The sequence below is a fragment of the Typopeltis vanoorti genome, chromosome 18 (assembly GCF_054136105.1).
Source record: "Typopeltis vanoorti isolate ZY-2024b chromosome 18, IOZ_Tvanoo_1.0, whole genome shotgun sequence".
In the NCBI taxonomy this organism is placed as follows: domain Eukaryota; kingdom Metazoa; phylum Arthropoda; class Arachnida; order Uropygi; family Thelyphonidae; genus Typopeltis; species Typopeltis vanoorti.
Window position 1 is genome coordinate 74,002,425 of NC_143566.1, and position 72,089 is coordinate 74,074,513.

The window sequence follows — 72,089 nt, forward strand, 5'->3', positions numbered from 1 at the left end:
CGAAAACTTCGTTCTTTTCTGAGTCGACCAAAACCAAAACACATTGAAATAATCTATGTCTTAGAAATGTTTGATGATAATCCACTTAGCTGGAGGAAAATGTTTGATTACTCTCACTGCTGAGAAAGAAAAGAGAACACTTAACAAGAAGTCACACTAAAGTGTCTCATACTGTAGTATAGAATGCATCAAGAATACCTTGTTTCGTTTTCATTTGTTGATTAGACGATATTCTAACACAGAAATACTGGCATTTCTTTTACATGCTGATACATCATTTATGTCAAATAATTTCTTAATTTATAATGATCAGTTTCACTTTTATTATCGAAAATTTATAAATTATTTGACACAATTATCTTGAAAAGGAGGATTTGAATGATTTTAAAAGAAAAGGAGCATATAATCCTTTTTTGCGGGGTATATATATATATATATATATATATATATATATATATATATATATAAATAAATCTCCCAGCCAAGAAGTTTGTAACCCAATTCTCATAAATTCTGTGTGTTGGTAAGGTGAAAATGTTCACGTTATTATTTATATATCTTATTTGTTAATTTTATTTTATTATTTTTTATTTTTTGGTGAAATAGTTTACGTTGCAATTGTAACATGTTTTCCAGATTAATAAAAATTGATATTTCATGTAAAACAGAACTTCATTATTATAAGCTAATATGAGCATCTTCTGTTGACGTTGAATGAATGAATAAATATAAGCAAAAGTATCGGTTACTTTCAAATTGGTTCTTAATATCTGAAGTAGCAGAAAATATATACATATCAATTTAAATCATAACCGTTAATTTCATTTTGTAATAACTAACTATAGAAATAAACCAAGAAGGTGAAAGGTGAAAAAAAACAGTAGATTACGATATAAAAGAAGAATTGCATGTTATTTTCTATAGAGCAAAGTCGCCGAAGCTAGTACTTCCAACAGTAGATTAATTTATCAATAATGGTACTAAAGAAGAACTTGCCCACGTCCAGTGTTACATTTACTTCTCTGACAACTGTCGGGTACTTTGCTAGAACATACCTTTCAAAAGTTAAAGACATCATCAACACATTCATAATCTGTGGACTAACTCAATTTCACCACTTGTGCAATTTCAGGCATCTTGTCTAGCCGTACAAAATGATAAGCACGAAAAATGTCCGTAATGGGCGAAATCTTATCATTTTTCTTGCTAGATGAAGGTCTGTCCTCCCGATGTCGATTTTCATTGTCACCAGTCCCATGGGCTATCTGACCACCATGTTTAATCTTACTCCCTTTCACCATTATTAAAAAAAAAAAAAGGTTTTAACCTTATTTTTCGGAAACCCTTCGTACTTGTTCCCTCAACAGAAATGATTGCGAAGATTTGTCTATTGTGTGCTGCACAATAAATCACCTAACATTCCTAATGTAAAATTGATGCGAAACAAACCTTTTGCAATTAACGGTGCGGATATAATTGTTTCTTCTAAGAGAGCATAATAATCAAACAATGTATGAACATTTCTTATGAAAAATGTTCGCATGCATACGGTAATGAATTACCCACGTAATCACTTTGTTTGAAATGATTACGTGGATAATTAATACACGTAAGTCCTTAGCCTGGCTTTTGAAGTAAATTGGAGAAGTCTAACAATCATTATTGACAAGTAAATAATTTAGACGAACTGAAACATAAATAAACATTTAAATATCTACCTTGTGTCTGCTTTTCTTCGTGAAGAGACGTTGTCATATGAATTGCGTCTAGTTTAAGGTCAATTGTTACTAAAGATGCCTTTAGTACATGCGAAAATCGTATTAATTTTGTAAACAAAATTTAACCTGAAATTTGATGTCATAGAACTGAATTATATAGCAACTCCAATTTTAAATGAATATCTTCAGAACGTATGTATGAAACTGAATATAAATATAATTCAAAACACTTATAACATTACCTTTTTTGAATCATTCTTTTTTAACTTGTTTAAGTTAAGGGATATTACATCCCATATAGTTTCTTAGCCGAATAAGAAACTCAAAGAGTTTCATGCCGAATATAGTAGAAACTATATAAGGTTCGGCGATTCCAAGCGTAAGCAAATACCTGGATGCTGCAGCACTGATCCCAAAGGGTAATGCAAGCTGGGGCAACTCGTGGTAGAAGTGGAGCAAGCTCCGATCACTATTCTTGATATTTGCCCATTATGTGAACTTAGCTCCTAGGAACTGTATTTTTGTTCACATTATGAGAGAAGGTCACTACCCAGACCGGTTTCGACCTTTATTGAGGTCTCATCAGTGAGTAGCCAGACCTAGTTAATATCAAGTTTGTAGCGAGCAGAACTTGTACCCCTTCTACGAGTATTGCCGTGAGGTGCTCTAATAAATTATTAGATATGTGAAGAGCCAAAGGCTTCAATTCGGCGATATTAACTCGATATTAACTAGGTCTGGCTACTCACTGATGAGACCTCAATAAAGGTCGAAACCGGTCTGGGTAGTGACCTTCTCTCATAATGTGAACAAAAATACAGTTCCTAGGAGCTAAGTTCACATTATGGGCAAATATCAAGAATAGTGATCGGAGCTTGCTCCACTTCTACCACGAGTTGCCCCAGCTTGCACTACCCTTTGGGATCAGTGCTGCAGTATCCAGATATTTGCTTACGCTTGGAATCGCCGAACCTTATATAGTTTCTACTATATTCGGCATGAAACTCTTTGAGTTTCTTATTCGGCTAAGAAACTATATGGGATGTAATATCCCTTAAGTTAAACAAGTTATATGTCGCCGAATTGAAGCCTTTGGCTCTTCACATATCTAATTCTTTTTTAATTTTTTTGTGAAGCTTTGTTTTAGTACCATAGTCGATTAAGCACTTGAAACAAAGATTCACAAAAAATTAGATGTTATGTAATTGGAAGATTAGATGACATCAGTAGTAGGGAAGGAATTAACATGAAAAGTATAGTATCAGATCTAATGGTCAGTAAATTACGAAAATGACTTATCTTGATCTACTATTTGAATGGAAATAGTCAATGGAGGATGTTATGTAGTGACATATGCCAAAACTGTTCGGTAGCCTATTGTCAGAAATACTCTCGAAAAATCGTTTTCGATACACTGCAGTAATGAAAGTGGAAGAAGCTGTTAAAAGATAAGTACACTTAAATACTTGTAAATAAAAAGCGTTATGTTACTCACCTCGCTTTCCACTTAACTACTAAAGGATATAACCTTCAATTTAAGTCTTCGATCGAAAGATTAGACGTCAGTAATAGGGGAGGCACTAGCGAGAAGATCAAGATCAAGATACGATAAGGAATCGTATCTTGATCTTGATCACTGAAATCATGAGTGTGGAATGTTTGGAATTTCCTTGGGGGACCATGTGTCATTGAGGTCACGTGAGTTTTTGTTCGCGTATGGAATTGTGGGTGATGGTTAGAGATAAGGATTCGTGATCTCATGAGTTTGGAATGTTTGGAATTTTTCTGGTGAACATGTGTGTCAGTGACGTCACGTTGTGTGTTTTTGTTTGCTATGGGAATGTAGTTGATGGTTAGAGATAAGAACGGGTATATAAACCTTGGAATTTCCCAGGATGACACCCATCCGTTATTCACGTCACGTTTTGTGTTTAGTTCGAGAGATGTTTAGAGTATGGAATTCTGGGGATATTTGGTCATTTGTTTACGTCTTTGGTTCGATTGTGGAAATGTTGGGAAATATTTGTCTATAGGTGGCAGCACGAATTTTCCAATATAGGTGTGTGGTATTATATTCCTGTTATTAAGTATGGGAATTTTTAGTTTAGAATGAGGTGATGGCGGCAGCATTTAGACCTTTTCTGAATAATTAATTATAGGCTATCATTGCTGTACTCACACACACACACACACAATTTTTTTTTCTTTCATGTTCACATTTCTAAAATAATTAATTACTGGCTATCACTGGTATCCTCTCACCGGCCCTCACACACGCACATTTTAAGTTAAGATCTTAAGAACGTTATGATCTTAAAATTGTTTTCCAAAATTTTAAAATCTTAACGTTCATTACTCTTTTCTTGACTTTACTCTTGACTCTAAACTAAAAATTCCAAAGCCAAAAATTTTATTTTTGGCTTTGGAATTTTTAGTTTAGAGTCAAGAGATGGCGTAAATTTTTTGAGATAAAAATGAGTTATTTTTTGAATGAAAAATCAAATGGCATTTTTTTTAAAAAAAATAAAGGGAGATTAAAATGGATTGCAAGAACTTTTGTATGTAGTCTAGAAAAAATTCTAATAATAATTTAGATTAACTTACTTTCTCTCCAGAATAGCTCTCCTTGGAACTAATAAACTTCTGAATGTAAAGAGATATTCCAAATTAATTGAATTATGACCATATATTCACAGCACATCACGCACACAAGACGATTTGCAGGGTGCAAGAACGCGTTGCTGTACAACGGAAATGATTCTTGTTCCTTATAGATTTCTGTTTGTTTCTTTAATATCATTCACGCTCTGGTTCATGGCTATGTTTTTCCCACGGTTCTTGAGGTTCTCTACATAGTTATATCATGGGAAGAAAAGTAGACTCAGCGGTGGCGTATTCTATTAATTTTCACAATGTAGTGCGTCAGTAGTGTACTGTCGCAATACATTTGTACTGTTTTTGGTATTTGACCTCATAATTTTTTTTTTCAATCTGACTTGTTGTATTTTCTCTATTTTACTTTTAAAAATTCAAAATATGCTTTCCAAAACAAGTTCAACTATGATTTTACAGGTGTGACAGCAGTTTACCATCATGTATGTGCAAATAATGAAACGTTTCAAGTCCCGCGTTTGACTCATTTCTGTTAGGCACAATTGACTGTTGTTCTCTCAGGTAAGTATGGATGTATAATCTTTTTTGGAACTTGTAGCAGAGAAATTAATATGAAAAGTATTGTATTAGATCTAATGATCAGATAAAATACGAAAATGACTTAGCATTATAAATTTCTTTATAATGAATACCCAACTTTATTTCCTAAAGAAATTTGTATTTCAGATAAAACAATATTTCTCAAATTTTAGTTTGCAACCCGAAATTCGTATCGCTCGATGCGCGCTTTTGATATTCTTCTATGTATATATTTTTCTATCTGATTGGTTGTTTTACTCTCTGTTTTACTTTAAAACTTGCTGATGTAAAGTAAATCCGCAAGATTCATAGTAGTGATGTTTATATATATATATTTAACTCATTTATTATATCAGGTATTTTTTCCTAAGTTGTGGCCATATGCGAGGGCGTCAAGTGCTTCAGGTTTTACACTAATTGACGAAAGGCTGACTACCGTTTCGGTCGGAAGTTGTGGTTTCGAGATCGAGTTCTTTTTTAAATTTTCAAATTTTTTGATGTGTCGATCTCGTACTTTTTTCAATTCTTTCTCCGCTGCAGTGCACGAGATGTCGTATAAAATAGACCAAATTTCGTGGCTTAAGGTGTTTGAAAGGTCATCTTCGAGTGCCTGTATAGCTAAGTTAGCATCATTCAGGAAACGGCGAGTGGCGGCAAATTGTTTTCTGAGTAAGGCTTGGCTGGCACGGTTATAAATACGATGCGCCTTTTGCGAAGAGATACGGTGCTTGAATTTCACACAGTTATGAATTACCTGGTTATCCCGGCAACGTTTTAGGAAGGCGTGCATCGGAGCCATGTGGCCAAATAGCGAAGACATCATCAACATAGCGAAGAGAAAGCCTTAAACTCTGTTTTCCACAAAAACCAACCATTTGGGTTCGCTATGTTGATGATGTGTTCGCTATTTGGCCACATGGCTCCGATGCACTCCTCTCCTTCCTAACACATATAAACAACCAACACCCCAGACTCAAATTCACCCTGGAAGAAGAAAAAACAACTGCCTTCCTTTCTTAGACACACTAGTCACCCGCCAGCCTGACGGAACCTTGGTTTACTCAGTCTATAGAAAACCCACCCATACAGGCAGATACATTCCCCAACAATCCCACCACCCCTCCTCGCAACAATATGGAGTCATTAAGACACTACACAACAGGGCTAAACTTATCTGTTCAAATGACAATGCCCTAACCACAGAACTAAACCACATTCTCAACACTTTCTCAGCCAATGGCTACCCCCCAAAAAAAAAAAAAATCCAAACAATATTGAAACCAGTAAACCACAACCATCCCCCCTAACAACAAGGATTATTCTCTAAATCCATCACCAATACCCTATATCCAAGGCACCTCGGAAAAAATTACAAAAATCCTAAAAAAACATGAATTAACTTCTTGTTACAGACCATATAAAAAATTGGCATCCCTTATCCGCTCTACTAAAGACCAACCTCCCCCCCCCCAGACCTACCTGGTGTATACCAGGTCCCTTGCAGCTGTAAGCTGTCCTACTTTCGCCAAACAGGCAGAATTTCAGAACACAAGGACTACATCCGGTTTCACCAATACAGCCACTCTGGTCTTGCTGACCATGCGCTGGATACCTGCCATAGCATACGGTGGAAGAAAGCCACGATAGTACACCGTAGTAAATACAAGTAATAAAGGCTTTTCATGGAATCAGCTTCAGCCCTAAGAAACAATCCGAATCAGCCCAAATCAACAAATTTGGCTGATGACACTGCCTCAAATTTTGGAAACCTATATCAGAAGATCTTCAGCCCAATCGCCCAAGAATACCATCATTGCCCTCTAGGGGGAACCATCAGGACTTTAGGAGAAATAATAGCTTCCTGCTTCTTCCTCATTTACTGTTTATTGTGCCTGCATGTCTTGTTCTTACGTTTCCTGAAAATGGAACGTGACGTTGCCGAAATATTGAAGTATATTAAAATTTATTTTGAAAAATATTGAAGTATATTAAAATTTATTTTACCGTATATCCTGGTGACGTTGTAATTTCCTTAAATTACTTAGTAGAAAATGCATAACCAACGTCTAAGCCTTTCCATGAGAATTACAATAATCCAAGGAGATGATATCGAACGTAAAGCACGCCATTACTGTAAAATGAAGTTAAAGCTATCAAGACAACTGAATCGTCTCGCCTTCCTAAAACGTTGCCGGGATAACCAGGTAATTCATAACTGTGCGAAATTCAAGCACCGTATCTCTTCGCAAAAGGCGCATCGTATTTATAACCGTGCCAGCAAAGCCTTACTCAGAAAACAATTTGCCGCCACTCGCCGTTTCCTGAATGATGCTAACTTAGCTATACAGGCACTCGAAGATGGCCTTTCAAACACCTTAAGCCACGAAATTTGGACTATTTTATACGACATCTCGTGCACTGCAGTGGAGAAAGAATTGAAAAAAGTACGAGATCGACACATCAAAAAATTTGAAAATTTAAAAAAGAACTCGATCTCGAAACCACAACTTCCGACCGAAACGGTAGTCAACCTTTCGTCAATTAGTGTAAAACCTGAAGCACTCGACGCCCTCGCACGTAGCCACAACTTCGCCATTGCGCCAAGAAGAATACCTGCTGAAGATATTATGATAAGAATTGAATGCGGGATACGACACCTTCCAAACCACGTCGCCAACGATATTAGACTGGATGTGGCTTGTGTTCTGATCAAAGCTAAACCACCAAAAGCCAACATGCCCAGTAAGGAAATTAAATCTCTACTGGAATTAAAGAAAAACAAGAAAATAATAATCACCAAAGCTGATAATAGGAACGCCACAGTATTGCTTAACCACAAGGATTACACAGGTAAGCTGAAAGTTTTATTGTTAGATCGGGCTACTTACCACCCTATCGAGTACAATCCCACCAACTCACAAATTAGAGAACTCCATAGTCTCCTTAAGAAGGTCACTTCTTGGCCTGTGGAAATCACAAACAAATTAAAACCATTTAACTCCATACCCTCCGTATTTATGGACTGCCAAAAATACATACGGAAAATGTGCCATTACATCCCGTAGTGGATGGCATTGATTCCCCCACATACAAACTAGCTAAACATTTGGCAAAAGCTCTCTCACACTATACTGGCAACACACCTTCACACATAAAAATCTCAGCCCACTTGAAAGCCAGCATAGAAAACCTTATACTCAAAAATTAAAATAGTCAAAAACATAATGGTCAGTTTTGATGTCTTCTCCTTATTCACAAATGTCCCACTCAAAGAATCCTTATAGCTAATCCAAGCTAAATTTCCTCATAATATCACAGCCCTTTTTCAGTTCACAATGAACTCAGGATATTTTGTTTGACAAGGAAAATTCTACAAACAAATAGAGGGGACAGCCATGGGGTTCTCCACTCTCCCCACCCTTGGCCAACTTTTATATGGAGACTTTTGAAGAGAAAGCCTTAAACTCTGCCCTACAAAAACTAACCATTTAGCTTCGCTATATTGATGATGTGTTCGCTATTTGTCCACATGGCTCCGATGCACTCCTCTCCTTCCTAACACATATAAACAACCAACACCCCTAGAATCAAATTCACCCTGGAAGAAGAAAAAGACAACTGCCAATCAATGCCAATCAAAAAAAAACCCATCGCCCAAGAATACCAACATTGCCCGCTAGGGGACACCATCAGGACTTTAGAAGAAATAATAGCTTCCTGCTTCCTCATTTACTGTTTGTTGTGTTTGCGTGCAAGTGTCTCGTTCTTAAGGTTCTTGAAAATGGCAACGTGACGTTGCCGAAATATTGAAGTATATTAAAATTTATTTTAATGTATATCCTAGTGACGTTGTAATTTCCTTAAATTATTTAGTAAAAAAAATGCATAACCAATGTCTAAGCCTTTCTACAACAATTGCAGACTAGCAAACATGACAAAGAGTTGTCATATGATTCAGATTTACAAACTTCTGCAAGGGTCATACAGGATTTCAATTGATGGAATTTTTCAGTTTATGAAGGGTGGGGAAAGGACGAGAGGATATCCTTGGAAGCTGAGAATGAAGGCCGCTAAGAAGGGTATCAAGAATAGATTTTTCTTTCGGAGAGTGGTGCGTGATTGGAATGGATTGCATTTGGATGTTGTGAAAGCAAGCAGTGTAAATGAATTCAAGAATAAGTATGATTATTTTTGTGGTCTCCCTCGATGAGTATCTGACTCCATATAAGTCTCTCTTAATTTTTTTTTATTGTTCTTTCAAATATTTACATATGTACAATGAACATCTATTCAGTATATTATTTTACAAGATTCAGCACTTTGTGCTACATATAACGAGATTTAAATAGTAATGCTGATAACAGTTTTCTTTTTTCTTTTTAGGTAACAATCATAATAATAATTTACAATTTTATTGTTCAGAGTTGCATAAGTTGTATAATATTACATGTTGTAGTTTACTGTTTTTTTCCAACTTTGAAAAGGTGTGATTATACAACAGTATTTACACATATGCAATCTAAATATCATATTTCCTTATTCTCATAAACATACAGTGTAAACTCATGACTTACATTTAAAATATTTTTTTATTACACATACATTTCATTACATATGATACATTACTTAAATTTGTTTACATGCGATTTTTAAATTACGTACATTTGTTTACATATAATATATACATTACATGTGGTTTTCATGTGATATACAATACATGCATTTGGTTACATATGATACATCTCAGATGAGAACTAATTTTTTGCTTTCATCCTCGAAGCTTATATGTAAGCTTATCTGAGGATGACACCGGTTGGTTATTATGTTTTTTTTTTTGCTGTGTTGAGAAGCTACGAAATCTGTGGTTGAGAAATTCGGGCACGCACGCACGCACACACACACACACACACACACACACACACACACACACACACACACACACACACACACACACACACACACACACACACACACACAATAACTTGGAATGTATTGATGCATCGCTGAACTGGAAGCCTGAATGAATATATTGTGTTTCATTACGTTTGTATGGTATTTTCGGTACGTGTTTCTTGTTCATAGTATGTCCTTAGAGCTCTTTTCAGGCTATTGTAGTTTGTAAGGTTTCTGTATTCAACAGGTAATTTGTTTATCAAGTCTGAGATGTAGAAGTTTCGCGTGGCCTTTCCATTGTGATTATTGTATTTATATGTGATATAATTAGTAGTCTGAGGTCTTGTTATACGGTAAGTATTTCTAACTGTCCTGTAGTTGGCATCGAAATAATGTTTTCGCAAGGCTGCATAGTGACATAAATGTTTTGCTGTCAGTATTTTGTATTTTGACATTGCAATGTCTATAAGGTCGTTATTTTCTCTTTGTTCCCAAAAGATCAGTTTTGCCATTTTGTACTGTAGCGATGTTAATCTATTTAATTTGTAGGGTGCACAGAAAGCATACGTTGTTATGGCGTTTAGGCGTATGGGAACTATGTATGTTTGCCACTTATTGTTCGGAGTTTGTTGTGTAGATGGTTTAGATGGCTATTCCAGTTCATATCTGCATCGAAGTAAATTCCAAGGTATCGTATTGTTTCAACCTGAGTGATTATAGTGGTTTTTCTGTTCTGTCTGTTTCTTATGTTGGAAAGTGGATGTTGGATGGATATATACTTGTTATCAACTGGTCGAGTGAGTGGGTTTCTGAATATCATTAATTTTGTCTTTTCTGAGTTTAGGTGTATGGAGTTTTTCGTGAGCCAGTCTATGATCATATTTATGTCATGTTGCATATTTGTTTGGGCTATGCTTGCGTTATTATGGATGGATATTATTGTTGTATCGTCTGTGTATTGGAATATCTTACCTTTGAGTGGTAGCTGATTAATTTCATGCGTGTAAATGTGGAATAGAGTTGGGGAGATTACAGCTCCTTGTGGTACACCACAGGTGACTGGTAGCTCTCTGCTTCGGTTTGACCCGATACGTGTGATATGCTTTCTATTTTGAAGGTAGTTTGTAAACCACCTGTGATGAGGCCCGTCTATTCCAACATGCCTCAGCTTTTCTAACAAGGTTCGATGTGTAAGTGTATCGAATGCTTTAGTTAGATCAATAAAGACTATCATGGCAATTTTTTTTGTCTAAGGCGGTATTAATTACGTCTGTATAGTCTTCCAAGAGAGATGTTGTTCCCTTATTTTTCTGAAAACCATATTGTGTTTTGGGGATAATATGAAAGGTCTCAGTGTATGATGTGAGTTTCTTCAGTATGATCGTTCCATAATTTGATTGATAATTGGTAATGTTGCTATGGGTCTGTAATTGCTGATTAAATTTCTTTTTCCTTGTTTGTATATGGGTGTGATTATGGCGGTCTTTAGCATACTTGGTGTCTGTCCTGTTTTAAATATTTTATTTATTAGTTTTAGTAGGATAGGACTTAAACTAGTTGCATATTGCTTTATATCTTTAGGTCTGATACCATCTATTCCTGGGCCTTTGTTTGGTTTGATTTGGTGTATTGCAGAGAGAAGTTCTGCTTCTTTTATTGTTGGGAACCATAGCGTCTGTTTTGATTGTGGTCCAAGTGGAGGGTTTTGTTTTGTGATTGGGGGAATATTTCTGTGCATTTCTTGGATGAAGTCTGCAAGTATTGGTTAAAGGAATTTGCTAGTTGTTGGATAGGTTTTGCGTCTTTCACAAAGCTGTGTTTTATGGTTTCGGAGGCGGTGGTGTTGGGAAAACAATCTAGCATCTCATTGATCAGATTCCAGGTTTGTTTCATGTTGTTTTGTGCAGAGGTTAGTTTGTCTCTGTAGTAGCTTCTTTTTGCATTTCTGATTTGTGTTGTAAGGCGATTCCTTGTTATCTTATATTCAGTTTTTAAAGCTGCGTTATTTGGATATCGCTTTAATTCTTTCCATAAAGCGTCCTTTCTGGGTATTTCTAGGATTAAGTTTTGTGTCATCCAAGGATTTTGTGTTGTTTTTGAACGAATTCGGACTTTCTTTGTTGCTTTCTTATATATTTCCTCCAGCTTGAGTTTAATGTTGTTGTATAAGATATCTGCTGAATCTGATGCCAGGTGTTCCCAGTCTATTTTTCTTATTTCGTGGTTGACTATTTCTTCGTCTATTATTGTTTTCTGTCGCTTTTCTTCTGTGGAACATTGCAGGATATTTTCTCGGTGTGCAGGTTTAGAGCGGTGAAGTAATGGTCTGCTACTTTCCACTTTATGACTGATGCAGTGTAACTATTTGATGGTGCTCGGACGTTTGTATTATCTGGACAGGAGGCAGTGATAGTATTTCCGAATATTTCTTCTCTAGTACATGATGTTATTGTTGGTATTAGATTATATACGGATAGTGTGTCTAGGTATTGTACAGTGTTGTTCTGGTTTTCGTTTGCAATATTTATGTATATGTCGCCAATTATCATTAGGTGTTCGGTTGAGCATATTTCTTGGCTTGAAAGCCAGCAATTGAGCTCGTGTAAGAATTTTATCATGTTTAGGTTTGGTAGCCTGTAAAAAGCATTTAGTATTATGGAATGCTGTGTATTCGTGGTATTGATGATTTCGAGGCAGAGGGTTTCAGCATGCTCAAACTGATAGGCCATTTCTTTTGCTATTAATTTTTGTTTCATAAATATTAATATTCCACCCCCTCTTCTTGTTTGGCGGCATGATCTATGTTGTTGGAAGCCTGGAATTTGGAAAGCAGTCGCTTCGTCATTAGTTATGGATACTTCTGTAAGAATCAATATATCAATAATATCAGCATAATTCCTCAGATAAGCCTGTAATAATAACCAATGTTTTCGGATGCTTCTGGTGTTAATATGCAAGATTGACAGACCTCTCGCTTGTACTGTATTTTGTTTCCATGCATCAAGAGATTCGAAAGTACAATTACTGATGTATTCTGGTGTAATTACATTTATCTGATGGTTCACATTCATTTTTGTTGTGTTGAGATCTTCTTATTGAACTAAGTTGGAGTCTTTTGTTTCACTCTGGCAACCTGGCTATATCTTCCGAGCTTTCTATTTGTATAGACTTTGAAGTCTGTGACTTTCTCAAGAATATTTTGCCGTCTTTGATCCATAAAAATTGATACTTTTTTTCCTGTTTTTTCCTTTCTTGCTTGGTACAAAAGATTCTGATTGAAAGGTGTTAAATACTCAGATAGAAAGATTAGCGTATTGTCTTGCAATGCATTTAAATCCTTGACTACTGTTTTTTTCAGTCTGCTGGCTTTTATGAGATTGTCTCTTGTAGCCTTGCTTGTCAGACGAACTATGACTGGTGCCGGTCGTGGCGAACCTTGTTTTCTGTTCTTCCTGGGAAACCGATTTATGGTCTGAATATCATCATGCTGTAGGGGGATGTCAATTGCATGGCCTAATTTTAGAACTACGTCTCTGAGATTTTCTGTGGATTCGGTTTCTTGAAGACCGTTTATGAAAAGGTCTTCTTTATGTTGTTATTGGTTTAAAACTTCGTATTGTTGTTTCAGGGAATTAAATTCTTGACGGAGTTCCGATGTGTCTTTTATTAATTTGTGCTGCCTGTCAGTTAATGCGTTAATGCTGGTTTTAATGTCTTTTACCGTTTGTAAGACTTTTTCGACTTTTGAATTATTAAATTTAACAAACTCTTCATATTCGCTAATTTTTTTTGTTATTTCTTTATTCTGTTTATCAAATAGTTTTTGGACAAGATATACCAAGCTGGCTTTTATATTTTCTAAACCTTTTACTAGTAATAAATTTACGGAACTCAAATTATAAGACTCACGGTATTTTGTTGTCTGTTCAGGTCATCGTCCGATTCTGCCTCCGGCGTATTCAGTAGCGTCGTGGATGGTGGCGTTTCTTTGTTCTCTCTACAGTTTAGGCACTTCCATTCTTCTCGTTTGGCATTGGATTTCCGTTGCCATGTTGTTTCTGAAAGTCCGGAACATGTAAAGTGAAGAATCCTATGGCATTTCCTGCAGGTTATATGACTTCCGTCGGACGGTAATTCCTTCAGGCACTTGTTGCACTTCATGACTCATGTTCTTCCTTTGGACAGCTGCAAAGATGGCGACGTCCTTTGTTCTATATTCGTTAGCAACCGCGGTATACGCTTCAATTTTTAGCACACTCAGATTTTGGATTCCACTTGGCCGATTTTGATGAATTATATGTCACTGTCTTGAGCGAGACAAGTAGCGTTACTTTATGACACTTTTAAATTAAAAACAGGAGTTAGAACCACATTAAAACTATAAAAACGGGGTAATAATAATAATAATTATTATTTTTTATTGATCTCTCAAATATTTACATATATGCAATAATCATCTTGAGTAACGTTCAGTATATTATTTTACAAGATTCAGCCCGAAGTGCTACATATAATGAAATTTCAATAATAATGATGATATCATAGTTTCTTGCTATTTTTTTAAATAATCGCAGTAATAATTTACAATTACATATTTCAGTTTTACACAAGTTAAATAATATTACGTGCTGTAGTTTACTTTTTTTTTCAAAGTTTGAGAAAGTGATTATATACAGTATTTACACATATGCAATTAAAATGTTATATTTCCTAATTCTCGCTATCGTATAATGTAAACTCATTAATTACGTACTTTTTTGTAATAATAATGTTTTATTACATTAATTTTCCTTGATACACAGTAATATTATATTAATGATATTATCACATAATAAGAATAATAATTACTATAATAATAATCTTTGTTTCTTTTCTTTTAGGGCTTTTTTGATTTCTTCCTCAAAGCTTTGCAGAGCTTATCTGAGGAAGATAATAGATATTTTGGTTTCGTGGTTATTTTTCTCTAACGGTGGCAATCCGGATGCTGATTTTACTGTGTGTGCGTGCATGCGGGCATGTTCGTGCATCCGTGCTTGTGTGTGTGTGCTGTGTTCGTGTGTGTGTGTGTGTGTGTGTGTGTGTGTGTGTGTGTGTGTGTGTGTGTGTGTGTGTGTGTGTGTGTGTGTGTGTGTGTGTGTGTGTGTGTGTGTGTGTGTGTGTGTGTGTGTGTGTGTGTGTGTGTGTGTGTGTGTGTGTGTGTGTGTGTGTGTGTGTGTGTGTGTGTGTGTGTGTGTGTGTGTGTGTGTGTGTGTGTGTGTGTGTGTGTGTGTGTGTGTGTGTGTGTGTGTGTGTGTGTGTGTGTGTGTGTGTGTGTGTGTGTGTGTGTGTGTGCGTGCGTGCGTGCGTGCGCGTGCGTATCTTAGAATGTTTTCACATAAAGCTTTATAGATCAGTATTTTTATGTATGTCAGGGCAATGTCTTTTAATCGGTATAGTTTACTTTCTATTTTCCTAAGCTTGGTGTGTAGGTAGTTTATATGGCTATTCCAACTTTGTACAGAATCGAATGAAGTCCCAGATAGTGTATTGTTTTCACCTGCTTAATGGTTGTGGTTTTAGGTTCAGCGCTTTGTGTATTGGAAGATGAATGTCTGATAGTGAGGTATTTAGTTTCTACGGGCAGGGTTTGGGAGGTTTTTGAATATCATTAGCTTTGTTTTTCCAGGGTTTATATATATGCTGTTTTCGGTTAACCAGTTAGTGATTTGATTGATGTCGTGTTGCATATTTGTGTAAGCGATATTTTCATTGTTGTGAATGGATACTATGGCCATGTAGTCTACGTACTGGAAAGATTTTATGTTTTCTTAGAAGATGGCTTATGTCGTGTGTGTATATGTTGAATAGAAGGGGAGATAGGACAGCTACTTGCGGTACTCCACAGGTTACCGGTACCTCTTTGCTGTATGCTGATCCTATACGTTTGATATGCTTCCTGTTTTTCCTGTATGCTTTACCAGTAGTGGCGAACTTTTTTATGTGAGCGTGCCAAAAGTTTACAAATCGAGTTGACGATGTGCCGGGCAATTTTTTAGTAGGGGAAAAATTAATAGAAAATCTATTAATTAATTTATTATAATATATAATGCTTTATAAATAATTATTTATAATTTTATGAATGATAATTTATTTTATTTATAATATTTTATTTTATTTATAATATTTATTTATATATAAATTTATAATACTATTCAGCATAAAATTGATTATTGTATTATTAAATTGATTTTAACGTTGGTTTAAAAAAAAAATCGGTAGTGAGAAAAATATTTATGCATTGTAACTCACCATAGAAGTCAGCTGAGCAGCGGAAGCTCAACTTGTCGGCGAAATGCTAACTGTATTTATTTGAATATAACTTGCCCTGGCGTATAACTCGCCCTCCTGTACGAAAAAAGACATCAAACAGTTTTGCATATTACCTCGCACACGAAAAATGTTTAAACATGTTCACCTCGAGGCGATAGTAACTCGCTCTCCCTCCTCGGTTAAAAACACGCCCTCTTCAAAGCCGTTATACTGCAGATGCAAGAAAAACAAGTGTCGTTTTATTGTATCCCTGAATAAGGTACAGAGGCTTTTGCAGTCTGTGTAATATATTTCTCAATAAATAGTGTGATTCATTAGTTACCGCAGTTTTTATTCCAGCTGTCTCTAATTGCACTATTATTACACTCCCACAGAAACTATGCTGTATAGACTCAAGCAAAAGCATATGTTGCACTGAGACACGGTATCTAACTAAAAACTATTGTCCAATTTTTCAATTATGAAATAAGTGTTTGTTGTATTGCATTTGAAATTCTTGATGTCATTATGACAGATCACAACGACTAACTTCAAATAAAATTCTACCACGAATTGAAGCATGCCATAATTACGATGACCACACGTCCTTTATTTCACTGCTCTGTCCTTTCGATTTTCTTTTTTTCTAAAATGGTCATTTTGTCCTTTATTTTGTGAATGAAATAGCAAATTGAATATTAATGCCAACATATTAAAGATACAATTCATAAATTTTACCAAACCTACATTAATTATTTAAATAACTGGGACAACTGTTTCGTGGAAATGGACGTGTTTGAATGGGTCCTATTACGAGAAATCCCTCTGCAGGCGAAGATCGAGAAAAGTGTTTCGTTCATTTCCAGTCAGTGGAACTTAAATATAAATGACGGCGAACTATTTGATGAAGTTTCGTATATTGAAAGTTATGTCACCAGTGAAAATAGCGAAGAATGGCAACAAAATGACGTAGTAGGGTTGAATATTTTAAATATTTCGCAGAGAAACGTATCTTTTAAAAACATTTTAAAAATCGTTGAGTTTTGCTTATGTCTCCCTGGGATCTAATTGCCCCACTGAACAAGTATTTTCATAAGTGAAAAATATGTGGACCAGTGAAAAAAAAAAAAAAAAAAAATTTAAATCGAAACATCGAAAGCATGCATTTATACCAAATGGAACTTTGACATGAATTGAATACAGTTTTATTAATTTTTAAAACACAAACCTGATTAATTAAAAAAGTCCATTCTTGTGTAAAGTATGACAATTAAATGTTTTAAGTAATAATATGTTTGTTTAATGCTATGTATATGCTTATATTTTGCAATAAACGTTGTAAAGCTCTTTAACGATTTTTAATAAATAAATGCAACCTGTTGTTTTTTTATTATTATGAAACAATTTCTGATTTGTCCTTTATTTTCTCCAAAAAAATGTGGTCACTGTACATGTAATGCGTGTGCGAGTTCATTTACCAGCTCAACCCAAACAAGCAGGAATAAATTTCAACCAAGGGTTGAAACTCTGTGTGAGTTGAGCCCGCTGGTAATGAGAAGTTACATCGGAACGATAAATGTCATCGTCTTGAATGTGTTAAAACTAGGAAATAGATAGTGAATGTTGTTATGACAGTTTCAGATGTTATGGAATTCGGTTGAAAAAAATTAGCATTTGAACTCTACAATTATCGGTTGCCTTTGACTTTGGGTCGCGTGATCTTTTGTTAAGACCCCACCAATCATACGCACTCGTCATAGCTGCTGTCTCGTGTGAAACAAAATTTAACTTGTATGTATTGTAATTATTAAAAACAACTTGAGTAATTTATAAGCGTATAAAAAGATATCACCTGTAAATCGTTGACGTGCCAGCAAAATTCTCCGATGTGCCACCTCTGGCACGCGTACCATAGGTTCGCCATCTATGCTTTAAACCATTGGAGTAGACGACCTCCGATTCCGATATGCGTTTCGTTAACAAGGTTTTATGTGTTAGTGTGTCAAATTCTTTTGTTAGATCAATGAATACGACTAATGTTATTCGGTTTTTACCCAATGCAGCATTTATTAGGTCTGTGAAATCTTTCAGGAGTATTACTGTTCCTTTATTAGTTTGTAAGCCATATTGTGTTTTGGGTATGATTTGAAATTTTTCAACGTATGTGGAGAGTTTGAAGTGCACGATGCGCTCCATGATTTGATTGATTACAGAGAACGTGGCGATGGGTCTGTAATTACTTATTATGTTTCGTTTTCCCTGTTTGTGTATGGGTGTGATTAATGCAGTCTTCAGTGTTTCAGGTATGTGTCCCGTTTCGAAGATTTTATTTAACAGTTTTTGTATAACTGGAAGTAGGTTGGTTGAGTGTTTCGTGATATCTTGTGGTCTGATTCCGTCTATCCCCGGTCCTTTGGTAGGGTTAATTTGTTGAATTGCCAGTGATAGTTCTTCTTTTGTTACTGTGGGGAACCACATCGACTGGGTTGCTCGTGGACCTAGTGGAGAATGTTCGCTTGTTTGAGGAAAGGGTGTTTCTTGTAGTTTGTGGACAGAGTTCTCGAAAGGCTGATTAAAGTTGTTTGCCAGCTGTTTCAAGGATTTGTGGTCGCATGCAAAGCTGTGTTTTATTGTTTCTGAGGCAGTGGTTCTGTTTATATTGTCCAGTATTTCATTAATCAGGTGCAAAGTTTCCTTTATGTCGTTCTGAGCTGTTTAATTTGTTGCTGTAGTTTCTTTTTGCTGTTCTAATCTGTGTTGTTAGGAGATTCCGTTTTCTTTTGTATTCAGCTTGTAAAGCGATATTGTTCGGCGACTTCTTAAGTGTTTCCATAGGGCATCTTTTCTTTGCATGTCTGTTAATATGTTTTCTGTTATCCATGCATTCTGTTTCGTTTGGGAGCGTATTTTTATTTTTGTTAATGCTTTGTTATATATTTTATTAAATGCAAGTTTAAGATTATTATATACAGCTTCAGCAGAGTCTAAATATGCTATTTACATCCAGTCTGTTTTTCTGATTTCATCGTTTACTCTTGTTTCGTTTAAAATGCTATAATACTGTTTTGTAGTCTCCTTCGGTTTTATGTTATCTGACTCAGTGTGTAACTGTAATGCTGTGAAATAATAGTCTGCCAGTTTTCATGTTATGACGGCTGCTGTGTAGCTGTTTGGTGGGGCCCTTATATTTATATGATCAATGCAGGATGAGATTGTTGTATTTCAGACTATATCTTCTCGTGTATACGACTTTATGGATGGGGTTATGTTATATGCCAATAAGAGGTCTAGGTATTGTTCTGTGTTGTTATTTATGTTCCTAATATTTATATTCATGTCTCCAATTATTATCAAGTATTCTGAGCCGCCTACTTCCGTGGCTGAAAGCCATCTGTTTAGTTCGTCAAGAAATTTTGTGTTTCTTAAGTTGGGTGGTCTTTAATATCAAGGAGTTTTCCTTTTTGATGTTTTTAATTTCGATGCATATGGCTTCTGCGTATTTTAATTTATAGTTTATTTCTGTTACTTCTAGTTTATGTTTGGTAATTATTATTATACCACCGCCTCGTTTTGTTTGCCTGCAGTGTTTGTGTTGTTGGAAGTGTCTCATTCGGTAGGTGGATGCCTCTTCGTTTGTCGTAGATACTTCAGTCAGTATTAAAATGTCTATGTTGCCTATATCTTCCTTCAGATAAGCTTTCAGGGTCAGCCAGTATTTTTGAATGCTTCTGATTTTGAGAATAAATAGTCCTTTTTTGGGCATAGTCACCTGTTTCCATTCTGTTATTGATTTCAGAATGTGGCAATTATCATGTTCCGGGGTGATTGCATCTGCTTGATGGTCTGAATTCATGTAGGTTGGTGTGCTGTTCCTTCTTTACGAGTTGTCAATATTCCTTTCAATGTGACAGCCTGTTGAGGTCATCTACGGATTTTATTTCCATTGGTTTTGCGTCTTGTGTCTTTCTGAGGAATATTTTGCTGTCTCTTATCCATATAAACTGGTAACTGTTTTCAGTTTTTACTTTCCTTGCTTGGTAGAATATTTTCTGATAATATGGCGTTAGGTATTCGGACAAGTATATTGGGTTTTTATTGGTTTTTTAATCCTGCTAGCTTTTATAAGTGCATTTTTCGTTGGGCTGTTGGTGAATCGCACTACGATGGGAGAAGGACGGGAATTATTTTCTCTTTTCCTTTTTTGTTGTAACCAATGTACTGACTGGATGTCTTTTGATTCAATGGGAGAGCCAATTTTTTGGCTTAGTTGTATTACGGTGTCTTTTAGATGTTCCGTAGCAATTTTCGGGATACCATCTATCAGGAGATCGTTTTTATACTCCTGTTGCTTTAAAGAGTTTAGTTCTTGTCGTAGTTTCGTTGTCTCTTTTATTAGATTATGCTGTCTTTCCGTTAGCTCTTTAACGCAGTTTTTAATTTCTCTAACGGTCAGTAATACATCTTCTACTGAGTTATTATTAAATTTAATAAATTCCTCCTATTGGTTGAATTTTTCGGTAATCTATATGGAATTTTTTTGAAATAGATCTCCAACAAAATCGATTAAACAGTGTTTTAAGTTTTGTAATCTATTTTCAAGTAATGCATTTAAAGTTGGCTCACCTGGGTTTCCATTGTTGTTTTCTTTGTTTTTCATTCCCTCTGCTGTTGATAGCACTGTACAGCTGCGATTGTTTTCTATGATGTCTGTTTGCCGCCTGCGGTTGAAGGTGACATTCCTTTGTTGTCTCTACAATGGAGCTCCGCATTTCCACTCGCAACACTTCGTTTTCGATTTTTGCTGCCAAGTGGCCTCGGACAATCCCGAACATGGAAAATGCATTTTTCTCTGGATGTTGTTTACTACATATTAGAAATATGTAGTTCCCCCCCCCCGTTAGGTCTTCATGGAATTTGTAGCACTTCATATTTCTTGTTTGACGATCTTCCTGTAATTTCTAATATGGCAACTTCCTTTGTTTTCTTGCATAATTGACCAACGTATACTTCGAACTTTGAATAATTATAATTTACTTATTACTTAACTGATACAGTTTTTACGTCAATATGTTCGGCTTGAAGAATGGAAATCACTGATATACTTTAAACTTTAATTAATAATAATAATAATAATAATAATAATAATAATAATAATAATAATAATAATTTATTATAATAATAATGATAATTTATTGATTGCTAAAATACAATAAACATCTTGTGAGACATTGCACCTTATAATTTTACAGAGTTCAGCACTAAGTGCAGCATTTTATACATTGGATTTCAATTATAATTTTTAATAATACTTTTTTGCCTTTATATTATGTATTTACAACACATGTTCTTCTAATATTAACAATGAAGATTATACAGAATTTTTTGTATAATTTTTTTTCAAAGTTTGAGAAAGAGTGAAGCTACAAACAGATTTCTTCATTTGTTTATAAGGATTACTTGCACATGAGTGAGGTAATTTAATCCCACCTACTTCGAAGCTTGAGTTAGCTTTTATGAAGAGAGTGGGATTTAGCGTTCACTATTTATGTTGTTGTCACTGTTTATGTATGGGATGTGGGCATTGGATGCTAGTGATTTGTGGTGTGTATATTAGTGTCAATGGTATCTTAACTTTCTCGGTATATTTTCCAGAGTTCCTGTTTTAATGTTCTGTACTTATCTATGTGTTTTAAATTTCTTGGTAGGTTGTTGAGTTGCGTGGGTATCTGATATGATCTCACAAAAGAACCGTATGAGTTGCTGAAGGGTGTGGGGATGTAGAGAGTTGTTGTAGGTCGTGTTATACGATATGTGTCTCTGTTGTTTCGATAGGCGATGTTGAAGTAATTCCTTGTTAATGTCATGTACTGTTTCAGGTTTTTAATGCTCAGAATTCTGTGTATCGCCATGTACCTGTCGGATATTGGTTGTTGCGTGTAAGGTGTCCAGATCACTGTTGACACGATTTTCCTGTGTAGTGTTTCTAATTTTGTTAGGTGGCTGGTTGATGTATTTGCATAGACTGTTATTATCTGAGTAAGGATTCGCAGATACCGTGATATAGGAGTTATTTTATGTTTGGTGGAATAATGTCTTTAACTTGGAAGAGTTTTGCTGCGATGATCCGGAGTTAGGTTTGTAGGTATTATATATGTTTTGTCCATTTAAGGTGGGAATGTACATAGGGACCGAGGTATTTTAGATGATTATGATGATAATAATATAAGTATTCCTTTTTATAAACTAAATATTTATCCATCTTATTTACATATGGATTGGCACGAATGTGCATACAATTCGCTATACAATGCAGTCATACAACTCACAGTTCAATAGTAGTAATAATACTTTGGAATGATTTTATTTTTATAAAAGTAATTTTTCTGCAGTTTGTCTTTTGAGTTTTTTTTTCCGATATATCTTTTATTGATTCTGTATTTAATATAGATATTTAACTCCTATAAAAATTCAGTATTCAAGTTACTGTGTACAATAAAACCTCGCTTATCGAGATTAATTAATCCATTAATTAATGCCTGGTAAGCGAAATCTCGTTAAGCGAATACAACAAACAATAGGAATAATTACAATTCATCCATATCCATGAGTTAGCGTAAGTTTGGGGGGGGATTATAAGCTATATTAGAGGATAAAATCATCAAAGTTAATAAAATCCAATAGCATAAATTTTAATTTAATATCAAGAATTTCTTTGAGCCACTTTTTTTACAAAACAATTAAGTGAAGTTGTTTGAATGGTGCTCGAACTTTTCAGCTTGTTATGCAATTTTCGATAGCTGGCGATTACGATTTCAGCGAACTTCGAAGCATTGTTCCATATCAGACTCAGCATCAAACAAAATTTCCTTAGCATGTCCCATGTGATTGAAAAGTAGCTGAAGTTCTTTTGCAATTCATTTCTTAGTCATAACATTCTCTTCTTGTTCGCACTCCTTATCTCCTTCTTCTTCATATGCACGCTTTACGAGTTGAAGGAGATCGTTCTCGCTAAGCTGTTCTGAATGGAAATTATGCAAATTTCTCACATCTTCATTATCCAGTTCATCAAATCCAAGTTATTTATTCTTTCGTTATGCAGTGCAGTTCGATTTTTCAAACGGTCAAACCATCCTAAACTCGCAGTAAAGCTTTCACATTCCTCTTGAAATTTGGTTTCTATCAATGAGGTAAAAATATTGAGAGCTCTTGCCTGAATATTCTTTGTAATAAGAAGTATTCTTTTATAGTTACAATCCTCAATCCAGAGTGATAGAAGCCACTCCATCTCGATCGTTAAATGGCTTCTATTTCTGGTGATCTGCATGAGGATAGAAACAGTAGCAACTATTCCTTGTTCTTTGTATTCTTTGCTTTTATTTAATGTAGTCCGAACTGTAGACTCGCTGTATCCCAGGATTCGAACAATCATTATCTTACTAGCGCCACTTTCATGTCTCTTAATGACTTTCAGCCTTTCCTCTGACGAAATTACTTTTATTTTCTCTTTATTACTTTCGTTTTCATCATCATTTTCTTTTCCCTATCTGCTCGCTGCAGAATGGCGACAAACATTTTAGCATACCGTAAAAAAATCGCTTTAACTGATTAATCATTCCTTTAAAACAGGAAATAGTAGTATCATTTCGCTGAAATCGCGCATATCGAGTGCGCGATAAGCGAGGTTTTCCTGTACATTATTTTTGATACACTTGTTTGTCTGTTTGAGTGGCATTTCTGCTTTCTTATTCGAAGCCACCGCAGAGCTAATCTGAGGAAGATAATAGTTGGGGGTGGTTTGTGGATTTGTTTCAGTACTCATCGCGAGCTAGGTGTAGATTTAACTGTGCGTGCGTGCGTGCGTGCGTGCGTGTGTGTGTGTGTGTGTGTGAGAGAGAGAGAGAGAGAGAGAGAGAGAGAGAAGCAGGAATTTCTCTAATTGTAATTCTCGCTATGATATTTATAGCGCCTGTTTCAGCTCTCTGTATGTTCCTAAGTTTCTGTTGTCGAACGGCAGTTTGTTTATCATGTCAGGTACGCAGAAGTTTCGGGTGGCTTTGCCGTGTCGATAGTTGTACTTATATGTTATGTAGTTTTTGTTGACTGTGGTCTTGTTATTTGATATGTTGTTCTGGTTACTCTATAGGTTGGGCTGTAGAAATGTGTTAACAGAACTGTGTAGTGGCATAAGTGTTTCACCTTAAATATTTTGTGTTCTGTCCGTGCTACCTACATAAGTGTGGGTTGTCCCCAGAATATCAGTTTTATCATTTTATCTTGCAACCATTGTAGCTTGTTAAGCCTCTAGTCTGCGCAGAATGCATATGATGTGATTGTGTATCTTAAAATGTTTTCACATAATGCTTTATTGATTAGTATTTTTATGAGGTTCGAGGGTGTGTCTTTCAATCAGCATAGTTTGCTTGCTATTATCCTAAGCTTGGTATGTAGGTAGTTTGTATGGCTATTCCAACTTTGATTAACATCGAAGTGCAGTCCGAGATAGCGTGTTTTTTTTTCACCTATGTGATGGTTGTGGTTTTAGGTTCAGTGCTTTGTGTATAGGATGGTGAATGTTGGATAGTGAGATATTTAGTTTCTATGGGCAGGGTATGGGGGTTTTTGAATATCATTAGCTTTGTTTTCCCATCGTTTATATACAGTATATGCCGTTTTTTTGGTTAACCAATTAGTGATTTCATTGATGTCGTGTTGCATATTTGTGTAAGCGAGATCTGCGTTGTTTACTGATTTTACTGTTTGCTGGTACGTGCTTGGAAGGCTTCAACTGCTGTTACACAGTTTATCCCTTCTTTTTTTTTTTGCAAGTAGAGTTGGTCTTGTACATGGCGTGTTTGCTTGTGTCCTTGTAGTGGCGTTTTTCGAGAGGAGTTTGTCACAGTTTTTGTGTGTGTGTAATAATACAATATTAATAATAATTATAATATTTAGTATTATATTATTATTATTATTATTATTATTATTATTATTATTATTATTATTAACATTATATATATATATATATATATATATATATTAAAAAGAATTGAATGACTAGAACTGAGATTTCAGTAAAAAGGTTGTAATATTAAAACACGACTAGTTTCGGCTTGTTACAGCCTTCATCAGGTGATATTATAAAAGAAAGAAAAAAGAAAAACACTAAAACACTGAAGCTTAAATAAACTATGAACATCATAGAGAGTCTCTATACATAATTGACATTAAATGGTTGTGGTTGTATTTAAAGCTGTTCTTTCGTTTGTTGTATTGTTGGGAATATACATATACATTTTTTTTTATTGATCTGTCAATAAAATATCTCAATAAAATAAAATCTGTCAATAAAAAATGATCATCTATTCGGTATATTATTTTACTGAATAGATGATTTACAAGGTTCAGCACTTTGTGCTACATATAATGAGATTTCAATAGTAATAATGATAACATAGGTTTTTTTGCCATTTTTTTTAAATAACAATCAGAGTAATAATTTACAATTATATTGTTCAGAGTTACATAAGTTGTATAATATTGCCTGTTGTAGTTTACTTTTTTTTCTTTTTTCAAAGTTTGAAAAGGTGTGACTCGTACAACAGCATTTACACATATACAATCAACATATTATATTTCCTAATTCTCACAAACATACAGTGTAAACTCATGATTTACATTTTTTTTTAATGACATTACCAGTTGGTTATTATTTATTTGTTTGTTTGCTGTGTTGAGAAGCAACGAAATCTATGATTGAGAAATTCGTAAGTGTGCGCGCACACATGCACGCACACGCACACACACACACACACACACGCACACACACACACACACACACACACACACACACACACACACACACACACACACACACACACACACACACACACACACACACACACACACACACACACACACTAACTTGGAATGTATTGATGCGTCGCTGAACTGGAAGCCTGAACGAATATATTGTGTTTCATTAAGTTTGTATGGTATTTTGGGTGCGTGTTTCTTGTTCATAGTATGTCATCGGAGCTCTTTTCAGGCTAATATAATTAATAATCTAATTAATATAATATTTAATATTTAATAATAATTAATAATAATAATACTTTTTATTGTTATTTCAAATATTTACATATGTACAATGATCATCTATTCAGTATATTATTTAACAGGGTTCAGCACTTTGTGCTACATATAATGAGATTTAAATAGTAATGATGATAACAGTTTTTTTATATTGTAGTTTACTATTTTTTTTTTCAAGTTTGAAAAGGTGTGATTATACAACAATATTTACACATATGCAATCTAAATATCATATTTCCTTATTCTTACAAACATACAGTGTAAACTCATGATTTACATTTAAAAGATTTTTTTTTACATTGCATACATTTGTTACAGTTATTATATACATCACATACATTTGTTTACATATGATACATTACTTACATTTTTTTACTTGTGATATTTACATTACATACGTTGGTTTACATATAATACATACATTATATACATTGGCTTTCATGTGATACGTACATTACATGCATTTGGTTACATATGATACATCTTGGATGAGAAATAATATCTTTGCTTTCATCCTCGAAGCTTATCTGAGGATAACACCAGTTGGTTATTATGTATTGGTTTTTTTTTTTTTTGCTGTGTTGGGAAGCTACGAAATCTATGATTGAGAACTCGCGCGCGCGCACTCACACACACGCACGCATGCGCACTCACACACACAGTAACTTGGAATTTATTGATGCGTCGCTTATCTGGAAGCTTGAACGAATATATTGTGTTTCATTAAGTTTGTACGGTATTTTGAGTGCGTGTTTCTTGTTCGTAGTATGTCCTTAGAGCTCTTTTCAGGCTATTGTAATTTGTAAGGTTTCTGTATTCAAAAGGTAATTTGTTTATCATGTCTGGGATGTAGAAGTTTCGCGTGGCCTTTCCGTAGTGATAATTGTATTTATATGTGATATAATTAGTAGCCTGAGGTCTTGTTATACGGTATGTATTTCTGACTGTCCTGTAGTTGGCATCGAAATAATGTTTTAGCAAGGCTGCATAGTGACATAAATGTTTTGCTGTCAGCATTTTGTCTTCTGACATTGCAATGTTTATAAGGTCGTGATTTTCTCTTTGTTCCCAAAAGATCAGTTTTGTCATTTTGTACTATCGCGACATTAATCTATTTAATTTGTAGGGTGCACAGAAAGCATATGTTGTTATAGCGTATCTTAGTATATTTTGGCATAGTGCTTTGTATATTAGTGTTTTTAGGCGTATGGGAACTATGTCTTTTAACCTGTAGAGTTTGCCAGTCATTGTTCGGAGTTTGTTATGTAGATGGTTTATTTTGCTATTCCAGTTCATGTCTGCATCGAAGTAAATTAAAAGGTATCGTATCGTTTCAACCTGAGTGATTATAGTGGTTTTGCTGTTCTGTGTGTTTTTTATGTTGGAAAGTGGATGTTGGATGGTTATATATTTGTTATCAACTGGTCGAGTCAGTGGATTTCTGAATATCATTAATTTTGTCTTTTCTGAGTTTAGGTGTATGGAGTTTTTCGTGAGCCAGTCTATGATCAGATTTATATCATGTTGCATATTTGTTTGGGCTATGCTTGCATTATTATCGATGGAAATCCATAATAAATGGATATAATAATAATAATATTTATTATTATTATTATTATTATTATTATGAAGTGATGTTGACCGGTTGTATCTGCCAAGGAGAATAGGTCGACGGGGTCTGCTGCTGTTGAGACAGATTGTGGAAGAAGAGGAAATTAGCTTAAAAAGTTACATCGACAATAGCTGTGAGCAAATTCTTCAAGCAGTTACACAAAATTGTCTTTTAAAAGTAAACAAAAAGGAACAGCAACATATCCGTTATATGCGCTGGTAAAATAAACCTTTGCATGGCCAATTTCTTCGAGAAACTGAGCACCAAACTGACGTGAACAAGACGTGCCAGTGGCTACAATATGCATATATTAAAAATGAAACAGAAGGATTTATTCTAGGAGCTCACGAACAGGCACTACAAAGTAATGTAATGAAAGCAAAGATTTTGAACATCAATAATAACAGCAAATGCAGATTATTTGATCAGAAAGATGAGACTGTAGAACATCTAATCAGTGCCTGCAGCAAGATACCTCTAACGGAATATAAATACTGACATGACCAATTGATCAAAATAATTCATTGCCATGTATGCATAAAATATGACTTTCCTACATCGAATAACTGGTGGCAGCATAAAATAGAGACTGAATTGGAAAACGAAACAGCAAAAATTCTCTGGGATTTACTTTCGAATACAAACTAATCGGCATTTGGAACACAATAGACTTGATATCACAATTATCGAACATCGACAGGTTTGGATTATTGGCATCGCAGTACCAAGTGATAACAACATTAACAACAAAGAACTGGAAAAAATTAATAAATATCGATATCTGATAATTGAAGTTAGCAGGCTGTGGCTTAAACACAGTAAAGTTATTCCAAAAGTTATCGGTGCATTGCTTTTTCGATGAATTGCATTCAATAAATTGTTTTTCCATTAACTGTTTTTGGATGAATTTTCCTGTAACCGCCATGCTCAGTAAAATAAAGTTGACGAATATTGGTTGCTTTTAAGCAAGGAAACACTTACAGATTGAATGTAAGAAACGTATGCACTGACAGGATTAACTAAAATATGATACATGTAAATTGCATATTTTTAAAACAGAAAAAGACAAATTATAAATACAACCAGTTCTCCTGAGCAATGAAAAAACGATCAAGTGATGTTTTTATTAAGAGTTCTTCAAGTAAGACAATATACGTCTCTTCGTTTCTTTTTTTATTTAAAATATTAAGGGAGAACAAAACTGGTAAATTTTGTGCAAGTTTTATTGTATCTTACTACTTTGTTAAGGTATATTATTTATTGTATTTGATGATTAATATCCCTTGAATGACTTGTCAAAATGTAACTTAATATCTCTATAATTTTGCGACACTTGAAGAAAAATAATAATCACATACTCAAATAGTAAAGTGTTAAGTGATGCTGTTCGGTTTTCTAAATAATCGGAAGCTGTAAAATAGTGATAAAATCATTTTAATAGTATTTATTTCCATTGGGAATACAACATAATCCATGTTGATCACTGCATTTACATGATTCATTGCAACGATATTCTTTCTTTTATGTCACTTTATTATGTCTCCTATTATCCGCTTCAGCTTACTGGAATGGAAAAATTCATCACTTCAAATGTTAAAAGATATAATTTTATTATTGAAAATAATCTTAATAACTCGTATAAAGAGAAGAAATCAGTTTTATAATGAAATTCTAGAGGATCATATTCTGGAAATATGTGTATTCTACTTCAATGGAAATCAGTCTTTATCATGCTATATTCACACAGCGATATATAAAGAGCAAAGTCTAGAATCATGAAACAACCCCAATAATTAGGGGGAGGGGAATTCCAGAGGAAGCTGAACATCATGCGTAGAACAAAGCCGTTATAGATCAAAGATAGGAAAAGGCGTCATTGCGAAGTTAATAAAGAAAACAAAATTAAAAATAACAGCATCCTCCCACACATATACACAAATGAAACAACAGGTCGAAGGGCAGAATAATCGGAACAAATGGAATTTAATGAGTCGAGTCACAATATTGCCGAAGAAAAACAAGGCTATAGTAAGGGAGGATTGAAGAATGCGATCCAGGAATAATTAAAAGAACAAGTGGAGCACATTTGTCAGAAAACGAATGCAAAGCAAACGTTCATAAAACTGTTGGCTTTAAAATCCAAACAGAGAATGTATGAAAAGTACGGGCTTCTATGCTTTGAAGGCCTAATACATTTAACAGAAATCTAAAAATAAAAGATCTCTAAATGAGGTTAACTTATGTCTCACGCCTGTGTAAGACCTGCCTATGTGAGTGCTCGAATCTCCACTCAAATAGAAGGGAGTTTAGCAAATTATGCTTAGCCATGACATCAAGATATGCCTTTATGAACAAGATCCTAAATCTTAAGAAACATTTAAAACCTCCTCCCTATCCTATTCCTAAAAACCATGCTTCTACAAGATCTTCTGTATTTTTGGTTACCACAATATAGGACAAACAGGTTTGGAGAGGTATTCGGGTCTGAACATCAAGAATAAGAAGAACGAATGAAAACATAAAACAGGTCTGGAAGCACATGCAGGTTAACGAATCATGAGGCGCTATGGCATCAAACAAAAATGCTCTGCACAGACTGTGATTTTTTTTCAAGAGGCTTCAAAGAATCAGCTAAAATACTCAATCATCCTGAAACGGACACTGATTATCCTAAAAGGAAGTCTAGACTTTTCTAATCGAAAACGACACACGTATTTTCCAATAGCGTACAACAGACCAATGATCAGCCAAAAACGTCATAACAAATGCATTCGTTTTATTGCTGTTCCTGTTCAAATCGTTTATTATCATATTTGTCCTGGTCATATGAAACAAGATTTTTCACCAAACAGCAGAGAGTAGTCAAATAAATAGTATTCAATCCCAGGATAATTGCTTGTGGAGTAAAACCGGGAAAAATGCTAGAATTATAACACTCTACGCAAATTTGGATCTGGGACGGTAACTTCTTCATTAAAAAATATGAAACTTTGCATATATCAGAAAACTGTGGAGAATATCTTTAAAAAGAACGTAATAATATCTGGTTTCTCTAGATATTGCTACCACTATTTTTGATAGCTGCATATTTTGTAACGGTCCAGCAGAATTTGAAAGGTTTTTATGTTTCAGTACTGAGCCTATTTTAAATCTGCTGCATTTAAACTTTCAAAGTGCAAGTGATAAAATGGAACACATCGCTAATAATAAAGCACTTAGATTGCAATATAGATATTTTAATACTAGGTCAAATATGGATGAAAGAATCATAAGCTCACTTATTTAATTTTAGGAGGATTTTAAAATACAGTATTATCATAGTAGCGGTTACAACTGATCTGGAGATGAATGGCTCTTTTCGGAAGAACTTTAGCAGTTAATCATATTACCGTAATGCAGGACAGTTATAGAAAATGTCTAGAATGTAACAATTTACAGAGAGAATTATTACGCAATGACTATTTGTACACTAAAAAAACTACACCTTAAAAAACCATAGATTGTATTGTTTCCTGTGAGCAATAAAACTTAAAACCAATATTGATAATGATTATTGCAAATTCATTACATTATTAACTACTAACATAGAATACGCAAACAAGGAGGTGGACTCAATTCTACTAAGATGAGAATAACTGCAAGAAACTCAGAAATAAGATGTATTAAAAGCACAAAAACCCTCAATAATGAATTCTATTCATTAGAATTCATTATTCATTATTCTTCAGAAATAGGAACTGGTTAAACTATAAAAGAAGAAGGAAAAAGCGATTATTACCGAAATGAATATCTGAAATGCGATGGGGGTTTAAAAATAACTGATAAATCCTCTAGTGGCAATCTTCAATTTATAATGATGTTATCGTAAAATGTTTTTGCTGATGAAAGAAAAAGGGATGCAAAAGTTAACTTAAAAATTATATATGGATCTCTCATCTTCAGGGATTATATAAAGAATTAGAGAAATTATTAATTTGTTTGGAAAAAATACAGATCCAAGTTCTAATGTAGATTTTGACAGAAGTTGAGACAAGTACGTACCGAAACTTCACAAACCTAATTTATTCATCACATGACATGGACAAAAACCCAATTTAGTATTTTTTACACCTCCAGAAAGGATGATACACAGCTGACCATGATTTGTTTTTAATTTTTTAAAACTGGACTCTATATATAGAAATTACAGGTTGTACGTATGCGTAACCCAAAGTTATTTAACGCCTAAGTAACAAACAGAAAAAAAAAAACGCTATAGCAATTTCCTTCAGCTAAATTACGTTATTCTCCACGGTCTGTGATTGGACCAGTATTATTTATAATTTACATTAAACACTTCTGTGACCTACAGTTAACACGACAAATAAATTGCTATGCAGATGACGCCTTTGATTTTAAAGACACTTCCGCAAATGTAATATAAAACGTGATCAAGACAGATCTGAAAATAGTGACAAAGTGGTTTCATGTGAATAAACTTGCTCTCGGCTGACAACAAAATAGTTTTTAAAGTCAGAAATACAGCCGCTATTAGTAAAAACTAATATTTTGTTATCCATACTCCTACGTAACTGGAATGTAAAGTAACATAATTTATAACTTCATGGAAATAGAAAATGTGAATCTATAACTTAAAAACTGACATCATTCATCTGGCTGGCGGATTATTTCTCAAAAGATTGCTAATAATGACAATGTGAAGTTATAGTAATTCTTAACTATAACATTCTTATAAATTACAGTATACCAAGCTGGATTGGAGCATAATACCATAAAGATATCTCTAAATCTTTGCAAAATAAATGGGTACTCATTTTAATCATAATAATAAGTGTAAATATAGATACAGTACAATGAACACAAAATACACATCATTAGCTTAGCCACACACACACCCACATATACACACGAAACTACTTTTCTTATATTTAATTTATGAGTAGGTAATTATTAGAATATATATTTCTGCAGAAAAGTGGATATAACATGTTTAAATCCAAAGGCGCAAAAAAAAAAAAAATCCAGGAACAGTATATATATATATATTTTTTTTTTTTCGGCTACAAAATCTTTAAACACATACAGAAATCTGATGGGAAAGTGCTTAAACTTTCTATAAAAAGTTTGGAAATTTGTTTAGAATAAGTGTAATAAAAGGTGAAATTAACCAATACAAATGATCCACTTAATCAGCGATCTACATGATCTCACTGTGTATTTTCCTTGGATGTAGTTATTGTTGGCGAATATTTTTGCACTGCTTTATTATGGATTCTAGATTGATTTCTGTTAGTATATTTTATACATTTATTACACATTTTAAACCCTGATGACCTTATGTTCTTGGGTTATACATATGATGTCTATTGCTGTATAGTTTGAAAACAATTAAAATGTGGAATTATGTAATAACGTTTATTTATTTCTTTGTATTTGTAACTATATTTGTTATCTGTATGTGTAATGTCTATGTAGAAAGCACCATGTGCAATATGCATTGTTAATAAGACGAAAATCATGTGACGAGAACACGAAAAACCTAACTGATTTTTACCCAACATCCTCTCTATAAAATATGTGTTCCTATCTTTTTCTTTTCTCTTCCTTCGCTGATTCTCTACCACTTTTCCTTTACACGCACCTCCCCCGTCCTCTTTTGGCATGTTTCAAGGAGCTCTTTCCCCTTTCACTTCAACAACAACAATTTATTAGCAGTCATAAACACAAGAAGTACTTAGTTCATTGTTTCAGGCCAGCTGTAAATGCTATTACAAATGACATTTGCTCACAATGTGTGATTTCAAGAAACTTGATCAAGAGATCTGCAGTTACCGTCCGACGCACAGGGTACGTACTTAATGAATCGTAATAATTTGATAAACATAGCAAGAAGACGTCATGAAAATTACAACCAATATACCGAAAGTAGGAGGCAAGTTTTGGCCTGTTACACTACCTTCGAAGCAGAAACCATTCAGATGTTTAACCAAAATTTCCGATGCATATTCGGGATTTCAAGAAACTAACACCAGCTTCTAATCTAACGCTTGAAAACAAGGGGATGTGGTCTTCAAAGATGGTCCGGCGTCGCTCAAAACGAAGTATACCGATAATGACGATTCATTAAAGAGCATGTTCGCTCTTTTCCGAGAGAAGAAAGTCATTATTGTCGCCATAAGTCGTCCAAACAATGCCAAAGTGTGTTCAAGGAAAAATACCCGGATTCGGGGATAGATGGCAAGTTCTATCGTCGAGTTTTCAAACGAGAATTCCGCACATTGAGTTCCAGGAGGCCAAGAACTGATATTTCCGAACTTGTGACAATCTAACCGCAAATAGAGGCAAGTGATGGAATAGCTTTGATTGGCAAGAAAGAACTATATCAAAGGAAGGCTGAAAAAGCTTTGCAGCTTCTTTCTGCTTCTATTCGTTCTAGTCATACGCTGGTTCTGTGGTTACCGGGGTGATCGATATGCAGCAAGTGTTCTTTACACCTGCCCTGACCCACAGTAATAGGCTTTACATGTGGCAGCTGTCGAACTACAACCTGTGTGTTCACGTACGATGCACGAGAAAAAGTTTATGTGCAAGTGGCATGAGTGTAGAGCGGGACGCGATAGTAATAAAGTGGCGTATTGTCACCTCAAGGTTTTGTCCCCACAGTTCCCAACAAAAAAAACAACGAATGGTTCTAATGGCTGTCGTTTATCTTGTGGTTAAAGAATTCTATGACTCAGTCGATTTAAAATTTCTAGTATCGGGCCATTCCTAAACGTCTTGTGATTGAAATTTCGGCTTGATCAAGAAACGAAAGATGGTATGTAAGGCAATGGTGTCGTAAGAAGTGCAGCAGGTTGTGAAAACAGCGAGATTGAAAAATCCTTTTGACGTAGTGGCTATGAAAAAAAAGCGATTTTATTTTGGAAGTGACCCACGCCTGTGACACGTACATGAACACATGTTCACTGCACACAGCTCAAAAATCTTGGATCCGAATTTCCGATTCAGATTTACCTCACATAAAACGAAACCTTCCTTCAGCGAAATAGAGGAGTGGGAGAAGATAAACATTTTCAAGAAAGGAAAATTCCTTGCATTCAAAACAAAGGAGACGATCGAACATGATGACAAAACTTCATGAATAATTGAAGGAAAGAAGAAGGATTTGCTCCAAATGTTGGAATTCATGGACTAAAAACACAACTCATTTTACAAGGTAATTTGCGAGTAACAAACTATTAGATTCCTTAGAGATGGTGTAATAATAATATGTAATAATATTCTTTTTTTTGAAAAAATTATAATAAATAAAACGTTTTTGATTGTCCAAAAGTGTGTCATTTTCCTTTCTATAGGTGATCATTTGTTTCTTTACCTGTAAAATTTCCCAGTAAAATTTGGATTTTGGCATTTACACCTTTTTCATTGTCAACGCCTTAATTATTTAAGATTCTCATTGATGTCGTGAATTTAAATACACATGGAGAACACAAGCAGTATCATGGTATTTGCAGCATACAACCCCCAGATTAAAAATACTCCTAGAATCAGATCTGGATGAAATATTAAATGCAGCTAAAGCAGTAATTATAGCTGGAGATTTAAATGCCAAACATTCAGCCTGGAATAGCAGAAACTCAAATAGCAACGGACGAATACTCAACTTTTATACTACTTCATAAAACATAGCAATAATAGGACCCACAGAACCAAAACACTACGGAGGCAACCGGACGTCCTGATGTGATTGATATAGCTATATTAAAAAACATAGCGCACAGCTATCAAATACATGCAGTCAACGAATTAAGTTCTGATCACAACCCCATCATATTGCAACTATGCACCACACAAGATATAACCGAAAATACCTCTACCTTTATTGACTGGAACCAATTTTGCTCAGCCTTCCAGGAAATTCTTGGCCGAGTACCACATATAATATCCACTGAAGACATAGAAAAAGCAGTAAAAAACTCTGAAAAGCCAGCACTAACTGAAATATCACAGGTAACACATACAACCAAATGCGCACCACCTAATATACTCCCAGAGGACATAAAATGTCTTATCCGAGAGAAAATCAGGATAAGAAGAAAATATCACGGAACATTTGATCCGCCAGATGAGCAGGCAGTTAACAGAGCTACAAACCAGGTTCGGTATGCATTAAAGGATCACCGTATCGAACTCTGGAATAACAAAATACACCAATTAAACACAGAGGATCAATCATTATGGAGAATTATGAGATCACTTCTTTCAAAACGTAGCACTTCCCCCAATCCAAGGAGAATATAGAGTCTCCTACAGTGACGAGGAAAAGGTAGAAGCATTTGCAGGCAGCTTAGAAAGACACTGCAGTCCCAATTATGTCAATGTAGATTTAAGCTTCATAAGAAAAATCCACACTCAAGTGCATAATATAACTCAAACGCTTCTCTTCAATCCAACAACAAATCCCTGTCACCAACAGAAATATATGACATCATAAGAAAACTAAACAACAAAAAGGCTCCAGGTCCAGATGGTATAAGGAACAAGGTGCTCAAGCTACTCCTACGTAAAGGGGTTATACATCTGGTAGCCATCACCAATGCTAATTCCAAAACCTGGGAAAAATGCACAATTGCCACAGAACTATCGGCCTATCAGCCTTCTATCATGTGTAGGCAAGACAGCCGAACGCGTTATACTAACACGGATTCAAGAAGCAACAGATAAAAACAAAGTCATACAAGATGAGCAATTCGCATTCAGAAAATAGCATTCTACGACCCTCCAAATTTACAGAATCATTGAATACATCACCCAAGATTATGAATGGCACCAACATTCTGGCGCAGTCTTCTTGGACATAACACAAGCATTTGATAGAATTTGGCATCATGGTCTAATGTTCAAGCTACACCAAGTAGGAATCCCAATAGCACTAGTTCTACTTATCAAATCATATTTCAGTAACAGAAAATTTAAAATAAAACTGAATGGAATCAGATCCTCAAGAAGGAGAGTCATGGCAGGTGTCCCACAAGGCTCTCTGCTATCTCCCCTACTCTATTCCATATACATGGCGGATCTTCCCAAGATGTTCCCATCCATCACCGCTCTATATGCCGACCACACAATTATCATAGCCAGATCCCTCCGTCCACATCTACCACAAACAAGCTACAGAGAGCAGTCAACGAATTAGAGGACTGGTACACCAAATGACGCATTGCCATCAATCCAGGAAAAAGCTCTCCAGTACTTTTCACCAGACGTAAAGCAAAACCGAACACAAGCATCCAAATGTTTAAAAAAATCATCCCTTGGCAAAATTCTACCAAATATCTAAGAGTTCATATTGATAAAAGCCTGAATTTCAAGACACACATAAATAGTATCTCCACCAAAGCAAGTCAGACAATAATACAACTATATCCACTTTTGAATAGGAAGAGCTTCCTAAACATAAATAACAAAATCCTCCTCTATAAATCAGTAATAAGACCACAACTCACTTACGCATCACCAACCTGGGGACACACAGCTAAAATCAACATCAACACATTACAGACCATCCAGAACAAATGGCTAAGAATGGTATTTAATGCCCCTTGGTTCATGAGAAACCTCCAGTTACACCAAGAAGCTAACCTTCCAGATATCAAGACCTACATGACAGGCATTGCAGAAATATTCTTCACAGACACAGATAATCACCCAAATCAGCTCATTCAGCAGGCAGGACTACAAACCCTAAGATTATTTCAAACATATAAACCAAAATCCTCCATCTCAAGATAAAGCTAATACAGCTTACAATGCTCACAATGAGCAGGTAATTTACCCAAAATAATCTTCTCATACACAAGCTAAAATCAGATGAAGGAATAAGGAGTCAAGGACTCGGTCCATATCCCAAAGAAGTTCCAAGTTCCAATTTGAGGATTTCGAGAATTTTCTATATGTAGAATTGAAAATTAGTACAGTTGTAATTGAATTATAATTTTAATATGGCGACAGTCTAAACTGGATTTATGACCTCCTTGAGGGAAGAGAGCATGAGTTCATTGCTCCCGAGTATCTGCCCTGTCGTGTGTAGGGAAATTGGAAGTATCTATCCCTGAGTATCTCCCTGGTCATGCGTGGGATGATGGTTTAGATTTTGATAAGAATAATAATTTTGTGTGGGGAGAACAGTTGGGTTTTCGGTTTCCCTACTGTTGTTTCTTTATGTTGTGATTTGGAATTTAAATAGGTTTCATATCTTAATTTTTTTCGCAGGAGTGTTTTAGTTAATTTGGTTCATACATACATTTTTATTTACTTGTTTTAATGTTCAGTGCGATTTCCTGTAGATATATAAATATCATTCTTGAGTCTTGCATTTTTTATTTTATTTTATTTTATTTTATTTCATTTATTTATTTATTTATTTTTTGGAAGGAGAAGATAGGTTAGTTATTCCAGATTCTCATTTATTTCTTCGGAATTTAAACAATTTTCTATATGAAGAATTGAAAATTGGAAAGCCTTTAACTGTATTGCACACTTTTGTTTATTAATTGATGTTCAGAGGAACTGGCGTGTGATTTCTTCAGATTGAATGATTTTTTCTATTGTTGCGTCGAATAGCAGAAATAAACAAGAAATTACTGAGTAATAATTGTAGAATCAAATGAAGAAAGAAACAGAGATACTTGGATGCCTCCAGTTCAGCAGCATTGTTAGATCGCATTCATTGTACTCTCTTAAAAATTAACTGATTTCTCGTATTATGGTTAAGTTTGACTGACTGCTAATAAATTACCGCTGTGGCTATTTAAAATTTATATTAATTTTAGATATATATTAAATTAAAGGATTTTTAAAAGTTGGACGCAGTATACAACCTGTTTCAGTTTGCTTTATTTAAGATATTAATAGGGAAATATTAATATTGCATTCACGTTTCGGTATAGAACGTCTTGGATATATGTATTTATCATTTTAATGTAACTCTTCCAATATTCCCTATAAATGCAATATAATAACACTCCAAACGGGTATTTTCATCGAAAAATTAACACATGTGCAGGTGAGAATATCTGAAGCAACAACACCTGCCAGTTGTTCAGTATGAAATAATTTCGCCACCCAACAGAACACGCAGAGGATACCTTCTAAGGGCAGAAATGCATTTCGCATTCATCTGCAATTATGACAACACAACTACCATATAATTTAGGATCCGTTGTTTCAGCCATGCATGCATCTCGGAGTATAAGTTAATATACATTTTATTATAAAGATCTTCTATGTATAAAAAATAACAGTTCTTCAAAATGATCTTTAATGTCGTGATTATGTTCTCAATGTTCAGTCCGTTAAAAGAAAGAAATATGCCTATTTTTTTGAACTAAAATTAAAATTGAACTTTACTTTACATTAAGTGTAAAGTACGTCCTCTGATGTGTCCTGATTTCGCCAGTAGATGGCAGCTTACTGTTTCTTGTTAATCTCTAAGTGCTAATCCCACTTTCTCAAAATTCTATTTTTAATTTTTTTCTGCAGTATTTTTTACAGTGTTTATATGATAAGAATATGTTTGCAATTTACAATTTTTGCTTTAATGTATTTAAATGCTTTGTTGTGATAATTGATGTTTTTTTTTTCCTCGTGTTGATCCTAAAAGCTTTTTATGAAATTTATCTAAGGATGACACCGGTTAGTTATTGTTTGCAGGTTGGGTTGCAATGTTCGAAGCAGGCTCATGTTTGACAGGCCTGATATTCACCACAGCCGTAGGATGCGAAATTCATTCCCAAGGACAGCGTTGCACACACGCGTGCGCGCGCGCACACACACACACACACACACACACGCGCGCGCGCGCGCGCAATAATTTGAACTAATATACTGAGTTTCATTAAGTTGGAAAAGCGTGCAGGGTGTGTATTTCTCTTTCATAATATATACTTAAGGCCCTTTTCAGTCTGTTCTAGTTTATGTATTCAAAAGGTAGTTTATTGGGCTTATACGGAATATAGAAGCTTCGAGTGGACTTTCCACAGTGGTTATTATTATTATATGAGGTATAATTGGTTCCCAGATGATCAGTTTTATAATTTTGTACTGTAATGATATTAATGTATTTAGTTTGTAGTGTGCACAGAACGCACATACTGGTGAAGCGTATCTTAGTATACAGTATTTTGGCATGGTGCTTTGTATATTAGTGTTTTTAGGCGTGTGGGAACTGTATCTTTTAACTTGTAGAATTTGCCAGTTATTGTTCGGAGTTTGTTTTGTAGATGTTTTATTTGGCTAGTTCAGTTCATATCTACATCGATATCATAATATTATAAGATATAATATATAATATATATTACTACTACTTCTACTACTACTACTACTACTAATAATAATAATAATAACAATATTGTATTTACTGAAACCCTAAAACACAGTTTCTTGAAAGATGCTTAATCTATCCAACAACTAGAATAACTTTAATCAATTCTCTGTACTCTATCCAAGAACTATAGAGAAAGATCCCTCCTATGAGAAAATGTGTTCCTCAACTCGGACTACAAGAAAAACAGACATTATGGTTCCCAATCATAAAGTAGAATTTCTCTTGTAAGACGTCAACTCAAATCAAACAGAGGCCAAGGAATTAATGGTATTAGACCTAAGGATATCGAGCAACACGCAACTAGCTTAAGCTCTATCCTACTAAAATTAATAAATAAAATATTTAAAACCAAATATATTATTATACCAGGTATATTATAGACAGCGATAATCACACCCATATACAAACACGAAAAAAGAAATTTAATTAATAATTACAGAACCATAGCGACACTACCAATTATCAATCAATTTATGGATTGGATCGTACTTAAGGAACAACACCTATCGTAACAACAGAAAAACTTATCACATAACGCGACCCACTAGAACTTTTTACACCCTCAGATCCTAATACAACGCATACGGTTCTGCATCGAGGTCGCTCTCATACACGTCACTCAACAACTACCACAAAATTTCAAAACATCGAAGTTACAGGACATTAAAACACGAAATCTGGATGCTATACAAACACAGTTAATATAGCATTAACACCTATATACACTCTCACAAATAAGTAGCATCCAAAGCTTTAACATTCTGTACGAAACCGACAATATAATATGCAAGCAGTCTAAATGAAAACAGCCTATATTATAAAGATAGTACTTTGTCAAAAAAAAAGGAAAAAGAGTATATGTATATATAGTTTACAGTGTGCACATAACGCACATATTGTTGAAGCATATATATCTCTCATCCTGAGCTTTTTATTTAATAAGACTAAAACACCTTATGGTAACTTGTTCTGGTAAAATACTTATAAGCTCTGTATTACTAAAATGTTGGCATATCTAGCCTGGCTCCCAATGATGAGACCTCAATAAAGGTCGAAACATCATACATCTCCTCAAAGAGATGAGCTTTGCATTAAGGGTAAATATTAAGAATAGCGATCAGACCTTATTTCAACTTTACCAACGAGTTGCCTTGACTTGTGCTACTTTACGGATCACTTAGACTTGCATTACGTGCAGGCGCAAACTTGACTTGTTTTACCCAAAGTAAAATACTTTCTACATATATATATATATATATATATATATATAATAAAATGTAAAATGTAGCATGTAATCATATTAACTATCTTTCGTAACTTAAGAATAATATTTGCAAATGATTATGGTGATAATTATTATTATTTTATATGAATCCCTCATTGTGTAATTTATAAAGATATCAAGAGCGAAATGCATAACGGAAGAAATTATAGTCCTGTTTCCTAAATATTATAAAATATGTCTGTTCTCTGAGAAATAATAAAAAAATAAAAAAAGTGAAATAACGTGATAAAACTAATTACACCGAAGTGAACAGAAGTACATAATTGTAAACTTGTAAAATTTCAACCTTCATTCTTCCATAAGATTATAATGTAAATACTTATAACGTATGTGAAAGATCTTGAGTGCTGGAATGAAAACATGTATGTAATATACATAAGTAAACATGAATAATAAAGTAAAAAAAAAAATTACTATCGCCTTATAGGAAGTAGACGAGGCTGTTTTAGCCCTATCTAACTTTTGGAGACTGAATGGGCAGTTCAATCTCCACTGGTAGTCAATAGAAATAGCTGGTCCAAGGCTATCTCTAATTTAAGCGGCAGCAGTGAAGAGACGCTGCCAACGGCGACTTGTTGAAATGGCTGAGCAGCCATAAGATGTCGACTGGACAAGTATCGCCATCTCGTGGTTCCTAATCCCAACCCAATATTTTTAATATTTGAAATACTGTGGGTATTGCTGTAGATTTGCTTTATTTTAGGGAGGCCAAAAAACCGAGTTTTTAGGAAAACACCCGCTAATTATAGTGATTTATTATTGTAGTATATTTTTCATATACCGAAAATAAAAATTACTACGTGAAAAATTTATCTTCATTAGATATGCTTCTTCCAACAGTATATTAATCGATTACCTTAATATATTCAACACCTGCAGGTAAAATGGAAGGACATTGCACACATTTGTTGTCTTCACACGGTTTTACAGTTCATTGCAAAATGTCCTGGCATGTGTCCACAGTAGGTTTACACAGTGACAGTACTACGTGAAAAAGTTACGTCATTGGTTCTGTTATCTGTCAAGAAGCCAATATTATCTAATCTTATATATCTCTGTTTCTAAAATCACTAATCTTTTTTTTATCCTTTAAATCCATGTAGCAACAAAAACATCATCTAAGTCTTGATTGGATGTTTTTTCGTAAACATACAATTTTTTCCCAAACATTTTTGAAGTTTAGAATTTCAGTAATCAGTACTCAGTCTTGTTTTCTGACTAAAGATAATTAATTATTCAATGCAGGATAAATTTTACATCTTTTGCAACCATGATTAATATTATGAATGAATGAATATTTAATAAACTCTCGACAAAGGACCGACTAATTTTATAAAATGGAAAAGGATGACATTACTTTTTAATGTTCTCTGATTATTTTCTCTATGAGAAGATAGGAATATACTTTTCGATAATCAGAAAAAGGTGAGTAAAAAGTCGATATTTTAAACTCAAAATATTAATAATTTTTTTCTTTCTCTGAATATATTTCAATGCAAGACATTTACTTCCGTTTTATGAACATCAAGAAATTCGCATTTTGTTTTAGTAATAAATCACTTTGAAAGAATAGTGAAAACTGTGATTTGTAATCACTGTTAATTGAAATACTCATTTTTGTGTGGTATCCAGGTTTACTAAACGAATCAAACTTCGAATGTGCGGTGGCTTTTTGTCCCGAACTTTAGAAATTGGACGATTAGTTTTAAACGTCTGCCTATTTCTAGTACTTATCATTTTGAAATTTCATTGAATTTTGTTCTGCAAATAAAGTATCACTGTGGCTATTTAAAATTTAAATTAATTTTAGATTTATATAATTAATTATTACTAATAAAATTTTAACGAATTTCATTTTAACGAAAATCATTTTAATCTAACTCTTCCAATATTCTCTATAAACTCAATATAATAACACTCAAAACGGGTATTTTCTTTGAAGAATTAATAAATGTAGAGGTGAGAATATCTGATGCAACAATACCTGTCCGTTGTTCGGTACGGAAATAATTTCGCTACCCGACAGTACACGCAGAGGATACCTTCTAAGGGCAGAAATGCATTTCGCATTCATCTGCAATTATGACAACACAACCGTGAATGTAATTTAGTATTTGTTGTTTCAACCGTGCACACATCGCGGAATTTAAGTCGATATACATTTTATTCTAAAGATGTTCTATGTATAAAACATAACAGTTCTTCAAAATGATCCGTAATATCGTAAATTATGCTCTAAATGCTCAGTCCGTGAAAAGAAAGAAATATACCTATTGTTTAACTAAAATTAAAACAGATCTACTTCAAAGTAAAGTAGAGTAAAGTAAATTAAAGTATATTAGTCTCTTAAACTCAGATTTCGCAATTAGATTCACAATTTTAATCATATCACTTAATTTCTGCATTTTCTTTAATCAATTACTGCATAGGGTGAGTGTTCAAATAATACTATTTTTTTTTTAACCCGACCCATACACATTCCATATAATAATTTTGTAGCTTGTTTATGACATCTAAGCAAATGATTCTGCTGAATTGTGGTATCAAGTATTCAATATTTCGGTATTAATAACGATAGTGGTAGGCGTTTGAGTGCATTTTTAAGGTTCAGTTGTAATGTACTCTCTAAACAAGACAATTGTCAGATCTAACCTTTGGAGACTGAGGGAGCAGTTCAATTTCCACCGGTAGCCATTTAGAGGTAGCTGGAAAAGATGATATCACCAATTCTACATGGCGTCCGGTGAAGAGGGGCGATTGACAAATATAGCCATCTCGTGGTTCCAAATCCTAACGAACACTACATTTGCTGTCTGAGAATATCGTGTGTTATACTGTCGATTTTCTTGAGTTTGCGGGACGAAACATCTGAGGAAAAACATTTTTTCCCTTGCCAGAGATCGACTAACTCGGGAACAGGTCCCAAAAAGGCTTAGTAAAACTTCCTCTCGGCAACTAGAATTGAACTTACTACTCTCTCTCTTTGGGCGATCAGCGACCGAAGAGAGATATAATATACATGAACGACGTTCACTACCTGCCCACACACGTCAAAGATAGCAATACTCAGACTATACCGCGCTCCTTGCAGTCCACACAACCATCAAAACCGCTCTCTTCGAAGCACAACTAGACTTAAACAAAATCTCATCTTACTTCTACCAAAACTCAGTTAACATGAAAAGCACGAAAACGCAGATTTTAATTATACATATTCCGAGAATCATTCACCCAACACCACTACTACTACACACTCATAAATTGTGCCACATTAACAACAAAAAATAGCTGGGAATGTCACAATTGTAGTATTGCTGCTAATAACTCATGCAAAATACCTCATAGATTGCCACTTGTAAATGGTTAAGAGGTATACAATCCGCTACCTACTAAACTACGCATCATCGCAGGTTAGACACCCAGGTGCGAATGACATGTTAATATATTTTCAATACAGAACGCATACACAGAGGGTTTACACTTCGTGATGAAATCGGATTATCATTGGCGAATACTAGAGTGAAACAATAATAATTGGAATTTTTTAATACGATTTCTAAATACAGCCATATAATACGAATAGAAGTCGTAAAAAAGTAATCACTTGGGGAAAATTGTTACGAATTTGTCTAGAGAGATAAAAGTGTAGTTACGCTGCCGAGTGTTCCACACACACTCAGATAATCTGATATCTCAACAACTCGAATGATTCATTCCGAACGAGTGGTAATCTCAGCTGTGCTGTGTAATGTTATTAATTATTGAAGAGAATGGAAGGTGGGGGTAGTGATTAACAGTTTGCTAAATTCAACTATGAAACGCAGTCATTTTAATACAGTATCATAGGTTTCAGAAGTTAACTCTGCTATACATAGAAGTGACCGGTACATTGGTTATACAGACAGAGCTTACGCGATTACAATCTTCGGTATTAATTGAAGTTACATTAGCTTCCTCTACTCAAAAGAACACGTAAAAGAACTGCAAAGCTTATGGGGGGGGGGGTTGTATTTTCGTAAACTTTCAGATCAAATTTAGGAAACTCTATAGTTTCTACAAATATTCGTTTTTAACTCATGTTGTATCTTTAATATCCACTATTTCTATGTAATTTATTATACAATGATAGATTCCCTATGATAGATCATATGGATTTAAGCGCCAACAATCCTGACCAATCTTCGACCATTTCAGCTGCAAGAAAAAAAGAAAAAAACTGTTTTCCTATAGTGATTACTGTGAATAACCTGCGTGTTTCTCCTTATTAATGTAGTGCATCCATCAGCATGCGTTTAAAGCAGTATGCCCTAAAAACCAGCAATTTTGGAAGAGTCATTTTATTCATCTGTTGCAATATGCAGGGATTATAAAAATTAAGATATTTCAGAAAGGAAGTGCATCGGTAGCATAGCATGATCATTGGAGCCTTTGAAAAGATTGTAGCTATGCACCTTCTTTCACTTTCCCATTTTCAATAAAACATCGCGTTAGTGGCACTCTTCTGACACCTGCCCAACCATTGCGTTCCTGCGTCTGCATATCTCTTAGCCTTAATGGGAAAACGTTTCTGTTATAACAGTCGAAGTTTCTCATGGTAGAACGTGTGATATAACACAAATTAACGAAATAATTTTGTTACGAAGGATGAACAGTGATTTATTTGCCAAGCAACTTTCGTTTGCAGTAGCTTGACTTTAGTTATTGTTGAATTTGAACTTCGTTTGAAAAAATAAATCGTCACTGCTTAAGTCAGCATGGTGAATACATTGCAGCAAAATGAACAACCAGTGTGTAGGAAGTTTGGCTTTACAGTTTGAAGAGTCATGGTGTTTTTATGAAAGTGGAATGCTCAAAAAAACATTTCCTTATACCGAGAGCGTGGAGTGGGGAAAAAAGAAAAAAGAAGACCATGTAATTGTTTGATGTGATAGCCAGAAAAAAGTAAACATCACAGAAATGAAGTGAACAGGAAGTTAGATAGCTCTAACGTGACAACTGCCGATACTCCTGTGATTCATTTACTATAATTTATCATTTTAGTTATCTTTTAAAATTATCGTGAATATTTTTTTTTATTTTTTCCTCTAACTCTTTAGAATAGCAGAATGGGTACTATCATCTGCTTGCTACACATACATACAGAGTATATATTTTAATTCTGACCATTTTGAATTGCATTGCCTTTTAAATTTTTAAATGCATTTTTTAAATTTTTTTTATTTTATTTTCGGAAACAGTACATTAATTATTATTTATTAATTTATATTTTTTTAATGGAAGGGGATTTAGAATTTTCCATTTGATTGAAAGGATGTAAGTTATGTAATTTCAAGAAAACAACGTCTTTCCATTAGAAGCAGATTATTGTAGTAAGTCAAACTACCGTTTTTGTTTATAGTTTGTTCTAATAAATATTTCTCCCTGGTTTGGAAAGCTTCTAACAGCTAACTTCTTTTGTTTGTTTATGAGAAAGACATTTTGGCGAAAATATTAGTTATTACTTTTTATTTATTATTTTTATGTTTCTTAAACTGATGTAACCAAAAACTTCAGTCATTAGGTTTTAATTTAACGATAATGCCAGAAGCATTTATAGGCCCCGAGATTAGTGACTTGGGGCCAATAATTCTTCACGTTATTATTATGATTACAATAATACCACTCTTATCACGTTTCGCTTTATGAAGATCCGCTTATACGACGCTTTTCAATTATAACCAGCCCCCATTTATACGATGGGGTGGGGGGGATTCAGATGAACATTCACATGAAAAATCAGTTAATTTTATGTTTTCTTAGATATCCTAAAAGAAAAAGAACAAATTATCACAATTTGATGAAAAGTTAAAGGTTTGTAAGATATGTTCTTTCTTGTGGTTATATCAGTTTCTTTAATTTAATATCATTTTTGTTCTAAGTGATTATCAAATCATTCCAGACTTCCCACCATACAATGCAGCAGTAGCTCATACGAAGGTTTATTAGAAACGAGCGGCTCCTGTGAAACAATCGCTGCGCGCTTCCGTGGATGTTCATTTATAACATTCATTGCTTGTTACCAGAAGCGCACTCAGGATTTAATATTGGGGGGGGGGGTAAAGTAGGCGATTCGAGAATACACACTATGCATCGCATACGACCGATGACTGAGCATCTTTCCTTTTTCATTGGGGCGGGATCAAGGCCCCTTGGCCCCCCTCCCTGGGTGCACCACTGCTTGTTACATATTTTTGGTGTTTCTTTGGGTGTGAATTATAAACTGTTTTTGCGAATTATTTTCTTTTCACAGCTTCGATAAAATTCCAAGTATAGTTGCTATTGCTTCCAGTGAAAAGAATTCGCAAAGGTAGAAGTCGCGTTACATTACCTACTAGGAATAAAAGAATTAATTTGCTGATAATGGTGTATCGTAGAGAGGACATAGGCTAACTTTACTTGGCACTACTGTTGTTATATTTGTTAAAAACAAATATAAAGTTTTTAGTCAAGTGAGAAAAAAAGCCACTAGTTAATTTTACAGTTATCCGTAAACGTGACAATATTTTTGATGAAATGAGAAAACTTTTAATGATGCAGATTGATATGTAAACAGGTGGTATGTTCTTTTTAGCCATGCGATTCAGAATAAGATTTACATTTCCGAAAATTATTCTAAATATTTCATTTGCGTAACTGACGTAAACAAATGCTTTATTCACGTCATTTACGCACGTATGACTATCTAAAACGTCATTTAACCACTACATGCATTCTGCAAACGTTATTTAGCAATTAGCATTATGATAAAAAAAAAGCAGTGATTCACTAAATGATGAAATTCGCTATAAGGAGGTGGTCTGGAACCTAACGTGTCGTACGACCGGTATGCGTATATTATTATTATTACTAGACCGGCCGGGAGTCAACGATTCATATCGGAAGATCCTCTATTACACACACAGCTCGTCATATTGTGGCTTGAACGTGTTCATTGTCACAACAACTACACTTCCAGGCAACGCATTCCAACCACCCTCAAACTAACCACGTAAAAAAAAAACAGTCCTTACTCATTTACTCACGATGTTTTTATAAAACGTTCAAAGATGGCCTCTTGATCTCCCCTGACTACACCCATTCCATGAAAAATCTGATACTCGTTATTCCGATAATTATCCCTTAATAACTTGAATATCTCGATGACTTCCCCCACCCCCTGTCCTTTATCCACTAGACTCTACATGGCATTCCCTCAATTTGTATTCATGCTCAACATTCCAGAGATAGAAACCACCATTAGTCAATCGTCTTTGAATCTTTTACATATCTTCATCCATTTGAAAATCAAGTAACAAATTCTTTGCACAGTAATCCATATGCGGTCTGAATAAAACTTTATAGAATGAGTCATTACATGTTTACCCCTGTATCAGTGTTCTCGGCATTAATGGTATAATGTGCTGTGCAGTCCTCACAATTTTAGCAAAATATCTTCAACAATTCAGATCCTTATCCACTAACATCACCGATGTTGGTGGATAAGGATCTGAAATGTTGCATTTCCTCTACGTCCTTTAAGATATCTCCACACCATTCTATTTTCTGCTTCCCATCTGTGCCTCCCATACTTTAAATCTTGCAGTGCGGAATATTTCTGATAACCACCGTGAAGGAATTGATGTAGAACCTCGTAACTTACACATTAGATTACATATTCCTCACGAACTGTTATTCACTTGTTACAACGATGCTGCCATTTCGAATCCTCTGTTAAAAAAGTCTTTCTCTTTTTTGCACAAACCAGTCCTCAGCTGCAGATATGAATTCATATTTGTAAATATTTTGTTCCTCTGAAGTGTTTTTTTTTATTTATTTTTAATTTGGGAATAGGAAATATTCAGATGGTTTCTGACAGTGCCAACTCTACCGGAGGTACACAACGTGCATTTGCACACGGCGACAAATTTTGGAAGGAAACAAAATTGGCCTAAAGTATACGAAAAATAAATAATAAAAATGTCATTTATTCCTTCTCTGTTGAAACCAGACTTCAGGATGTCCTTAGTTAAATTTTTACATAATAAAACTTCATTGTACTGTATATTTTTTAAAAAATCATAATAATTAAAAGAATGTAGTGTTAAAGGATTAATTCTCTCTCTCTCTCTCTCTCTCTCTTTCTGTAAAATATATAGTTTACTATCATTTTTCATTAATTTATGAATTTGTATTAGCTAATGCTGCTATTTAGAATTCATGATCAGAGATGTTGAAGCATAGCTTAACAGAATGGCTTTTAAGACGTCATTAAAAGTGTTTTTTTTTTTTTTAAGGGAAGGAGCGGCAAAGTATATTACTGCATTGTGCGACGAAATTCCTACGGCTGGCCCTGGGATCAGATCTGATGAATATGGTGTTTGAGGTAGATATTGATATTCCAAATCGTATATTGTCCCTTGGGTTTCATACGCAGGTGCATTGTCCTGCAAAAGCAATACGCCTCTGCTTAGTTTCTAGCAATGTTTTTCCTTCAGTACCTCCTTCAATTACCTCAGATCTGCTGTAACAGTTTCACCTTTTTTGAGGTACTTGGTAAGGATTACACCATCCATATCCTAAAAGACAACGGCACGAACCCTCCCTGCTGATTTTTTGGTTCGAAACTTCTTTGGCCATGGAGAACCTTTTGTGTCTCCACTCCATTGACTGTTGAATGGGTTATAGTGACGAAGCCATGTTTCATCAACTGTCAGAATACGAGCTAAAATATTTGCGCCTGATTTCTCAAAATGATCAAAAATCCCTTGAGATGACAGCATACGTTTTCTCTTTTAATCGGCATTCAAACCCTTGGGGACACTTTGCTAAGAGTACCTGCATGTCCATATTTTTGTAGTTGATGACAGTAACACGTTTCCTGGATGTCTCCAGAGTCTTTGCGATGTTTTTGGATGGCATTTGTTCATCAAGAATCATGGCATGCCCTGCATCGAAGTTTTCAGGTGTGATCGCTGTGAAAGGTCTCCCTGACCTGGAAGCATCTGTGTCTCAGGATGCCCAGCTTTCAATTGTTGGTTTTACTAGAAGGAACGGTCCCCTAAATTCTCACACAAAGTTTGGTGAATCTCAGTTGCAGACTTTTCTTACAGCACAAAATCCTGATGTCCCGCACCTCGGTGTTTTCGAATTTCTTCAAAACCATTAACATGTTTTCTTACATATCCTAAATGAAAAATGATAATTATTACGATTTCAGGAAACATAGGTGTTAAAGGGTTTAAGATACGGTCTTCCTAGTGGTTTATATCAGATGCTTTAACATCATTTTTGTTCTAGGTGTTTATCCCCCCCACCTCATACAGCTTGTTACTTTCAACTGGTTCTTTCACCACATCACTAGTGACTTCCTCTTTTGAGATATCGCAAAAAACACATGTTGATATATCAACAAGTCCTACATGGTGATTGATATCGAGTTTACTGAATTCCCCATGTACACCTCAAACTTACTTATCATCAGTGTTCCTCCTATGAATTACATTCGATAAATTGTCTTTCAATTAAAAATTTTGGATGACTTTTCCTGTTACCGCCACGCTCAGTTAAATACAGTTGACGAATATTGGTTGCTTTTAAGCCAGGAAACATAGATTGAATATAAGAAACGTATGCACTGACAGGATTAACTAAAATACGATATATGTAAACGGCATATTTTTAAAACAGAAAAAGACAAATTATAAATACAACCAGTTATCCTGAGCAATGAAAAACGATCAGCTGATGTTTTTATTAAGAGTTCTTCAAGTAAGACAATATACGTCTCTTCGTTTATTTTTTATTAAACATATTGAGGGAGAATAAATCTCGTAAATTTTGTGCAAGTTTTATTGTATCTTACTACTTTATTAAGGTACATCATTTATTGTATTTGATGATTAATATCCCTCGAATGACTTGTCAAAATGTAACTTAATATCTCTATCATTTTGCTACATTTGAAGAAAAATAATAATCACATACTCAAATAATAAAGTTTTAAGTGATGCTGTTTGGTTCTTTAAATATTCGGAGGATGCCAAATAGGGGTAAAATCATTTTAATAGTATTTATTTCCATTTGGAATACAACATAATCCATGTTGATCACTGCATTTACATGATTCATCGCAATGATATTCTTTCTTTTATGTCACTTTTTTTATGTCTCCTATTATCCGATTCAGCTTACTGGAATGGAAACATTCATCACTTCAGATGTTAAAAGATATAATTTTATTATTCAAAATAATCTTAATACCTCGTATAAAGAGAAGAAATCAGTTTTATAATGAAATTCTAGAGGATCATGTTCTGGAAATATGTGTATTCTACTTCAATGGAAATCTGTCTTTATCATGCTATATTCACACAGCGATATATAAAGAGCAAAGTCTAGAATCCTGAAACAACCACAATAATTAGGGAGAGGGGAATTCCAGAGGAAGCTGAACATCATGTGAAGAACAAAGCCGTTATAGATCAAAGATACGAAAAGGCGTCATTGCGAAGATAATAAAGAAAACAAAATTAAAAATAACAGCATCCTCCCACACATATACACAAATGAAACAACAGGTCGAATGGCAGAATAACCGGAACAAATGGAATTTCATGAGTCGAATCACAATATTGTCAAAGAAAAACAAGGCTATAGAAAGGAAGGATTGAAGAATGCGATCCAGGAATAATTAAAAGAACAAGTGGAGCACACTTGTCAGAAAAGGAATGCAAGGCAAAAGATCATAAAACTGTTGGCTTTAAAATCAAAACAGAGAATGTATGAAAAGTACGGGCTTCTCTATGCTTTGAAGGCCTAATACATTTAACAGAAATCTAAAAATAAAAGATCTCTAAATGTGGTTAACTTACGTCTCACTCCTCTGTGAGACCTTCCTATGTGAGTGCTCGAATCTCCACTCAAATGCGAGGTAGTTTAGCAAATTAAGCTTAGCCATGATACCAAGACATGACTTCATGAACAAGATCCTAAATCTTAAGAAACATTCAAAATCTCCCTATCCTATTTATAAAAACCATGCGTCTACAAGATCGTCTGTATTTGTGGTTAACACTCTATAGGACAAACAGGTTTGGAGAGGTATTCGGGTCTGAACATCAAGAATAAGTAGAACGAAAGAAAACATAAAACAGGTCTGGAAGCACATGCAGGTTAACGAATCATGAGGCGCTATTGCATCAAACAAAAATGCTCTGCATAGACTGTGATTTGTTTCAAGAGACTTCAAAGAATCAGCTAAAATACTGAAACATCCTGAAACGGACACTGATTATCCTCAAGGGAAGTCTACAATTTTCTAATCCAAGACGTCACACGCATTTTCCAATAGCGTGCAACAGACCATTGATCAGCCAAAAACGTCATAACAAATGCATTCTTTTTATTGTTGTTCATGTTCAAATCTTTTTATTATGTACGATATCTGTTAAAACCTTTTTTTTAAGTTTATCATATTTGTCCTGATCATATGAAACAAGATTTTTCACCAAACAGCAGGGACAGAAACTTCTTCATGAAAAAATATGACACTTTGCATATATGGAGGAAAACTGTAGAGAATATCTTTAAAAAGAACGTAATAATATCTGGTTTCTCTAGATATTGCTACCATTATTTTTGATAGCTGTATATTTTGTAACGGTCTAGCAGAATATGAAAGGTTTTTATGTTTCAGTATTGAGCCAATATAAATCTACTGCATTTAAACTTTAAAAGTGCAAGTGATAAAATGGAACACATCGCTAATAATAAAGAACTTAGATTGCAATATAGATATTTTAATACTAGTACAAATATAGATGAAAGCATCAGAAGCTAAATTATACTATTTTTTTAGGAAGATTTTAAAATACAGTATTATCATTAGTAGCGGTACAACTGATCTGTATATCAAGGTCTCTTTTTGGAAGAACATTAGCAGTTTATCATATTACAATAATGCAGGAAAGTAATAGAAAATATCTAGAATGTAATAATTTACAGAGAGAATTATTACGCAATGAATATTTATACACTAAAAAAACTACACATTAAAAATCCATAGATTGTATTGTTTCCTGTGAGCAATAAAACCTAAAACTAATGTTGATGAGGATTATGGCAAATTCATTACAATATTAACTACTAACATAGAATACGCAAACAAGAAGGAAGTAGACTCGGTTCTACTAAAATGAGAATAACACTGCATGAAACTCAGAAATAAGATGTATTAAAAGCACAAAATTCCTCAATAATGAACTCTATTAGCTTATCTTCAGAAATAGGAACTGGTTAAACTATAAAAGAAGAAGAAGGAAAAAACGATTATTACCGCAATGAATTTCTGAAATGCGACGGGGGTTTAAGAAATAATTGATAAATCCTCTAGTGGCAATCTTCAATTTATGATGATGTTATAATAAAAGTTTTTTGCTTATGAAAGAAAAAGGGATGCAAAAATTACCTTAAAAATTATATATGGATCTCTCATCTTCAGGGTTTATGTAAATAATTAGAGAAATTACTAATTTGTTTGGAAAAAATACAGATCCAAGTTCTAATGTAGATTTTGACAGAAATAATTTATTCATCACATGGACAAAAACTCAATTTAATATTTTATTACACCTCCAGAAAGGATGTTACACAGTAACCCATGATTTTTATTTTAATGTTTTCAAACTGGGGACTATATATAGAAATTACAGGTTGTGTGTATGCTTAACCTGAAGTTATTTAACGCCTAGGTAACAAACAGAAAAAAAAGCTGTAGCAATTTCGTTCAGCAAAATTACGTTGTTCTCCACGGACTGTGATTGGGCAGTATTATTTATAGTTTACATTAAAGGCTTCTGTGACCTACATTTACACGTCAAATAAATTGCTATGCAGATGACACCGTTGATTTTAAAGACACTTCCGCAAATGAAATATAAAACGCGATCAAGACTAGTGAGAAAGTGGTTTCGTGTGAATAAACTTGCTCTCGGCTGACAACAAAATAGTTTTTAAACTAAGAAATACAGCTGCTATTAGTAAAAACTAATATTTTGTTATCCATACTCCTACGTAACTAGAATGTAAAGTAATATAATTTATAACTTCATGGAAATAGAAAACGTGAATCTATAACTTAAAAACTGACATCAGCTTAACTTTGAAATCACACATTACAAAAGTATGCAACAGAGATTCACAAGATTTATGCTGGCTCGCGGATTATTTTTCAAAAGATTGCTAATAATTACAAAGTGAAGTTATAGTAATTTTTAACTATAACAATCTTATAAATTACAGTATACCAAGCTGGATTGGAGCGTAATACCATAAAGATATCTCTAAATCTTTGCAAAATAAATGAGTACTCATTTCAATCATAATAATCAGTGTAAATATAGAGACAGTACAATGAACACAAAATACACATCATTAGCTTAGCCACACACACACACACACACACACATATACACACGAAACCACTTTTCTTATATTTAATTTATGAATAGGTAATTATTAGAATATATATTTCTGCAGAAAAGTGGGTATAACATGCTTAAATCCAAAGGCGCAAAAAAAAAAAAATCCAGGAACAGTATATATATATATATATATATATATATATATATATATATATATATATATATATATATATATATATATCGGAAAGTGCTTAAACTTTCTATAAGAAGTTTGGAAATTTGTTTAGAATAAGTGTAATAAAAGGAGAAATTAACCAATACAAAAAAAAAAAGTTAATCAGCGATCTACATGACCTCAGTGTGTGTTTTCCCTGGATGTAGTTATTGTTTGCGAATATTTTTGCGCACTGCATTATTATGGATTCTAGATTGATTTCTGTTAGTATATTTTATACATTTATTACATATTTTAATCATTGATGACCTTATATTCTTGGGTTATACATATGATGTCTATTGCTGTATCGTTTGAAAAAAATTAAAATGTGGAATTATGTAATAACTTTGATTTATTTTTTGTATTTTTAACTATATTTGTTATCTGTATGTGTAATGTCCATGTAGAAAGCACAATGTGCAATATGCATTGTTAATAAGACGAAAATCATGTGACGAGAACACGAAAAACCTAACTGATTTTTACCCAACATCCTCTCTATAAAATATGTGTTCCTTTCTTTTTCTGTTCTCTTCCTTCGCTGATTCTCTACCACTTTTCCTTTACACGCACCTCCTCCGCCCTCTTTTGGCATGTTCCAAGGAGCTCTTTCCCCTTTCACTTCAAAAACAACAATTTATTAGCTGTCATAAACACAAGAAGGCGATCACATCGCCTGCCATCTCCCGGTAAAGATAGGAAGTTGAAAATTATACATCAGAAATACTGTAATTGAATATGCAATACTTCTTCACAAAATCTCCAAATTTACTGATGCACTCGTTCCAACGATAGATTAGTTTAGCAATAGTTTAACGATAGATAGGTATAATATTACGAATAAGAAAGTTAATCATTCTAAGCAGAGTGTTTTCCCCGAATAGGATACGAAATCATTAAACAGAGCAGTTTTCCATGAAGGAATGTTTTGCAGAGATACTAGTGGAGTAACGCCGACTGCTATTAAAAGAGGTTACGCCCATAAATTTCTCAGCAGAGGTTTACTTACAACTACTGTTCAGGAAATACTCGTAGAATAATGTATAGAACCGACCACTTGAAAGAGTAATTATGAGGAAGAGCTTCGTACATTAAGGAGGAAGAAGGAAGTGTAATCAGCAAAACGTCCAACAGAAGCAGATAAAGAGGAATAAATTCAAATACTCATTTGAATTTATTCTTTCATAAGCATAACGCCTGCGAGATGATACTAACATGTAAGGACCTAAACTGTAACTTAATCGTTAGTCTGACCGTTAGTCACTTCAACATATACAAACACCTACACATTAATGCACTCGCCTAACCCCCGAAAAAGTATTCCAATTACTACAAAAACACTAACTTAGAATACCACATGTATGAAATCTAAACTCGATTCCTAATGAACACACACACGAGCACATGAACTGTAAGAGAAACGCAAAACACGAGAACAAACACAAAATTACAAACTCGTTTCAAGAAACACCACTAAAAAAAATGTTTAAAAATCATTGAAAGCGATTGCACTGAAAATAATAACAAATCATCAACTCAGCAAACATAACATAACCGGATCGATAATACCATATCCGGCTATGTCAGTTACGTGACATTGAATAGTTCACAGGGTTTCATTTCGATTATCGGATGAGGGCTGGCGACGTGATCGCTTTTTTTGTGTTTATTATTGTTAATAAATTGTTGTTGTTGTTGTAACTGTTATATTACTCCTGAATTACAAACCGTCAGAAATCGCTCTATAAAGAAAGGGTAACCTTCTTGTACAATAATGAGGAGATGGATCTGTTTTCTATCTGCTCGTATCACAACTGTGAAATTTACGATTCATCCTCCAAGCAAGAATCATGGGTATTTGCAAAAGTCTTTAAGTGGCAAACCATTTGCTATCCGGTTTTCAATCGTATCCCCTGCGGGTATTAGAGCCTTTAATCGGCTAGCAAAAATAGCTCAACGTTCGGTCTCTGGATCAGGGTTCCCTCTGTGCTTCTCAAGGTAGCCCTTAATCTACATTCATGTAGATTAAGGTAATGTACTAAATGAACGATAGGTTTGAAATTTGTTATGGTTAGGATATACATAAAATAACGTAATACGTATTTTGTATTTCACTCTACAGTAGCGTCTACTCAGAGTATACGATACTTTAGAATAAACGTAGATATTACAGTTACCTGTGGTTTAAACCGTAACTCGCAGCATATTTGGTAAGGTGAATGACATGGTAAATACGCCAATCTCTCATTGGGAAAACAACGATCTCTGCAGTTGGTGTTAGGAACGTTACCGCATGAATCGTCTGAAATAGAAGAACAAATCGTATTAAAAACAAATATGAATATTGATCAATATGCGGTTTTTTAAGAAAAACACCCTAAGAACTTTCGCAAAGAAAAAAATCATTCATATGCCTAACCATTCTTGGAGTTATTCAAAATGACCATATCACTTCGAAATTGGTAAACATCGTAAACTAAGGCATCTTAATTTAAAGCTGCTTAGTTAAAACCAGACGACAATAAAACATGAAAGTAAACTGATCGAAATATTCTCTACACTGTACGATCTCCTTTTATTCTAAAGAAAAATTTCAAATTATTATTTGAAATTTTACTTTGTTCACATAATATATATAAATTAAATTTAAGGAAAATTCTGATTTTTTTTAAAAAGTCTATAATTTAACAGAGGAAGATATATTAGCAAATAAGATATATTTCATACATCGGGATTGAATACATTGACATCAAATTGGAGTTGCCATAAATTGAAGTTATAAGGAATCACATTTCATGTTAAATTTAGTGAGGTACGGGGAGAAATAAAAGTACCTCTTTTTCTTAAGTCTTTGATAAAAATCGTTCATTAAAGTTCATTTTAATATTTTATAATATTAAATCATATAATATTTGAAAGAATCTTTCATAACGTATGAACCAAACATGTACCATCTGTCTGCACATTCTAACTTTCATATTATTATGATAGACATTAATATGGTTTTAGTACACCCTTAACACAATAGCGTTCAGTCTTCTGGGAAAGTGTTCCTCTTGTTTTGGTTGCCATGATAATTCCCTACCACTCTTTCTGAAGGTACTATTGAGGTTGGTTACTTATGTTAAGAGATTTTGGCTGTTTCACAGTATTCGTTAAAATACCATAGGTTATATAAATGAAGTGGATATTTAATTGAACATTATTTCAAAGACGAATAGAAACTACAAGAGTTTCGCGCCGAATATAGAAACTACAAAAGTTTCTATATTCACCAGTTTCGGCGGATCCAAGCATAAGCAAACTTTCAGGACAGGGGGATGACATGAAACTTTCTCGGGATTGATTTCTCACGCGATGAAATTTTCCTGCAATGAATTGTCTCCGCGATGACTCATACTGACACGCTTCAGACATCAAATTCGGCATGGACAGTTTAGTGCCATTGCTTGGTTCACGTAGTTTCGCTTACGTCTCGGTTATGCGGAAGCCGGCTAGTGTCGTGAACTCTCAGGGTAAAAAATCAGCTAACGCCTTTTTATTTCCGTATAAGGAATAATATAAAACTTTTGGAGTCTGAGTGGGCAGTTCAATCTTCACTGGTAGATAGCCAAAGGCTATCACTAATTAAGCCGCACACATTGAAGAGAGACGGCTCAACAGGTGTCGCCATCTCCTGGATCCTAACTTTAACATAATATATTTTAATGTCTGAAAATAATGTGGTTCTACGTTCGATTTTCTTGAGTTTACTGGACGAAAATCCGGAGTTTCCAGGAGAAAAAACCCGTTTGCCCGTGCCAGGGATCGACTTACTCGGGAACCGGTTGAAAAAAGGCCTAGAAAAATTTCGTCTAGATTCGAAAGCAAGTCTTCCTTCGTGAGGTCAACCGCTGTTGTGTGCAAACACCACATCCACTAAGCTGCATATATTTTATTAACCACAAAGCATCTATGTATAATCTGAATAGGAATAAATATATATACATCTATTTACAATTATATACATTTTGTACAAATTATGCTCATTTTAATTGGCATTTTTTCTCTGACATTTCTTTATAGTTTTTGTTTTTCACATTGTGTCTATTATCTATGTTCATGCAATCCTTTTTTACATGGTAAACCTCTCGGTGCCTTGCGTTAACTAAAGTCCTTATACTTCATCTGAACATTCACTGAAGTACACAGACTCCTGTCGTGAACTCTTACTAATGATAATTTATTTTATTAAATTATTGTTGTTATTGTCACTACACTATTCCAGCATTATAAACAGTCGCATTGCTTTTGTTTATATAATAGAATCAGAAGAAGAATTTGTTTAGTATCCACTGTTCTCGACCCAAGTTTTAAGTTGAAGGGGATTGGTCAAGCTAGTCTGCAATCACAATGAATTTAAAGGAGGCGTCAATCGGCTGTCTGTTGTCTAAATCAGAGTTTCTGATTATAATTCATGGTTTCTAGACCTTGGTCCGCCAGGATATAGAAATGAACGATAGGTTTCAATCTTCTTTGGTGGAGGAATTCAATAAAAATGAATTAATATGTGTGACATTTATAAACAACAGTGCGTGCTAGAATTACACATTATTCTGTTGTAAATGGATGTGTTATACCAACCTGTTATAGGCTCGCAGCATACGTTGAAGCGCTGAAAACATACACCTAATAAACTCACTACTTCACCCGAATGACATCCTCGTAATATTCCTCTGCAGGTCACATTATTACTGCATGGAAGTTCTTAAAAAATGGAAAAAACACATATGAATAAGTGATATTTATTATCATCAGAAGTTCTTCAAAAGTGAAAATATGATAAGTGCAATTTATAAGCGTTGCAAGAAAGGTCTCTCAAGTTGACATTACTAAGATGAATGCAGGCGATAACTTTAGTTATCATTTGTTGAATTAAAGTTAAATTCCGTTTCACAAACATATGAAATACAACAGAGAAAGAAATATTTGCTAAGAGGATATATTGAGTTTCATAGGCTGGTTATGAATAACGATATTGTTATTATTAAAAGAGCCCAACAGGGATTCAGGGACACTTCGAAAGAGGCTACATACTACACTCACCAGCTGTCGTACTTTCTCTTGAATTCATTCACACTGCATGCACTCACAACATCCAGTGGCAATCCATTCTGATCACGCACCACCCACTAACAGAAACGTTTATCTCATACCTTCATCTTGACGGTATTCGATCTCAACTTCCAAGGATGCGCTCACATCCTTTACCCCTCTTCAAAAAATGAAAAATTCCATGTATTAGTATCTTGTACGATGCTTTCAGACGTTTGTAAGTCTCAATCATATTAGCTATCTTTCTACGTTTTAGTGTCAGAGGTTCAATCATTCTGAATCTTTCTTCATAATCAGTATTCCATAATCCTGATATCATTTTAACCCTCTCCTTTGCACGCTCTCCACTATATTAAAGCACATTGTGAGTGGTCAGTGTATTTAGCGCACATTTAAAATTTGTGATTTTTATTGGTTTTTGCTGTGCTTTCCTCGACAGCTTTAACATTTTGTTTCTACATTCACTACATTTAAAAGATGAATCAAAAGAATGATTCAAAAACATGAGTATAGTTGATCGTGGCTCAGTCGCAGCTGAAATATATGATGTTACACTCTCGTTGTTCAAAGGGACAGAGAACAGAGAGGATAATTTTACTCATAGTCTGTAAGTACCGGGCTGCAACAATATGTTCATGAAAAGTCTAAGCATTGGCTAAAGCGGCTACCTTCTCTCTCTTCTACTTCAGCTGTACCCCACACCTTCCTTTGTGTCTAATCCTTACGCTTCCCCCTTCCACTCTTCTTCATATCTTCATTCATCTTTCAATCCGACACTTTTCACCCTTACTTCAACAAGACAAAGATGTGGCCCGTTTACGATTTCACCAGCCAGCAGAAAGAAGCAAGGATAGAACCAGTTAGAAGAAATTCAAGAAAACTAGAAAATCTGGTAAGCCTAATGACTAGCTAAAAGTTATATAATAAAATAAAATAATTTTGTTTTTGCATTATTTTTTTTTTAGTACAGCGAACCTCTACTTACGAAGATTCATGATACGAACATTCCGTCGACTAATAAATTGCAACACAAAATTTTTGTAATGAACAGAAAGCGTTGCGCTTGTGAACATTTAATGTTGCTTGAAGATTAACCATATTTTACGAGGTTGAAAGAAAAATGTTTATTCCGGTAATTTTTTCCTCTTTCTATTCTATATTAAAAATTCTTCAGTTTCTGAATATGTTTCAAATCTTTATTAATGGTATGCGCGTATTTCATTCTTAATAATAATAATAATAATTATAATTATAATAATAATAATAAACAGAAGGTATATGTAAATATACAGCTCTATTTTTGATTATTCTTAAAATATGAAACAAAACGAAAGCCTAGTGATTGTGAAAGCGCTAAAAGTCGCAAAAATAATCAACTGATTTCCATGGTAACCAAACTAGACATATTTATGCGATCTCCAAACGGCAAATTGTGTACTACATTTCTTCAAATTCATAACATCAATTATTTCAACAATTACAGCAATTTAAAAATATAAGTTATGCATTTGTGATTAAATTCACAGTATAAGTTTAATTAGGTACGTAATTATTTGAAAAAAAAACTTCATTAAAGAAAACGAATTGTTTAACAGTATAAATTCAGAATACCAAAACAGAAAAAAAAAGCTTATTTTTTTAAATCATAAGAGCGTTTGTAGAAAGTTGGCCTGCTACGAACCATGCAGGAAGATTCAAAATATATTAAAATTTAATTATTTTTAAATTATGTAATTCTACAATAACATTTATTACAAAAATACATATTTAATGCTTTCCCGTTAATTAATTAATAAAAAAGTTATAATTTTGTTTTGGTTATGAACAAAACGTTATTGCATATACTATGCTATATTCCTTTCCTTTAGAAACGAATAAAAATATTACATTTACTTAATTAATTGGGACAAATTTTATTCGGGTTGTTTAATTTTTACCATCTATATATTATGGTAATCGTTTTCAAGAGGAGCGCATAAAAATGAACATTTTATCTTATGAAAAAAGCCACCTTACAAACATACATCCACAAACCCATTATGTTCATAAATTTGAAATCACTCATTCAGGTAGTTTTCTAGAGACCAAACGTGGGACGTTTCATTCTTCAGCGTTTCATCTGTACCTACAAATATCATTGTCCACGGATCAATTCAGCCCGTGGATTATTTGAGAACGGACACTTTGACCACTCGTCCAACCCAGTTCGTTTTTGGATTCCAAGAAATAACTGCAAACGATGACGTAGACCTGTTTTAAAATGAAGATATTTTAAAAGAATTAGGTTCAAAATTATGGCGTCAAGTGCCATGATAAATTACACTTAAAGCCATAAAAATGCAATGTTTTTGGAGCAAAACTCTGAATTCTGGGTTATCTAATACTTATCTCGATGCCAGTATTAAAATATTCCAACTGTAATAACAGCTAGAGAGATAAGGAAATCTAACAATAATCAAATTTTATAGACCAGAAGATCAGGACATTCGTGAAAGAGAATAGTTTTAAAATCCTTTCTCAACCAACATAAATCGAATCACATCACTTAAGGATTAACCAAAGTGGAATGTTTAAACTTGAACTTAGTCGTTCTCAAAAAAGATGCCCTGATATTAAGTTACAGGTAAAGCAAGGTTTGCATTGTATACAATCGTATTTCCCATATTTGGCCTTTTGAGTTAAAGTAACTAAAACGGAAAAATAAAGGAATATTCATAACAAAATTCAATTTTTAGAATTCTATTATGATTTAGAATTTGAGAGGTTAAGTTTATAATGCTGTATTGATGCTGTTGGCAAAACTGTTTTCTTACCTGCTACGGTGATAAGAACTGCAACAAAATGGAGGAAGATTATCACTTGGAGTTGACGAAACATTAATGACTGATTCCTGTCGACTTCGAATAAAAAAATCTCTCAGATGAGTTGCAGATAATGATATGCGAGTATGCAGAGGTTGCTTTACTCTTAAATACTCTCTTTAACACGTGCTGGAAATTAATATACTTATTTGTATTACGCATTTACGTGCAAGACTAGTGCTGCCGCCTTGCTTGTTTCAGTGAAACTAATGTATTAAACGACATTCAGTATATTATGTTATATAATTCTTCACTTTAATTTATATAAATTTCAAACGTAACATGTCCATTTCTACCTGCCACGTGTTCGCCTTAAATACTGTAAAATTAAATGTGGAAGGATAACCATATACTATACTATCTGTTCAAATAATCGTAATTCGAGTGTTGCATGAGGAAAGTGGAAAGTGACGAGAGAGAGAGAGAGAGAGCTTTATATGGAGTTTTTTGAATTGAAGGTCAGGTAGAACTTTTTTCTGATATCCGGCAGTTTTTCATCAAACAAACATAAACGTGTGCTAGAAAACATCTATAATTAACATAAATAAATATTATTAGTGGAGCGGTAGATGATATCGTGTTTAACAGACACTGGCATTCTGTCTACAAGCGGGATTAAGTAGATTCACCTGAATTTAGTGATGTGGAACATCATTTCGCGTTACGACGTTCGAAGTGTTACGTTATTAATAATGATTATAAGTAAATAATTTACATAGATTAAAATATCATAATTTAAAATTGAAGTACTTTAATCCTTTAAGGTATTGAACTTGATTTTCTTCAAAAATTAAAAAGTACGCGTTTTGGAAACAAGTGAACGGACACTCCCATAGACAAGCTGCTTCGTGCCATGGCAGGGCCTCAATATGTAAGCCCCGCAATACCCAAACCAACTGCAGCGTAGACATCAGTGGTGAAAATAGTGTGTACAATCATATCTCAGTAACAGAAAATTTAAAATAAAACTGATTGGAATCAGATCCACAAGAAGGGGAGTCATGGCAGGAGTTCCACAAGGCTCTCTTCTATCTCCCCTACTCTATTTCATATACATGGCGGATCTTCCCAAGTTGTCCCCATCCATCACCGCTCTTTATGCGGATGATACAATTATCATAGCCAGATCCCTCCGTTCACATCTGGCCACAAACAAGCCACAGAGAGCAGTCAACGAATTAGAGGACTGGTACACCAAATCGCGCATTCCCATCAAACCCGAAAAGACTGCAGTACTTTTCACCAGACGTAAAGCAGAACCGAAGAAAAGCATACAAATGTTTAGAAAAATCAACCCTTGGCAAAACTCTACCAAATATCTAAGAGTTCATCTTGATAAAAGCCTGAACTTCAAGACACATATAAATAGTATCTCCAGAAGCAAGTCAGACAATAGCACATCTATATCCACTTTTGAATAGTTCCTAAACATAAATAACAAAATCCTCCTCTATAAGTCTGTAACCACAACTCACTTACGTATCACCAACCTGGGGACAAACACAGCTAGAAGTAACATCAACAATTGTTACAACCATCCAGAACAAATGCCTAAGAATGGCATTTAATGCCCCTTGGTTCATGAGAACCGTCCAGTTACACCAGGAAGCCAACCTTCCAGATATCAAGACCTACATGACAGGCATTGCAGAAAACTTCTTCACAGTCACAGATAATCAGCCACAGCAGCTAATTCAACAGGCAGCAGACTACAAACCCTCAGATCATTTCAATCATAGAAACCAAAATCCTCCATCGCAAGGTAAAGCTAATACAGCTTACAATGCTCACAATGAGCGGGTATTTTACCCACAATAATCTTCTCATACACAAGCTAAAATCAGATGAAGGAATAAGGAGTAAAGGACTCGGTCCATCTCCCAAAGAAGTTCCAAGTTCCAATTTGAGGATTTCGAGAATTTTCTATATGTACAATTGAAAATTCGTACAGTTGTAATTGAATTATAATTTTAATATGGCGAAAGTGTAAAGTGGATTTAAGAACTCCTTGAGGGAAGAGAGCATGGTGTGTTCATTTCTCCCGGGTATCTGCCCTGTCGTGTGTGGGGGAAAGTTGAAGTATCTATCCCTGAGTGACTCCCAGGTCATGCGTGGGGTTCTCATCCCTCAAAAATAAACGCAAATACGTTTATTTTTGTGACATGGTGGTTTAGATTTTGATAAGAATAATATTTTTGTGTGTTGCGGAGAATAGTTGGGTTTTCGTTTTCTCTACTGTTGTTTCTTTAAGTTGTGATTTCGAATTTAAATGGGTTTCATATCTTAATGTTTTTTTCAGCAGGAGTGTTTAAGTTAATTCGGTTCATAAATATATTTTTATTTACTTGTTTTAATGTTCAGTGCGATTTCTTTTAGATATACAAATATCATTCTTGGGTTTTGCATTTTTGTAAACAATCATAATGTAGAATTTCTCTTGTTAGACATCAACTTAAATCAAACAGAGGTCCAGTAATTGATGGTATTATACCTAAGGATATCAAGCAATACGCAGCTAGCTCAAGCTCTATCCCACTAAAATTAATAAATGAAATATTTAAAACCATACAAATACCAAGTATATTAAAGACAGCGATAATCACACCGATATACAAACACGAAAAAAAATTTAATTAATAATTACAGAACCCTAGCGACACTACCATTTATCAATCAATTTATGGATTGAATCGTACTTAAGGAACAACACCTATCGTAACAACAGAGAAACTTATCACATAACGTGACCCACTAGAACTTTTTACACCCTCAGATCCTAATACAACGCATACGGTTCTGCATCGAGATCACTCTCATACCACGTCACTCAACAACTACCAAAAAATTTCAGAACATCGACAATTACAGAACATTAAAACACGAAATCTGGATGCTATACAAACATAGTTAATATAGTATTAATATATATATATATATGTGTGTGTGTGTGTGTGTGTGTGTGTGTGTGTGTGTGTGTGTGTGTGTGTGTGTGTGTGTGTGTGTGTGTGTGTGTGTGTGTGTGTGTGTGTGTGTGTGTGTGTGTGTGTGTGTAGAATGTATTTTACCTTGGGTATATAAATGATAAATGAAAACAAATGATATAAATGAATGCATAGTGGACAATCAATTACACTCAGAGAACATGACCGCAGGACGCTACGAAAGATAATATGCAAAAACTGCCATTTGCATGTTGAATGCAGAATTCCTTGCAACGACCGGAATGCGAACCTACAGAAAAACATTCACAATCTTGGCTCGCAGCATTGGTTTCATGGTAGGACCTCAAGATGTAAGCCACGCATTACCCATACTAACATTCAGCGTAGTCTTCAGTGGTGAAAAGAGTATGGAGAATGGTACTTAGAAGCTGGGAAAGCTGTGTTATGTTGCAAAAAATAATCCTACACCATCTACCGAGCAGACCGACGGGATAGGGTGTTGCGAACACGCGGTGATGGCTCTTGCTGAGTGCATAAACCTAACTATGAAATTCGAAGGTAGCGGTGTGAATGTATGTCTATGCGTGCAAGAAAACTCAACTCCCCCACGCACTCTCTCTCTCTCTCTCTCTCTCTCTCTCTTTCTCTCTCTGTCTGTCTCTCTCTCTGTCCGTCTCTCAGAAGGGATTTTAACACTGCACATCAGAAAAACGAGGAGGCATAGGCCCAGTCGCCTTATCCTCGTATAACGGTTGCGGTTGTAATGAATAGAAACTTGAAATATTAGTTATTAATTATTAAATATTAAGAAAGAAAGAATATCAGAAAAAATAGATCATAGAACATACAGTTTCTTAGACAACAGCACTTATGTTTAGGATCATGAAATGAGGGACGCTTCCAATGATTTTATCGAATTATCGTTAGGATTCAGCTGAGCAATTGGTAACCGCTACGCGAATCGATTACAAAACGTTATTAAGGAAAAAGGGAGAAAATATCATTTCACTTGAGGAATAACGAAGCGCCGGACTCTTTTGTTTAATTATTATTAGTAATTTAATTTACGTGCAGAATATACAATCTAAAATCACCCACCTTATTAATAGGTAGGACTAAGCGACAGCGCCTTGTCTTTTTCTTGTGTGTCCGATTAGAGTTCGGCGTCTTTCCAAAACGTGTTTTGAATAAAGTGTAAATAAAACGAATGGGAAATGAAAAACAACTGAAAACTGCTTTGCAGTATAATGTTACTACGGATTAGTCCTGCTTATACAATTCTGTTTTACACGTAACTCAACAACTAATCATGAGTTGATTTATGATACAGGAAATAATAAAGAACTATTTTAGGTATATTTCCGTAAATTTTATTCAAAAATTACAGTGATATAACCGGGTCCAAGTTACAATTTCAGAATTTATTTGTTCGTTTCCAGGAAGATCTGAAGGGGCTTGAACGGAAGACGACGTACATTCATAAATATATGTACATTCTGTAGCATTCGTTGTTCGTTTAAACTCTTATCTGAAAGTTTAAATAAAGTCATATTCGAATATTTTGACATCTTTTGGGGGCCTTTTCTTCTGCAGAGCCTCTGTATATTGCACACTTTACACACACGCTACCAGCCGGGGACTTCCTTTTTTCTGCAATCACTGCAGAAGTCCTATGGAGGGGGAGATGTTTAAATAAGCATTCCAAGCTATCAATGGGAAGGAATTTTGGACTGATTTTAAAGAGTGTATTGACTGTTTTGGGGTGAACGTCTCTTGACCTATCATGATGCTTCGATTCATCCCACAGGTGTTCAGTAAGACTGATATCGGTGTTCTGTGGTGGCTCGTCAAATGTATCGCCTTACATAACTAACACAGTTACAGCAGCAGTTTATGACGCGGTGCATGGTCTTGCTGAAAGAGACAATGGTCAGTTCCTTTGAAACTACGCAAAGTAGGAAGAATCAAATTGTCAATGATAAATCTCCGAATGAATTTAATTAATTTTATGTTGATCATTTTGAATTCAATCCGGAAACAGGAAGAATATTTGATGAAATCTTGCTCGCAAGCCTAAAACACTTGGTGTTCTCAGACGAAGGGGACGGTAAGGAGTTCTTAGGAGAGATAAACGAATCCAAATGGATCCCAATAGAAAGATAACAACCAAACTGCTGTAATCCCGTCCTTTCCCACATAAGGTAGCTGTACTGCTATCATTTTTTTCGTTCAAAATTACTGTTTTACTATTCTTTAGTTGTTGCCGCTATCATTCTTTGCTTATCTGAGGTTCCTGCAATAGCATCCTTTACTCGTCATATGAGAAAAGGATGCTAGTCTAAAATTCCTTCTGAAAAATGATTTATGCTTATTGTTTGCAGATTATAGGTGAGCTCACTTTGAATTAATTTAAGACAGTCAGTGTGGATGACTACTATATTCTTTGTAATTATCAATTAATGTAGTTATAGAACACTCACACATATTGGAAAGAATAAATTGTGTGCGAGTATTTTGTTTACAGTTACTCTTGCGAACAGACCATGGCCACATAAAAAATCATTTCAATCATAAATTGAAAATCGCAAAACATCAATGGTAGAAACAAAATGTTAACAGGCAATAATGGGCAATTAACCAGCAACGACGTGTATAGACGTCGAGCTAAATCTGGATAAGAAGCTCTAAAGTCCATTTAATAACATGGGTAAGAAGGGCAATTTAGTGTCACTATTTCATCTATATTGGCCGGTGTTTTGTGTATGGTACGGATTTTGAAAAAAAAAAATGAAGAAATTGTGAAACACTAACATATTTGCAAATATTTTAAATATATAATTAGATATATTCAAATCAGTACCTAAAACTGTCTATAAAACATCTGTTGGTTAATGAATGAATTTTGATGCTGTTTATGAAAATATAGTGGAGTCGATTGTTATGTTGGTAGTTTGCTGGCATTGTGTTCGCCAGTCATATTCGAATATTAGATTAGAATATGTAAAACGCAGTTGCTTTCTGCTGGTTTATGGTTAGAAGGAAATCGGTTCGTATTCCATAAAGAACTTGAAGTTTTTTAAAATGAAATTATTTTAGCCAGTTGTTGAGTTTTTCTTCCGGTAAACAGCAATCTGGCTAGAAGAACAACAATCTACGGGCATAGCGCGCTAGCCAGATAGTCTTGCTTCGGCCACAGATTCAAAAGATGAAGAACAGCTTACTAATGGTTTTTATTTTTCTAGTGCGCATTCCTCTAGTTCTGTAAACATCCGGACATTAAGATCAGGAATTAATATAGAACTTATTCGAGGCCTGAATTCGTTAAAAAGTTTTGTCTCATCTCCATAGCACGGATTCCCGACCAGGTAAAAAGTGAATTAAAAAATGAAAATAAGTGGGTATGAGTCTCATAAAAACGATGAGATCATATGCAATCACATTTTCATCTCATTCTCATCACACACACACACACACACACACACACACACATCCTTACATTATATTGATTTATTATTCCAGTATTTTTTTCAAGTACCCACATATAAATTTGATTGAAATTATCTTGCAGTATAAAGTAATTTTCATATTACAACATGAAAAATATGTCTTCATTGGGTACGTCGCTTCCAACATTATATTAATGGATGTCCTAAAAATATTCAGCACCACTTTCAGATAATATGGAAGGATATTTTACACTTTTGTTAAGATTAGACATTTTCACCGCAAAATGTGTTGGTGCTGCTAAAGTACGTCACATCCTGTTTTCGTTTTAGAAATTAAAATAACTCATCGGGGACGATTGCAAAAATTGTACATTTGCATTAATTATGTATTCATCTACACGTGTGAAATGCAAACGGAAACTGCAGCATACCTAGACTGGTTCTTTTAGACGTTCCTATGTGATATTAAAATGGCATTTTACAAAATTTCATTTAAATTCAGCAACAAATAATATAGCATTACTTTTTTAAAAAAAAATTCAAGAACCAAAGATCAGTTAGAAAAAAGATTTGTTCTTTATTAAATTAATATTAGAAACAATTAATTACTGTATAATAGAAGTACTTCGTAATAAACTTTCTATTTGTAGAAAATTAGCTATTAAGGGGTCATTTATAAAAATGATTAATGATTACTAAAAAATTATAATTACTTTGGAAACTTAGTACACATATAACAAAGTATATAGCGTAAAATGCTTCGTTTTAATTTATATGAGATATTAATTGGGAAGACATTAATCTTATGTTGATATACCATTTTAATGTTATTCTGCAAAATCTTATTTCAATAAAAGCACTATAATATTATTGAGGATACGTGCTCTCATCGAAGAATTAATAAATGTACAGGTCAGACAAAGGTACGTCTTAATATCAGTCTGCAATATTTTCCTTTCATAAAGCATTATAATAATATTTAAAACGTATTCTTTAAAAGAAAAATTAACAAATGTACAGGTGAGAATATCCGATGCAACAATACCTGTCAGTTGTTCAGTACGTAAATTATTTCGCCACTCACCAGTACACAATGAAGATACCATATAAGGGCAGAAATGCGTTTACCATTTACTGTCATTTCGAAATGGCAATACAATTGTGATCTAATTTATTATCTGCTGTTTCAGCCGTTCCTGAACTGCAGAGATTGAGCTAAACATTATTATTAGATAGAACTTCTGTATAGTAAATAAAAATAATAGTAAAACTGTTATTTTTTACAACAGTTTTACAAAAACAAAGGTGCTTAATATTATATTCTGAATGAACAGTTTAAAAGAAAAATGTTGTCTATTTTTAAACTAAAAATGAAAATCGACGTACTCAGAGAAACTGTGAAGCATGTTGTCTGATGTTCCGTTTGCTGGCCAGTATGTGGCAGTTTACGGTTTCTTGTTAATCCCTACATGTTATTGGCAACTGATATTGCCAATAAGATGTAGTTACAATCCAAACCTAATTTTTGACCGACTGAGAGCATGGGGACGAACAGCTGAAGTTTGCTTGGGTAAAGGAAGAACGAGACATATTCGTTGCTCCCGGACACATCCCCAGCCATTTGTATCGAGAGAGGAAATATCTCTTGGGGAGGGAGAATAGGAGGGTGGCGTAGCGATGGGATAATTGAGGCGTTGGCAATGAAAAGGGCATAGTGCCAAAATTTACAAAAAAAAATTGTTTTTCCCTGTAAGAGGTGTATGTTTCAAAGTCAATAGTATAGAAATGGAAACAGTTTCCATAGTCCATTCGTTCTAATTGTAATTCATCAACAGATCGCTCTGGATGCAATTTGCCTCTAGTGCGCATTGAGAAGGGTGCAAGTAAACATAGTTGTAACCTTCCCATAACAAACTTGCATGACAGTGTTAATGTTGGTTATTGTGATTCACACATTCCTGTGCATTTTTAATCATTAATCCATGCTCAGTGAAGTTATTGAGTTATTGTAGTTGCTTTAATTACAAAGGAAGTTGGTGAAAAATAAGTAAACTTAGGAAACGCTGGAGATGATAACTAAGCGAAAACAGTGAATATTTCTAAATCTTTAGAAATACTGGGAGATATCCTTAAACACAGTTGCAATAACTCCGTAATTAGCTCATTGTTTCAGGCCAACTGCAAATGCTATTACAAATGCCATTTGCTCACAATGTGTGATTTCAAGAAACTTGATCAAGAGTTCTGCAGTTACCGTCCGACGCACAGGGTACGTACTTAATGAATCGTAATAATTTGATAAACATAGCAAGAAGACGTCATGAAAATTACGACGAACATAACGAGAGTAGGAGGCACGTTTTGGCCTGTTACACTCTACCTTCGAAGCAGAAACCATACAGGTGTTTAACCAAACTTTACGATGCATATTCGGGATTTCAAGAAACTAAAACCAGCTTCTAATCTAAAGCTTGAAAAATGGGGATGTGGTCTTCAAAGAGGGTCCGGTGTCGATCAAATCTAAGTATACCGATAAAGACGATTCTTTAAAGAGCATGGTCGCTCTTTTCCAAGAGAAGAAAGCTAGCGCGAATTTCGTACATTGAGTTCCAGGAGGCCAAGAATTAA